The 72089-nt window shown below is 37.8% G+C and overlaps 2 protein-coding genes across 2 annotated transcripts; both read left to right on the top strand.

Annotated features, from left to right (window-relative positions):
• Positions 1-41495: 41495 nt before the first annotated feature.
• On the top strand, positions 41496-43277 carry LOC139124310 (uncharacterized). The gene is made up of 2 exons (XM_070690451.1): positions 41496-41541; positions 42385-43277. The coding sequence occupies exon 2, from the start codon at positions 42390-42392 to the stop codon at positions 43275-43277; it is 888 nt and encodes a 295-aa protein (XP_070546552.1). The 5' UTR covers positions 41496-41541; positions 42385-42389.
• A 1668-nt stretch (positions 43278-44945) lies between these two features.
• Positions 44946-66631, top strand: LOC139123442 (uncharacterized). The gene is made up of 7 exons (XM_070689572.1): positions 44946-45221; positions 47981-48448; positions 48976-49055; positions 49372-49450; positions 50184-50459; positions 51029-51294; positions 62756-66631. Exons 2-6 carry the CDS (start codon positions 48037-48039, stop codon positions 51064-51066), a joined length of 885 nt encoding a protein of 294 aa, XP_070545673.1. The 5' UTR covers positions 44946-45221; positions 47981-48036; the 3' UTR covers positions 51067-51294; positions 62756-66631.
• Positions 66632-72089: the final 5458 nt, after the last annotated feature.

The raw sequence follows: 72089 nt of genomic DNA, 5'->3' as shown, positions 1-72089 counted from the left end.
TATTCACTCTGAGTGCCTGAATTAATATTTTATCAATACATCCTGCTGTTTGGTATATGTTTGTCACTCTCTTTGGGACAGGGCACACTACGCAGCAAATGTCGTCACTGCCAGTCTGTGTGTGTCTCTCTGTCTGTCCATCCATCCACCAGTCTTTCTGTAGACCAAGTGTGTGGAGGTCATAACTGAATAATTTCAACATTAAATTGGCCAGCTTCGGAATGTTTAGATGGTTTATCTGCAGGTGTTGATAAATAGAATAAGAAAAAAAATGAATCGCAATAGTTTATTGATAAGAGTAGTTATTACTTTATTATTTGGTATATATGTTAGTAGGAACAATGTATGCAATATTTTGGTTGAAAAGCATAAAATTGGTATATATGTGTTATTTTCCCCCAATTTTTGGTCAAAAGTCTTGTTTTCAGGAATCATATGTCAGATACCAGGCATCAAGTTTTGATTTTAAGTTCTTAAGGATCATCTGATCACCATATATCAAAATATTGATGAGATTTGTATATAAGTAAATATGAGCAATTGGAAGACAGAAGTTTGCAGTGCAGATGACATCCTGTTTTGCGAAAAATTAGCATGAAGCTATGTACCGGTATATGTTGTGTGTAAAAGAAGTTTCTGGGTACCGATCTAGTAATGGGGACACGTTTTGCAGTTTTATTTTAAAATGCCAAATATGATATTCTTGAAGTCCTTGGTCCAATCGCAAAATATTTAGAATGGCTGCACATTTTACCTGTGTATTTGTGTAGATACATGTACATGCTCAACTGTAAGTTAGTATTTCTTCAAATGAAGTCAACGTTACTAAAATATTAATGAGCCACAAAAGTGAAAACTTGGTGAAATTCTCAATAAACATTGGTCAGATTGTCTTGGCACGGCAGCTTAGATACCATATGTACAAAAATATTGCATAGAAGTCTGTATGAGTGAATCTGAAGAAGTTGTGGTATACATAATTTGTAAACAACCAGTCTTTCATTTACAAGACTCGGGATAACATAAGTATATTCACAAAAGTGTCATCAGTATAGACAGTGCACTTTGCTTCCTAATCCAATAAGGTCAGGTTATAAGTTATTAATTACAAACCCTTACATCTGTAGATACAAATATTACAATTTTGTATAATAAAAAGGCTTGGAAATTTGGTTAAAAGGTTGTTGTTTCTTTCCATCGTCATGTTGTATATTTATGGAGTTGTTTGTCTGTGTAACGTCAAGTAATGGCTTCTATACTAACCCCCTGATTTGATGCTTTAAATTTGGTTTGAAGGGCTTCAAAACAGATGTACATATGTAATGGAACAGGCTCCTTGGTATATATAGATTTGTACTTCAGTTTCCTGTTTGTCTATGATACTGTTATACTTGTTTCACTTGGTGGCCGTTTGGTATACATCATTATCATGTTACATTACCTTTAATAGTGTCCTACTGTGCAATCATAGAGCTTAGACAGACCAAATATTTTTACATGAATTCTATGCAATGCAATATTATAAGATAACACCTTAACTTTGGCAGAGTTTATCACTAATTGTGATATTCTAGGTTACATGGTATTGCGAAAGTGTGTGTGATCAACGTTTGCAACAGATACTAACATTTCATATTTCAATGGACAGCGAATTAACTTTTTTTATCAAATGCACTTGACTATGAATGTCACAAGCTCAAGGTCTATAAAAGCTATTAAATATTCTGTATGCACTCACTTTGGCTTGCCATATGAAACCAAATGTGAGCACAGTGTCATTAACGCTATTTTTCCATACTATGACAATTATAGGCCACGGTTTTAAAAACACAAAATCTTCTTAACTTCTGAATGACAGAACCGATGTCAATCAGAGAAGTATTTTTCATCATTTTCAAAGCACTCTTGGAAATTTTATAAAAAATTTCACAGTGACTTAAAATGTTCACTTTGTATACAATTAATTTACAAAACAAGAGTGTGCACTTCACATGCACTTAGGTTAGCAGGAAGTGTATCATTACTATTTCCGGATTGATTTTGCTCATTCCTGCATTATTCCATACTGAACTATCTTTAGGCAGTTTGCTGTAGCTGAAATTTGTTCTGATTAATTATTCATATATTCAGTTATTCTTTGGGTTCTTTGGGTCCATATCCACCTCATGCAGGTTGCATCATCAAATTTTTGCCAAGAACTTAATGCACAACAGATTTCCTGACCTGGCCACACATTGGTGAAGCTACTATGTCATTGATGGTATTTTTCCAATATGAATGTCAAGGTCATGGCATGCGCAAGCCATTATTGGTTGCTTTTTGTCTAGCTCTCACAATTCTTTGAGGTACTGAAGAGTACTTTTCTTTCATTATTTACTAAAAGACATTCATTCAAGATATTTTTAGTAGTGGTGTCAAGCAAAGCCAGTAGTCCAAATCTCCAGGACCACCTATTGCTTTCTTAGTAAATTTATAATAGAAACTAGATAAAACACATTGCATACCATTTTACATGCACATGCTTTCTCTGACTACTGTAGGTTGATATTACAAATGTACCCTATAGCTATATAATAAACATTTGATAATTCTCGTAGGTGCCTCTATGATGGAAATAGTATTCACAACATTGCTCAGTCAAGATGTAGATCTCTGATTTTGAAATCAGTTGTCTCCAATACAACCTTGCTGTGGCTGTTGCTATCCAAAGGTGACTCCATGTGTTTTTACACCTTTATAATGTAATGCTTTTGACCTCTAAACATGTTATCTACATCAACAAGACACATTTATCATTTCTTTTTATGTTATTGCAAACAAACATTCAAATGTTTGGTTCTAGATACTCAAATATTATTGAGGCTGAAATTTTCGTGTTGTTTGGTGACTACTGGTAATAAACAATAAAAAGGTATCAGTCATGGCCATAAAGAAATGTAATAAACACAAATGGGTGAATGTTTTATGGCGTATATGATGGCCAGAAGTGACCTAAGGTTTTTTTTTAGTGAGACAGCTCATAAACGTTAAACCGAGTTTAGAACCACTGTTGAATTTTAGAATGCAGAAAGCCTATCTATTACTGGAACCATACCAGGTAATCAACTGATGTGTCTAATATGAGTATAAGAATATTTGATAATTGATTATATTTTCATGAGGTCAAGCTTAATTCCATTCAGGGAAATTTACTGTCTTCAAAATACAGTCACCTGAACTGTATAGATTGATAAGAGCTGCTCTCTCAGGATGTTGTAAATAGTAACAGGTGTGTACCATAAAATCATTCAACTACAAATCATGTGACTCAGTTACTCAGAATTCAAATTGCTGACACATAGACTGCTGACAAAGGTGTAAACTGAGCTACAAGCATATGTTCTTTTGAAGTTGAGGCAAAGTTCCTAGCAACTGGTATCATCATTGTTTTAGGTACATCACGTTACTGTGAATCCTTATCTACACGCCCAGAATATTCACTACAATCACACAACATATCCATTCAAGCCATATAGACAAGGTATGTTTTGTTGTCTGTGTTGATTGTAATTTTATATATTTCTGTTATCAAACACTTTTATGAAGCCATTCCAGGTATTTGACTCCCGTGTATGTATCTATATACGACAATGACAGATGTGTTTGTATAGACTGGCAAATGTCTGCCATCTGTCTACTATTTGTCTGTATGTATATGTGTGTATGTCTGCCAGCATCCAAAACCCCAAAAAACTGCACTTAATGTTGTTGTATTTACAGTGTGTACGTGTATCATAAGGTGGAGAGTGATTTTTTGTCAAAATGAACATGTTCTCGATGAAACTATGCAAGTTCAGTAAAAAAGGCAAACTTTGTCAAAATGCTGAGCTTTGAAAATCTGACTAAACCTTATAGGTAACTTGCAGAAAATGTCATTTTAGTCCCTCTTCAATGGACAATGTCAGGAACAGGGACTGTGATCGGGTTCTGTCCTTCCATGCTGGAGCTGTTTTTCTAACATGACTGGACCAATTTGTCTAGAACTTAGTGGACAATACACTATGGCATGCATACATATGTAGGCTAAATTTAATTTTTGTTTGATCCAACATGGCCACAAGATGGCCATTTTGTGGGATTTACAAGTCTGTCATAACTTAACAAGATGGAAACTGAAAGTGCTCCATATAATGTTTCGGTATATATTGCAGTTGTCTGTAAATTGACACTTTTTCCTCAAGTTTCCAACTTCACTGAAACTGCTATGATGAACATCATGTAAAATGTTCACCGCTGATTAATCCAACTGACATCATAAATATAAATATGTAATTAGCTGAAGTAAAAATACTTATTGCCTTCACTGCTGTCATTGTATAACACTTTATGTAGTATGTGTAGTATGTGTATTGCGCTCCTTCGAAAAACTTCAAGATAACTACATAATACTAGTGATCGATGTCAATATCGTACTTGACGCTGTAGATAATTTGAGGGTCGAACTGGGATCAATGTGTGAAGAATTTCAAAGGAAGTTAGCTGTAACTCAAAGTGCTGTAGAGTCTCAGTGTAAAGATCGCGTTGTCGCTGAAGTGAAGGATCTTAGGAGGCAGATTTCATCTATGAAAACCTCATTTGAGAAGAAGTTTACTTTCATGATAACAAGTTCGATTCATCGGAGTCTTCAATGAATGATATTGTGAGTACTATCTCTCGTATTGATGACAAACTTGAATTCGTTCACGGATCTTTAGAAAAAGTCTCTGGGACCGCTGTGACGTCATCAATTGAGACTGATGTAGCTGTAACTCGTGAGCGTGTTGTCTCCAGTGTCGCACCTCACTCCGCAGATCTTCATCGTCACAGTGTAGTTGGTAATATCACTCTCCAGCCGCAAACATCTCATTCAACAACACCAGAACCAATCCTGACGAATACTCCCCGGTCTGATCCTCTACCGTTGTCTTCCGCGGTAAACCAGAGCCCACCAAAATTCTTACAACCGACTGAACGTTCGCCCACCGTTCCAGCTCCCGGTACTCCGAACGCGTACGCTAACCGGTACCTGAGTCATTCAGATGAATCGAGAGAGAGTCCTTCGCGTCGTGGCAGTGTTGATGAAGCTGTTAATAGGACGAGTTCTACATATCGCCGGACACAGTCTCGCATATCGGGTCCACATCGTCCACGATTCATTAGAGATGACGGTCGTAACATGAACTGTAATGTCCTCGTATTAGGTGATTCGATTACTAAGTACATTAACACTAGATTGTTATATAAGAATAAGCGTTCTGTTAAGCTTAGAGCTTCAAATATTGATGAAGCTTTTTCATGTCTGAGAAATGTCAATAATATTGATGCAGAGATTGTAATCTTGCATATAGGGTCGAATGATGTTGGTTACTTACGTGATGATGTAATAATTGATGGAATAATTTCACTGTGTAATGAAGTTAAATATGTCTGTCCTAAAGCGTGATTATTGTGTCGGGTATCTTACCTTTCATGGTGAATACTCCATTCTAATAATCAAATCCAGTATATTAATGAGAGGGTTAGGAATGCATGTTCTGATATAAATCACTGCGTCTTTGTAGATCATAAAGATTAGGTAACAATAGTTACCTTTATCACAGTGATGGAATTCATATAAATTCACGTGGCACAAGTTTATTGGTGAGTGATATTAAATGGGGTGTCAGAGGATCAAAGAGGAGCAGTGTGATCACTCATTCTCATACATATAGATCCCCGTCAAATTTTAGACGGATGGATAGTAGTGATTCTTTCCAAGTAAATAGGCCCTACAATAGAAGGCCATACTATAATTATGGCAATGGTGTATACACTAGTAGATATGACCATGGTGATCGAAACCAGATTTAGATTGTGACCAGCATATGTTGATGTGCTTTGTTTCTTTTCATGTTGTTTGTTTGTTTTTAATGTCCTGGAACGTTCTGGATACAGCCACTATGGCTACAATGTTACACTGTGCTTCAATAGAGTTGAGTATCTATTAACATTTGTCAAGGTAGTGCGTAATTTAGCACACCTGTTGTTCTGGCTACTTTTTCTATTTCTATTTGTAGTCAGCTGTTCATCAAGTTTTCCTTTAATTTATCCAGTTCTGTTAGTCAGCTTTTACACTGCCATGTGTTTTACTTCGCGGAGACAGAGTACTGCTGCTTTAAGAAGAAATTTTAAGCGTTCTTTCTTACGTGTTGGAAGTTGGAACATCCAAGGTGGTTTATCAAAAAAATGTGATGATAAAGATTTTCTACCATTTTATGACAATGTTCTACCTCGACTATATTGGATTCCCAAATCCATAGAATCCATATAAGCAACGTTTTATAGCAGGTTGCAGCAGATGTACAACCAAACGCTTGTCACAACTCTTGACCACAATTTTGTCAACCATCAAATCTGGTCTGGTACGATATTGTGACAAGGTTTATGAAACGAGTGGGATTAATCAGATGTGGATATTGAAAAATTCTAAAGAATTATTACATACTCTAGATACCAACAAAAGCAAGTATGGTTCAATCCGCACATTTGATTTTTCTACACTTTACACCACCATCCCACACAACAAGCTTAAAACTAGGTTGTCATCATTGGTTAAGCAGGCCTTCTTTTACAAGAATGGCAGTCGTAGGTATGATTACATTGTCATCAAACACAATTCAGGCTATTTTAGTAACAACAGTGATGCCAAATGCAAATACACTGATACGGAAGTAATTAAGATGCTACACTTCCTAATTGACAACATATATGTCTCATTGCCGGTATGACATTCAGGCAAACTATAGCATTCCTATGGGTACAAACTGTGCACCACTTCTTGCTGATTTATTTTTGTATTCATATGAAGCTGAGTTCATGCAGACTCTTCATAGTTCAGGATCTAAAAGAGTTGCAAAGTCCTTTAATAATACCTATAGATATATTGATGATCTCATCAGTTTGAACAATCCTGGAATTTCTAATTACCTCCATCACATATATCCAGATGAATTAGAAATTAAAGAAACAACGGAGAGCATGAACTCAGCATCGTATCTTGATCTATTATTGAAATTAGACACAATGCAATACACACCAAGTTGTATGATAAAAGGGATGATTTTAATTTTGAAATCATTAACTTTCCCTACTTGACCAGTAATATTCCGTCGAGTCCAGCTTATGGTGTGTACATTTCACAACTACTGAGATACTGTAGAGCTTGTGATTCATATGGAGATTTTCAAGAGAGACACAGCTTATTAGTCTTAAAGCTGGTGAGACAAGGATTTTCACACAGTAGGTTGGTTAGATCTTTTAAGAAGTTCTATGGTAGATATGGAGATCTTATATCTAAATATGGCAAATCTGTCACTCAGATGATGAAAGACAGTATTCCCGACTTTGACTCAGAACAGTAATTTAGCAGATAGCTGAATAACCGTACAATAACTTTGTCACACTAGTTCAATCTTGACGGGTGTAGCATGCTAGCAGGGTACGCTTACCCATTCCGGACACCTGGTACCACCACTTATATAGTGGTTAAGATTGTACTACCGATTTTGTCAGTGATCTTATGTTTCTTTGTGTGTTTGTTTTACTGTTTATTGGACCTGGTAATTTATTTGCCTTGAATGATATGATTGCTGTAATCGATTTGATGTCATAATTGTTAAACCAATTTTGATTTATGTGTATCAATCAGAAACGTGGCTTTCATAGACAAACACTTTTGCATTAGATAGTTATAGTTATTTTCGATCTGATAGAAGTTTACAACATAAACGTAGTAAACGCGCTGCTGTGGATCTGTTGTTGTATTTAAGTCGTGCCTTAAGACAGGTATTCATAAGATAAATTCAAAAATTTCTGACTTGCTCTGGGTAAAACTTGATAAGGATTTTTTCTCATTGAGTAGTGATGTTTTTATGTGTTGTGTATATTTACCTCCACAAGGGTCTGTAATGCATGTAAATAATGATTATTTTGAAACTCTTCATTCTGAGATTCTTGAATTTTCTAGTTTGGGAGACATAATGTTAGTAGGAGACTTTAATGCCAGGACAGGTAATTTGCAAGATTATATTCAACATGATAACATAAATCACTGTCCTACACCTAATGATTATATTCCTGACTCTGTACACAATAGAATTTCAATGGATAATGGTAGTTGTAATATCAATTCCTTTGGGAGACAACTTATTGATCTTTGCATTCAAAACGGCTTACAGATTTTAAATGGTAGAACTGCAGGGGATCTTTATGGAAAACCAACTTGTTACAAGGGAAATGGATTTAGTACAGTAGATTATGGTATTGTTACAAAGAATTTGGTGAACCGTATAGATTATTTCAAAGTTTATGCTTTTACACATTTCTCTGATCATTGTCCAATAGGTTTTTCTATGAATATAAATAATATTGTGAAGCAGTCAGTTGATGTAGAATGTAAACCATGTTCAAGTAAATATTTGTGGAATGATAATGCTAAACAAGATTTCTTAAATACTCTGCAAAGTTCATCAATTCAAGAAGACTTTAGAAATTTTAATATTGCGTGTCATAGTTCCCATTCTTGTGATAATATTGTAAAAGTATTTGAAGGTATTATTCACAAAGTTTCAGATCGCTGTTTACGTAAGGTTACGCCGAAATTGAAAAAGAAGAAATCAAAACGTGTTTTTCAGCCTTGGTTTGATAAGTCTTGTTTTTCACTTCGTAAAGATCTTAAAGATTGCTGTAAATTGTTGAATCGCTACCCAAATGATCCACATATTAGAGGGAGATGTTTCACTCTAAAAAAAGAATACAAAAAATTGTTAAAATATAAACGGTCAACTTTCAGAGAGAGTCAATTAAGGAAATTAGAAAGGGTTTATTCCGAAGACCGTAATGATTACTGGAAATTGTGGAAGGATATTTCAGGGAGTCGTGTGTGTAAGAAAATTGACTCATCTATCTCTCCTGCTGAATGGTTTATCACTTTAAGCAGTTAGGTGATTTTTTCTGTGAAGAAACTGATAATGTTTCTAAACGTATCATATCTGAATTAACAAAAATGGAAGCTGCCAATGAATATGATGTGAATTTTATTCTTAATTCCACATTTAGAGAATCAGAAATATTTAAGGCTTTGCGTAAATTAAAATCAGGGAAATCCCCAGGTGTCGATGGTATTTTGAATGAAATGCTAAAATATGGTGGTTCTTCCATACTTACTCCATTGTGTTCATTATTCAATGTCATCCTCAGATCAGGAACATTCCAAATGTTTGGAAAAAAGCATATTTGGTCCCTGTGTTCAAATCAGGTGATACATGTGATCCGTCAAATTACAGAGGGATTTCTATAAATAGTTGCCTTGCAAAACTGTTTACCTCTGTGTTGAATAATAGGCTTATAAACTTTCTAATAGCAATGGTATTCTTTCACCATTTCAGTCTGGTTTCAGAGCAAAGAGGAGAACTGCAGATAATCTTCTTGTTTTGCGTTCTGCTATCGATCAACATGTCTATGCGAAATTTTCTCAGTCAAGCTGTAGTCCCAGTCGTAGGTACCTTTATTGTTGTTTTGTAGATTTTCAGAAAGCATTTGACAGGGTTGGCGTACAGGTTTACTTTGGAAATTACAGAAATATGGCATTAATGGTAATTTTTATAGCTTAATTAGTCCATGTACGACAACATTAAGTATTGTGTGAAAAGTAACAATTGCTTTACTGAAGAATTTGACTCCAATTTAGGAGTTAAGCAAGGGTGTAATTTAAGTCCAACTTTGTTTAATATTTTTATAAATGATCCTCCCAGTACATATGGTTCCAGTCAGGACTGTCCTATCAAACTTGGTAAACTCCTTGTCTAATGTATGCTGATGATCTTTTATTGATTTCAGAATCTGAAACAGGCTTACAAAGCTGCTTAGATAAACTTCATAGTTTTTGTCGTGAATGGAAATTGTCTATTAATATAAGAAGACGAAAGTTATTGTGTTTAACAAAAGTAATCATCTTGTAAAAGGAGTTACACTCACTTACAATGGAGTGACTCTTGACTTAGTGAAAGAGTACTGTTACCTTGGTTTTGTCATTACCCCAAATGGTAAATTCAAAGGTAATTTTCATAATCTTAAATTGAAGGCAATGAAAGCTCTTTTCAGCCTTCGTAAGGGCCTTCAAAATGGTTCACTTTCTGTAAAAGTTGCATTATCACTCTTTGATAGTTTAATTGTTCCTATTATGACATATGGCTGTGAAATATGGGGACATGAAATTAATGACAAATGTAACTTTCTCAATGATGTTAGTATATCTTTTTATAGATTTATCCTAGGAGTCTCTAAACATGCACCGTCTGATGGTGTTGTTGGAGAGCTGGGTAGATATCCAATTCACTTTATGGTGATAAAGCACATGCTCAAATACTGGCATAGATTAGTTTTATCAGATGACATCTTACTGAGATCTGCTAATACATCCAGGTTGAATCAGATGCAGATTGGTCTAATTATATACAAAGCATTTTGAACTCTTACAGTGAGAGTGGTATATGGTCTTCTATTTGCAATATCAATTTCACAGTTAATAATGTATGTGATAGTTTATGTGAAAGTTATGAACAAATATGGCTGAGAAATATTCATAATGATACAAGGAAGTGTGGAATGCAGAGGAATAAGCTCCGAACTTACAGACTATTTAAGACAAAATTTGAATTTGAAAATTACTTGTTAGATATAAGATCTTTTAGGAAGAGGCTGACAACACTAAGAATTTCGGATCACAACCTTCAAATAGATCTGGGTAGAAGGTCAATTTTAAAAGTTCCTGCAAATGAAAGATTCTGCAAGCATTGTAAGTCTTTAGTTGAGGATGAATTTCACTTTGTAATAGAATGTCCAAAATACAGAGCTTATCGAGATAGTCTATTTTCATCCACTAGTTTGTATAATCCTGGCTTTCTTAATTTGAATGATAGAGAAAAGTTCATGTATATCTTTACTCACGAAAACAAACTACCTCTTGCCAAATTTATTTCTTGTACGTTAGTTTCTCCCCCAGCAGCAGCTTCATCCAGTGTTTGCTGAGTTTTGTAATTTTTGCCTTACCGCACTCCTTGAGTGTGTTGTTTGAGCAATAAAAGTAAAGTAAAGTATTGTAATTGCCTTTGATATTCAAAGCAATTTTTTACTATTTTGACAACCACTTGTCACTGATAAAATGACAACTTTGATTTTTGTTATGCAGTTCATAAGTATAATTAAAATGTCTATATGGAAATTGTGATGAAATCTGCAATTTTGCATTTTTCAATCAACTTTTCCATTTTCGGTCAAAAAATATGTTTCTCTAAACTTTCTTGTCAGACAGCTTTGATATTTGGTAATCATCTTACCAGGGATTATTTTAATGTCACGTGTTAAAAGTAAAATAAGTGTTCAATTGTGTATTTTTGGGCAATTTTTGCCATTTTGTCATGCTGTCATGAAAAATATTTCACAGACAATATGTTGTGCTGTCTGCCTGATAAGCATTATGTTCCAGAATGTTGTTTTTGATACAGTGTAAGAGAGAATTTCTCATTTGCCTTTTTTTTCACATTTGCACTAATAACATGTATAGATTGAATGAATTAGCACGCACTTTTCATTATGTTTATGTACATATTGTTTGGAAAAAGCAATTGTATCCATGTCTATAAATCACTCACCAGTCAGAAGCAAGGCTATGTAGTCTAGTCCGCAAGAACATATAATCCATGTTACCATAAATTTAATGTCCAATGAGTTATTTGCAAATACTTCAGCCATGGCTGTAGTTTTGACCTGCAAAGGTTAATTATATAACCAGTTTACCTCAGAGTTTTCATCAAATGAAGTATGTACACTTTTGACAAATTATGCAGTAACAGAAAGTTATTATTAAGCAAATAGAAAGTCCTGCTCAACAAACTTTCGGTACTAGTGGACCTAGGCAATCAGTGCATTTATCATATTGGTTTAATTATTTAAGTTCATTACTACTGGTATACGACTGACATAACGGTCGTAAGTTCTAATCATCATATCTTCACTATACATACGCTAAAGTGAGAAGTAATTTGAATTGCAAGGGTCCAGTCAAAATTAGTACATTAAGCTTAATTTCGAAGATTATTACCGTATGCAAATGAGCTAATGATTAAAATGACATGTCCATCAAATTTACAACATGAAATGGGCAGACTAAAGGACGATAATTAAAAAGCTAGAGTTTAGTCAAAATCATTGCATTCAGTTTTAGAATATACTTTAATATCTGATTCCATAACAAGATTATCATTCCCGTCAAATTTACAGCATGGTACACCTAAGTATGATCAATGTATAGCTTATGATTGGTCAAAATGAATGCATTCAGTATTAGCAAATTACACCAATCGCTATTACAAAGGACAAACAACTTTTCTGGCGGTAAATTTGGAAGTTCTTTATTAAGAATCCACTACAGTAAAAAGGCACATAACAAAGAACAAGTAAAACGAATAATGGAGCTGTGTCACAATAGTCCTGTTTCAAAATGACCTACATTACACGTCCTACACACATGTACTGCATGCTCTGATTGGTTAATCCGCTTCTCTAAGGTCCACTTTCGGAGCAGTCATTGGAGGGACCTCATGTGTTAGGTCTCATTATTATGTATTATTCAATTTACAGCTTCCTGATTGGTTAATGTGTAGGTCCGGTCCTCCAGTGTTCACTGCCTCATTATGCAATGTCCCATGTACTTTTGGATGATGCCTGCACTTGGTCGCAGCTCGATCCCAGTATATGAAGAAAGGTACTCATGCCGAGTATTTGTCAAAATATCTAGTTAGATTTGACCTTGTTCGAGAGTTCCTTCACTATTCATGGCATTTTATGTGATACTGTGAATTATACATGAATTAAATATTGTCAGGAGAAATTTTGTCCTTTTCCCTGCACGAGTTGGTTGAAATGAGCTACTGACGCCTGAAACCGTTACGTAATTTTTGTTACGTAATGCCTTGAAGCTCTATTGTTTCCTCTTGTCATTCACAGGCCTCACTGTTGTCGATGCGGCCAATGCCCCGTCAAATCAAAATGAAAATGAAAAGCGTGAACTTTGTACGTAACCAACAATTGGAAAACAAAGAGCCAACATGCCTGTAATGCTAGACTTTGTTCAAGTCGGTGAATTTAAATAATAAAATCATTTATAATAGTTTCTCTTGTGTCGCTCCAATTTCGTACAAAACTATTCGGAATTTGGTAGCCCAGGCCATGTTTTTCCCAGCGATTGAATGCGCTACCTTTGAGTCTGCCCAGTGTAGTGAGTTAGTTTCTGCCGGATTCACCTCCGGGTGAAACTCCCCTGTATAGCATTCACCCGACTCATCGCGTCCACTCCACTCACGCGCGCGTTTCACATGAAAGCAAAATACATATCGTTGCGTTCACTCCACTCAAACATTAACAAATCACAGACTTGAACCGAGTCTACTGTAATGCATAAAGGGACAGGGATAAGTAAAAACATGGAAATTTAACGCATGAAGGTTTGTCGGGCATTTTTCGTTGTAACTTTCGGCCGATCCGTGAACATCACGAATAACGTATTACTTCAGCGGTAGCCAGGAAGCACGTGGGACATTGCATAATGAGGCAGTGAACACTGGAGGACCGGACCTACACATTAACCAATCAGGGAGCTGTAAAGTGAATAATACATAGTAATGAGACCTAACGCATGAGGTCCCACCAATCAGCGTAACGCAAATGGACCTTAAATTACCAGATGAACCAATCACTGATGTTGGTACATATGTCATGGACCTGACTTATGAAACAGGACTACTCAGACTTGAAAAAGGTAAGAAAAGTAAAACAAGACAAAACGATCAATGATCAAATAATTCCAAAAACTACAGAGTACAATAAGGCAGTTAAATGGAACAAAATACAAGTATTCAAGGAGCAGTGGGAGAGGAGGGGGGGAAAGAAAATTGAAATGGGAGCAGCTGGAAAAACATGTGACGAAGCAAGGATATAAACGATCTGAGTAACACTAGAGGGCTACGCTAGACATTTAAGGTTGCTTGAGGGCGCACTAGCTCCTGGGATGTAATTAAATCAAATGACACATTTATAACAAATTACACCCATCGCTCTCACAAAGGACAAAACAACTTTCTGGCGGTAAATTTGTAAGTTCCTTTTTAAGATCCACCAAGAAAGACAACCGCCAGAGAGTTTAAAAAAATCAATAAAGGTATGAAACTGCACTAACAGCAATCGGAAGCAAATAATAAAAAGAAGAGTAGTAAATACAATTAGTAAAAAAATCTAATCAAAGGTACAAAATGGAAAGTGTCCAACCATGAAGGTGTAACATCGCACAAACGACAAAAAATTGATGCAAAATGACAAAGCAGGTAAAGAAAACTGCTATTAAGAAATATGGGAGGCACAAATGTAAACAATTTAACGCAAGGAAGCCTGAAACTGCTTCAATATGAAACAATGAGAACATGCTTGAAGCAATACTTGTAGCCAGTATAATCTGATGCCACATAAAGTGGACTGGCAAAATTGTACAGAATAATACAACACTGCGAATCATCCAAATATTACTGGTGAGATATACTGACTGGCTTTTGTTGTGTCCAATTTACCATGCGCTGAGATACTGACAAACGCGTAGCCATAGTACCTTAACATACCGTTCATAGGCATCTGAACGCCAGTCTCCGTGCAATTTAATCAGATCTGTAGGAACCCCTGCAGCGTGAGCCAGGGTAGCTCCACCCCTACGCAAGCTATGTACTGAATAAAGCTTGTTATCTTTACCTATACCCCCAGTAACTTGCTAACGGCGGATGAAAATGAAGAATGTGTTAATGAGACCAGTTTCCCTTTTTTGGAAAAATGAATGCCGGCATATGTCCCTGCACCGGTACTTATGAAATCATCTGTTAAATGCCGACACAGGGCATAGTAAACTACCAGGAATGGCTGCTAAAGGAATGATCAAAGTACGCTCGTGACACTGTATGTCTTTGACCAGCGAATAGCAACTGTGACAAAGTTCTCTTTGACTACAAAATCTCTACGGCAAAGATGACGAGTGCGGTCAAATGCCTGTGTAGAAGGAGGTACTAAATCGGACTTCCTGAGAAATGAAAAGAAACCTGTCAATATGGCGCACCAAACGACGATCTGAAATGGGTCTGCAAAATTGATTAGTGCAGACATGTCTTCCAACATGTGAACGGTAATTGGTAACTTCTGCACAGGTGTGTGCCTGCTTGTCTTTTTAATGCCCGTCCTCGTTAGCTTGTAAGTCAGACACTCAAAAGCTTCCACATGTAGCCAGTGAGAATGTGAAGTGTTTTAACACCTGAGAGGTAGTTTGCAATGGATGCTGAGCTTCTGAATGATCTACTGAGGAATTGGGCATATAATGACAGAATGGTTGGAGTGGCTGGGAGTGCTTGTAAGCCATAGTATAGTGTAAAACTGAAATACGCACGAAACTGAGTATGCAGGTTCTTTCGTGTATCAGAAGTGAATGCTGCAATTCTAGAATGCTAACCTCCTGTCGCAGTAAATCTACATCATGCCTGATATCTGCGAAGAAAAACATTCAGAATGTGTTGTCCAACACAAACAATTTGTCAGCAACAAGGGTTTCAGTTAACTCGCTACCGCGAGTCAATCTGCGAAATGACTCACTGTATGAGCTGTGCAGATGCCATCGTGACAGACAGTCTGCTACTTGGTTCTTGACACCCGGTAAGTGTTCTGCCTTTAATTCAAATTCATGTGTAGCTGCAATCAACCAAAGCTCACGAGCAGCAGCCAAAAGAAAAGGGTTGCAGCCTCTACCAGAGTTCAAGACTTGGACAGTGCTAATGTTGTCACTGTAAACTAATATGCGTTGGCCTTGCCAGCTATGACCCCAAAGTCGCGCTGCAACAACAACAGACAGCATCTCTAGGCAATGTATGTGGTGTTGTTCCTGTAAAAAACAAAGTGTGGGAAACTGGCGTGAAAAAACTGTGTGCCTGAAATGCCGCCACAACCTGAAAGACAAGCATCTGTAGAGAAAACACTGTTAGGAGCAGACCAGTCTTTGTTGGGAATGATGGATACGCCATTGTACTTTCTAAGGAAGGTAATCCACCACTGTATGTCTTTGCGAAATTGTGAGTTAAGATAGATATGGTGATGCGCACTCTGGACTGAGCGAAGGGTGTCTAGCAAACGGCTAATGAATAAACGGCCTGAACGCACACAACTGGAAACAAAGGAGAGTTTGCCAATTAAAACCTGCAACTCGCGCCTGGTTGCTTTCTTTTTAGACAACCACTGTGGTAATAAGCCTGACAGTTCTGATAACCTATCTTCGGTAACTTCTAAAGTCATTGTCACTGTGTTCACTTGCACACCAATAAAGGAGAGAGACGTTGTGGGCAGGATAGCTTTGCGTACAGATCCTCAATACCTAAATCACAAAAAAGAGAGCGCAAAGCCAAAAATGCAGACTGAGAAAGGGTAGGCCTTTCTGCGCCGCAAAAGTCATCTAAGAAATTGACCGCGCGAAAGCCCAGTAGGTTATACATAGTTATGATTGCGTTTGTTGTTGCCTGACATGCGAGTGCTGCAGAGCGCAGGCCAAAAGGTAACCTTATGTCTATGAAAAGTGAACCCCTCCAAGTGTAACCAAGCAAATGGAAGTCATGTGGATCGACTGGGAGTTGTCTATATGCTCTACGCAAATCTAGTTTGAATAAATGACAGCCAGGGCCAAGTTCTCTGATTAAGGATGTGAGGGCATCTATATTAAGGTACTAAGGTGAAATGGCTGATCAGGTAATAGTCTGCTGGGATACCAGCATTGACGACGTGCCTGATGGGAACTTAGGTCCATAACTGTGCGACGTTCCAAAGAATCTTTCTTCAGAACCGAAGAAAGGGGGATGTTGCAATGGGAATACAAAGTGGGTTATTGGCAAAAGGCCCGGCAGTTGCGCCATAGCTTACTTTTGTGTACACAAATGTATAAACGTGATTTGCGAAATGAAGTGCTGAACTGTGGTTTCGTGCACTCGAAACTGGCAGATTCCTCGATGTAAAGTCAACTGGCCACCCAAATTCAAGGAAATACACAATTGGACTGTAGTCTAGTCCTTGAAGACGTGCACGCCATGCAGGAATGTTCAGAGATGAAGAACGGGAATGCGAAGCCCTGCAAAATTTGGTTTGCCCAAGTGAATCACTGCATGATGCGTACTTACTAACCAATCTAATCGACTGCCTCATCATGTTCCGTTTCGGACGCCTCGATATCTTGAGCATTTGCTCCGGCAGCCATACTTCTGAAGCTAGGGATACTTGTGCAGTGAGAATATAACTGTGCGTCAGTAGTGTAACGTTGTGCTGATCAAAGTGTCAAAATAGAGCTTTGTTGTTTTCACTGCAAACAAATTGATTAGTTTTCTCAAACTGTAGTTGCTGAGAAATGAAATGTCATGCACACTCTATTAGTTAAGGAACACTCATACTCGCTTTATAGAGGGTTACACCATGCAACTTTCCAGTGCATCAGATAAATGGTAAAATGCGTATAAATACAAAAAGAAATGTGTAGACAATCTAAATTTTACAGCTTATTCCAGTTTCAACTGAAATTTGTTTAGAACTTGTCCTTTACCATGCCTAGCAGAACAAAAACTTTGTCCTCCAGATAAATTGTGCAGTGAAAATCTGGGCTGTCTATCAATTTAGATCAAAGATTACTTGTCAAGGTTCCTGTATACAGCTAGCTCACAGCAAAGAGAATAGTAACTTGGTGATTCCTCATAACATTTTAGAAATTATCTTGGCAACATAGAAGATATTTAAATTTTGGGTAATCATTAGCACAGGAACGAAAAATACAAGTTCATTCACATCTTTACTCAGAAAGATAAACTGTCTCTTGTGAAATATATTTATCATACTTTACTACCTCCTAAAAACAGCAGCACAAACAAATAATCAATGTAACAGTAAAAATAGTGCACCTCTGTGTAAAGGGCTTCATTGATTCAATACATGTGAGACAGCACACATTAAGATGCCGAGTGAAATGTAAAGTTTGTAGTTCGATAACACAAGCCTCTTGCTTTAATAAAAGGGTCAGAGTGTATCTGCTGGTAAATGTCCAGGGATGGGTAGCCTTATAGCAATCATTTCTGGAGACAAGCTGAGATAAGGTTTGTTCATACTCAGTGTGCTTCTGTGGTATAACATGCAAGGATCAACTCCATACACTCTCTCATTTTAGGACACATTTGAACTGCCCCTAACTAAAATTAAGGACTGGATCAGTCGGATTGAACTCACTGCACAGATTTAACTTAAACACATGGCCGCCACTCAGGCTCAGCTCCTTTATTATGTCATGCATATATAATGAGATGACCTCGGGTCAACGCCCAATACACTACATCCCTCCTTTCCTTCAGATGTTGAGTTCTGTACAACAAATTTTCTCAAACTTTGAGTTCGATCAGACTCAGAGTCAATAGTATACTTATCAAAGTTCAGTCCAGTGTTCACACAAATCTTATGGCCAGTATTTTAACATTTTTTTGTTTTACAAATGAACATGGTAAATTCAAATTTTCAACACTACAACCAACATTATGCAAACAGATGGGTACAAACTATACTCAAATAACACAGTGAACAGAATCACATGAGACTGTTTAGTATCTCTCATAATCCTCCAAATACTTTGGTACGCGAACAGTACGATGTGGTCAACCTCAGTTGGTGTGACACAATGTTCCTTCTCAACACAGGAGCTTGGAGCATTTTCCTCATCTGTCGTTTCCAAGTACTTTTTCACATGAGACGTATTCCGTCTGTATTTGACACCAACGGGCGACTGTATAGTCACCTGACTACCACATTTTTCAACAACATCATAAGGAGTTTTCTCAAAGTGTGTAGATAATTTATTGTTTGGATTCTGCTGCAGAAGAACTTTAATTATCTCCTAACTGAATAGTGCTTCTTCCTGGCACCTCTGTACTCATCTGCGTAGTCTTTGGATTTCTGTTTCATCTCCAAGTCTCTATCATATACAGCTCTATACTCATCTCTGCTGCTTGTTTCAATGACATCCGGCAGCTTGGTTCTGACTTTTTTTTGAACATCAACTCGGCCGGTGCTACTGCGGTTGTTGAGTGTGGCATCGTTCTATATGCCAACAGGAACTTGTTCAACTCCCTCTGAAGCTCTTGCTTCTGAACTTGTGCAATCTTAAGTGTTTTCAGAAGAGTTTTGTTCTGTCTCTCTACCTCTCCATCAGCCTGAGGCCATAACGGACTTGTGTGTCTATGTTTTATGTTACAGTCTTTCACGTAACTCTCAAACTCTGACGACGTAAACTGTGGACCGTTGTCCGTCTTCATGGTAACAGGGTAACCATGTGTTGTAAACCTGTTATCCAAACGAGCTATGACTTTGTCTGACGTTACAGACCTCATGATATCCACTTCAAAATATCTACTGAAGTAGTCCACTGTTACTAAGATATATTCTCCTGAGGGCAGTGGTCCCAACAAATCAACTGCAATGTCCTGCCATGGACCGGTAGGCAGTTTGGTTGGTTCGACCGGTTCTTTAAATGATGGCTGACCAACAAGCTGGCACTCATGGCACCTTCTACACTTGTTTTCTGCTTCCCGATCAATTCCAGGCCACCACACTTTTGTACGTAAGCGCTGCTTAGTCTTTACTATTCCCTGGTGTCCCTCATGTGCCAAACTGACCACATGTTTTCTCAGACTTCTTGGAATAATCAGACGAACGTCTCTCAACACAAGTTGACCTAATACAGTCAACTCATTCCTCACTGCTTTGTATTTCGAGGGAGAATGACTCCAGTCTCCAAGGATAATACATTTTGTGAGTATCTTCATTTCCTCATCCTGGGCGGCTTCGCGCTGAATCTCTTGGATGGGCAGTGCGTGAGGAGCTGCATTACTGCCACAAATCTAATGTATTCTTCTGCTTCGTTTCTCAGAGGTCTTAATGTTTTCTGGGTTGTATTATTAATGAGACGTGACAATGCATCAGCAATGTTCTGCCGACCGGTATATACACACTGTAAAATCATACGGCTGTAGACGAAGTACCCAGCGCTCGATCCTCGCTGACGGTTTTGACTTCTCTGAGTATATCACTTGTAGTGGCTTGTGGTCTGTTAACAGTTAAACTTCACTCCATATACGTACACGTGAAATCTCTCACAGGCCCACACCAAGGCCAACGCCTCCTTCTCTGTCTGCGAATATCTTCTTTCAACATCTGTCAAACTACGGCTCGCATAACATATTACTCTGTTTTCGCCTTGTTGCTCTTGTATCAATACAGCACCCAATCCAACTGGGCTCGCATCCGCTATCACTTTGGTTTCAGCATTTCTGTCATAATAGGCAAGCGTCTCTGCATTTGCCAATACATCTTTAAGACGATTGAAAGCTGCTTCCTGTTCAGGTCCCCATTCGAACTTCGTCCCTTGTCGAGTCAGTCTCCTAAGAGGCTCTGCGGTCGTTGCAAAGTCCGGTATGTACCTGGAAGAAAAGTTCACTAGACCAAGGAAGCTTCTGACTTCTGTCGCATTTTCTGGTTTCATCGCATCCATCAATGCTTGTATGTTTGCTGTTGTCGGACCGATACCTGTTTCGACAACAAGTGTCCCATGAACTCAAGCTGAGACATCCGGAGTACACATTTTTCCTTGTTTAATGTGAGACCATTCCGCTCAAAGCACTCGACAACCTTGATCAGTCTGTCGTCATGGTTATCATCATCCCAAGTATGATGACATCATCGGATATATTGTAAGCACCTTCACATTCGGCCAACACCTGCTGTACAGTTCTGGCGCTGAAGTAATACCAAACATCAAACGCTTGTATCGGAAAAGTCCCTTGTGTGTCACAAAAGTAGTGATGGTCTGGATTCTTCATCCAACTCAATCTGGTGAAATCCCCACTTGAGATCTAGTTTTGTGAATACTGTACTTTTGTTCACATTTTCCAGAACTTCGTCAATCGTAGGTATGGGGTGTCTCTCTCTAATCACCGCTTTATTAGCACAGCGCATGTCCACACATAGACGTATGTCTCCAACGGCTTTGGAATGATCCGACCGGGCTGACCCTTGGGTAGGTCCATCGACCCTCTCTATGATGTCGAGCTTTAATAGTTCATCTAATTTCGACTCCAACTTCTCTCTCAAACTAAAAGGTACTCGCCTTGGTTTCTTGGCTATTGGAGGAACAGTTGGGTCAATATGGAGCTTCGCTTGGTAGACTTTCAGTTTTCCTAGTCCTTGAAAACAGCCAGGAAATCTACTGTAAATTTCCTCTGTGTCTATTGCATTTGCGTGCAGACCAAGCTTCAAAACTCCCAGCTTCTCAGCAGTGAATCGCCCTAAAAGGGGTTTTCCATCGCCTTTCACAACAACAAATTTGGCTGTTGTTGCCTTCCCAGCAATTTCAACATCTGCCAGAAATTTACCCAAAATTTCCAGCGGCACTGATGATCCATATGCATAGAGTTTCTGTCCGGTTTTCTCAGACTTGCATCGAATGTGTTTACGTTTCAAATCAGACCATGTGACTTCACTCAACACGTTGCAAGTTGCCCCAGAGTCAATCAACATGTCATGGATAACAATTCCACCAACGCAGACATTTACCATACCACTATTACTCGAGTTGTTCCCTGGCCAAACTGTAAAAACGTATTCACCGAGTTCTTCTACATAGTGTAACCTGTCTTTGATAGTCTTACCCTAAAACCATCTTTGTTTGCTTTGGTACCAAGGTCTTGCTTTGTCTTGCAGACGGCCGCAAAATGTCCCACTAACTGACATTTATTACACGTAGCTGTTCTAGCAGGGCACTCTTTGTCTTTCTGGAAATGTCCCTGACGTCCACAGCGAAAACATCTTTTACTAGTCTTTTTACTCTGTTTACCAGGCACAGGTTTTCCCTTTGGTTTAGCCTGCCGAACTTGGTTGACTTCTTGTTTCATGTCGCCCTCCATTTTCTTCACTTGCAAATTGACAGCTTCCATCGCTCTCGCAATTCTTGCACTCTTTTCAATGTGAGAGCGCCGCCTTCTTCCAACAGCTTTCGACGCAGGGCTGACAATTTACATTTATCTATGATTTGATCACGCATTTGTTCATCAGTATCTCTAAACTCACAGTTCTTAGCCTGACCTCTTAGTCTCGCAATAAACTGATCGATACTTTCAGATTCCTCTTGTTTCAACTGACGGAAAAGGTGTCGCTCATACGGAATGTTAACTTGAGGGCTAAAATTAGCCTCCAATGTGCGCATGGCTTTTGATATTCACCTGCTGTGTCCTTGGCACCCTCCGCCAAAATATAGGTCCAGGATCTTCCATATCGTCGAAAAGGTCCTGAACGTCCGACCCAGCAGAGTGTAACAGGAGTGATTTCTTCTGATGATCATCTTTACTCCCTTCCATCGACGTAGAAACTCGAACGCTCTCCACCATTTTTTCCAACGTATAGCCACAGTAGCAGGGTCGCTCTGACTGTCAAACGGTTGTATACTACCGATTTCAATAATTGCTGCCATTGTACGTTTTCGGCCAACTCAAACTAGCTACCTGCTATCTGAAGTTTCTTGAGTTTATCCTCGTCGCCAATCGAACTGTCCCTAACTAAAATTAAGGACTAGATAGGTCGGATTGAACACACTGCACAGATTTAACTTAAAGGCGGAGCCTCCCTTTAAAAGGACGCCAAGGTATGACAGCGTTCATTGTGTAAGTGGACACCAAACAGGCAACAAACGGGCACACGCTCCAGAAAATGCCACTTTTTAGTTTTCCCGGCCGCAAAAACACTGACAGACTGCCTAGCGGTCAGAGTGAAGTTGCTGCCGATTGAACTTTGCGGTTACATTCAAAGTCTAACGCGACTGGAAGACAATTTTTTTGGAAATTCAAGCGTTTGTGGTGGGGAATCAATGACTGTTGGCGATTTGAACCGACTGTCAATCAAAAGCTTGCATAAACTCTGTTTGCAGGATTAGCAAAATGTGACAAAAGGTTGAGATCAGTTTGTGTAATTAATGTTTTAGAAATCAAACACCATACTGGCCATGTGTTTGACTGGGAGGAGAACTCCACTAATGCGAGAACCTGGGATTGAAAAGTGCGGCTTTAAACACATGGCCGCCATTCAGGCTCAGCTCCTTTATTACATCATACATATATAATGAGATGACCTCGGGTCAAACGCCCAATACACTACAACATTGTCAAACAGAATAAACTCTAGACAGTCTTTGCGGAAATGGAATGTAAAGATGTAGTTGTCATATTTTGCAAAGAGTGCTGCAGTTCAATGTACATTGCAGCAAAATTGCCTTAGAAATATAAATATAAGCTTATTATCGGGTCTCCTAAAATGATTTGTTACAGAGCAATAAAGGTGAATTTACGTATTAGCTGGTTTGCAATTTCAAATTGCTTGACATTATTGACCAGATTGAAATATACTACACAATTTTAAATTAATTTTGTTGATTGAGGAAAATGATATGCAAAACAGCATAACTTTAGAATTGGAGTAAATAATGATAAATAAAAAACTGTATATATTTTTGGATATTTACACATGTGTCTACTGTCAACTGCCCCCGGCAAAAGGCAGATCTGACATTTAACCAGTATATTTGATGCATGAAATGGTTAAGGGTTTAGATTTCAGCGCATCTTGAGCCGTTTCGTCCACCCACATGATGATTTTACCATAAAACGTATTTCTGTAACGCTTTATTTAAATGTGTATGTTAAAAAAGCATACCTTTCCAAACTGGTAAAGACATTCAAAAAGGATATTGTTAAAAAGGTCATGATGAATGTGTTATGTAGGATGTTAGAATTTTCCCTGTTTGTTTAATACTTCTTATTTCATATACAGGGATAAAGCCTTTACATCAGCATTGGATAGGCACTTCACCACAACTGATTGACCGGTACCACATTGCATGCAATTTGGTAGAATCCCATTAAGGGGTGCCTGACATGTAATCCTGCAAGGGTTAGTTGGCCACTCTGATACTCTGCTGTGGCACAAGGCACATCATGGGTAACACTCTACCCTAGCTCCCATCCCTGAGGCAATGCACTGACAGTGACTTGCTTCATGGGAAAGGCCACTACCTGTATGACATCGTGATTAGTGTACCCTTGCCCTTAATTTTGCCAAACCTCTGATTCCGTGTTATTTCTTTGAATTAAGCGTAAATACCGGCACCATATTGCAATACCACAAACACAGCAAACTGAAAAAAGAGTTTGGAAATATAATTGTCATGATTATTAAGCTTATTATTTCGTTTCTCTTGTTTCCAAGAAAATATTATGAATATTACAATTTCATCACACTTCACAATATGCTTATGCATGTAGATCTAGTAGCACATAATCCCACATTTGGAATATTTTTAATCTGATGCCTTGAAACTCTGGCAACCAGGCATAGACGTCAGGAAAAAATTGAGGATGAACTAGAACTGGGAAATTTTTAATAAAACACTTTAACAATTACAAATAAGAGGATATAGCTTGAAATTAAACTTGTTTAGTACATCTATGAATTTAGATTGCAATCTGTATGTTTTATGTGTACCTGCATAGATGGCATGCTCTTCTACAACTGTGCACTTTGTCACGGTTGAAGAGTATACTATCATGTTCAAAGGGGATGATTTATTTTTGGCTCCAATATTTTAACTCTTTTAAATCAATAATTATGCACCTGAACATGATAAAAGTTACAAAAAAGCAAGAATTAACTGTTTCCCTTTGAAAATGTCAAGTTGTCGCTATGTTACAGCCCTAGCCAAAATTTGGAATGTGCTACTGGAGATTGCCATGTGCTAGAATCATGTGAGATGATTGTTGTATACAGTCTATCGTGGTATTTATTATTGATTTGCTGTATAAATTTCATGATACTAATCTAATTGTACCATTTAACACAAACAATCGTGTATCAGAAATTTTAAAAGCTTTGCGTAAATTAAAATCGGGGAAATCCCAGGTGTCGATGGTATTTGAACGAAATGCTAAAATATGGTGGTTCTTCCATACTTACTCCATTGTGTTCATTATTCAATGTCATCCTCAGATCAGGAACGTTTCCAAATGCTTGGAAAAAAGCATATTTGGTCCCTGTGTTCAAATCAGGTGATACATGTGATCCGTCAAATTACAGAGGGATTTCTATAAATAGTTGCCTTGCAAAACTGTTTACCTCTGTGTTGAATAATAGGCTTATAAACTTTCTTAATAGCAATGGTATTCTTTCGCCATTTCAGTCTGGTTTCAGAGCAAAGAGGAGAACTGCAGATAATCTTTTAGTTTTGCGTTCAGCTATTGATCAGCATGTCTATGCGAAATTTTCTCAGTCAAGCTATAGTCCCAGTCGTAGGTACCTATATTGTTGTTTTGTAGATTTTCAGAAAGCATTTGACAGGGTTTGGCGTACAGGTTTACTTTGGAAATTACAGAAATATGGCATTAATGGTAATTTTTATAGCTTAATTAAGTCCATGTACAACAACATTAAGTATTGTGTGAAAAGTAACAATTGCTTTACTGAAGAATTTGACTCCAATTTAGGAGTTAAGCAAGGGTGTAATTTAAGTCCAACTTTGTTCAATATTTTTATAAATGATCTTCCCAGTACATTTGGTTCCAGTGAGGACTGTCCTATCAAACTTGGAAAACTACTTTTCAATTGTCTAATGTATGCTGATGATCTTTTATTGATTTCAGGATCTGAAACAGGCTTACAAAGCTGCTTAGATAAACTTCATAGTTTTTGTCGTGAATGGAAATTAACTATTAACATAAAGAAAACGAAAGTTATTGTGTTCAACAAAAGTAATCATCTTGTAAAAGGAGTTACACTCACTTACAATGGAGTGACTCTTGACTTAGTGAAAGAGTACTGTTACCTTGGTTTTGTCATTACCCCAAATGGTAAATTCAAAGGTAATTTTCACAATCTTAAATTGAAGGCAATGAAAGCTCTTTTCAGCCTTCGTAAGGGCCTTCAAAATGGTTCACTTTCTGTAAAAGTTGCATTATCACTCTTTGGTAGTTTAATTGTTCCTATTATGACATATGGCTGTGAAATATGGGGACATGAAATTAATGACAAGTGTAACTTTCTCAATGATGTTAGTATTTCTTATTATAGATTTATCCAAGGAGTCTCTAAATATGCACCGTCTGATGGTGTTGTTGGAGAGCTGGGTAGATATCCAATACACTTTATGGTGATAAAACACATGCTCAAATACTGGCATCGTTGGTTTTATCAGATGACATCTTATTGAGATCTGCTTATACATCCAGGTTGAATTCAGATTGGTATAATTATATACAAAGCATATTGAACTCTCACAGTGGGAGCGATATATGGTCTTGTGTTTGCAATATTAATTCCACAGTTAATAATGTATATGATAGTTTATGTGAAACTTATGAACAAACATGGCTGAAAAACATTCATAATGATAAAAGGAAGTGTGGAATGCAGAGGAATAAGCTCCGAACTTACAGACTTTTTAAGACAAAATTTGAATTTGAAAGTTACTTGCTAGATATAAGATCTTTTACCTATAGGAGGTGGCTGACAAAACTAAGAATTTCGGATCACAACCTACAAATAGAACTGGGTAGAAGGTCAACTCCTAAAGTTCCTGCAAATGAAAGATTCTGCAAGTTTTGTAAGTCTTTAGTTGAGGATGAATTTCACTTTGTTATAGAATGTCCAAAATACAGAACGTATCGAGATGGTCTATTTTCATCCACAAGTTTGTATAATCCAGGCTTTCTTGATTTGAATGACACAGAAAAGTTCATGTATATCTTTACTCACAAAGATAAACTACCTCTTGCCAAATTTATTTCTTGTACTTTAGTTCCTCCCCCAGCAGCAGCTTCATCCAGTGTTTGCTGAGTTTTGTAATTTTTGCCTTACCGCACTCCTTGAGTGTGTTGTTGAGCAATAAAGTATTGTATTGTATTGTATTGTATTGTATATTGTTATTATCACAAGAGGACCACCAAGTATGCATTCAGAATATATATGCCTACTTTGAGGCATTTTTTGCAATATCTACCAATTATAGATCAACAAAAATAATGTCAGATTGAACTGTTACACTGCAGTGCCGGTTGACATATACCATCAAATGTTAAATTTATATATTGTAATTTATGGATTGTAATCAGAACTCTGTAGATAATCACAAATAATTTACCAATGTTTGTCCATTAACAATCTATGTCATACACAGGTTGATAAGAAGTGAACTATTCAGCTATTTCATTACTGTTTAAACAAAGTAGCCCAGTGAGTTTGTTATAATCACATGACAGGGAATTACAACATAGTTATGTGTGCTGACAATACACAGAAACTTTCCTGAGTCTTTTAGAGTATGATACCAAATTCAAAACTTTGTGTTCATATTCTGGTGCCGCAGTTGCTTAAATATCACCATCTGCATCCATCTTAAACCCAACCCTTCAGTTGACAGAATCCACCATCAACCAAGGTATGTTATTCTCTCTTTCAAGTGTTACATGTTTTATTATATGTTGGTTTTTTTATCCGAAGGTAGCCTGCTTTAAGTGGTTACAGATCTCTCAAGGCTAGCTAGCTGGCTTGATTGCTGTGAACATTAAGTATCAAATACCAACATACATTCAAAATGTTAACTGTGTTATGCCAAGAAAGAATTTATCATATATACAAGTTTTTAAATTCTCTCTTAAGAAATTATGCTTGTTACTGAAGACATAGATTAAATATACCTGTATTATCTATAGCAAAATCAGCTCAATACGATTTTTCTATTTACTACATTAAGTCAACCAAAATCTCATGCATTTAATGATGATTGCAGATACTTTTACAGGAATTGGAGTAAACAGGTTAACAAGGCACTGCAAGACAACACACGCCTGCACGCCTTAAAAACAAGAAAGTTCCAATGCTTAAAACAAAATGTGCCATGTGTCCAAAGATGAATACAAACGTAATATTTGACAGATAGTTGATACTTTAACTGCACTCAGAGTTCATTCCTGACATTTACTCCAAGCCAGCAATAAATCAATGAACTAGAAAACGCTAGAGTGTCGACCTCCCACAAGTACAGTACTGTAGATTTACCGATATTTGCTAGATTTCTACCGTTAAGGTTCCCCGAGAAGTTTACAGATCTCACATTTGTAGACATTGTTACATGAGAAAAGAAAAAAAACCCAAAAGTGGTGACTCAGCAATTTCCTTTAAAACGAAATTTATTACAAAAAATAAAAATTAATCACTGAGTCAAGGGATAAAGTACAAACTGCAGAGTTTACAGGCTACTTATCTCAACAGGGAGGGTACAAGATTCCAGAGTCAGACGGTGAGACAGACCAATGCAGACCTTGGCTTGCAGACTTGAGGTTGTGCAAAATCCATACAATAAATCCAATGTGACAGTAAAGGTCTTGAAAAGTCTTGAAATTAATACTGCAGGAGTTTCCAAAGTTTTGAAGTAAGTGACATGATCCAAATGTCTGACTGAAAACTGTACGGTCCCTATTTATACTCAAATGGTTACATAAGACAATATAAGAACAATCTAGATCTTCTATTAATATGCTATTTACTGCCCTGAAAATATCTCTACTGATGATTAATTAAATTTCCAGAAAGTTGTGAACATGACTAATTTGTTTCAAGGTCATGAAGAACAGTGGCCTTAAGAATGTTCTAGATTAATTGAAGTCAGGTCATGAGTGTTGGAAAAATGACCTACATAACAACATTTTCCTAGACCAGTCATAAAAAATCTGAAAGCGTACTTTTAAGCACATCATTCTTCTAAATTCTCTTTTTAAATGATTTGGAAAATTAAGCATGGTTGAGAGAGGAGAAACATTTTTGTAAAATTTTCCACTGATTGTCTCTTCAGCCATGCAGAATAATATGATGGAAATAGGGTGACTAGTTCCACATTTTTTGTTTGAAACCTAATAATATTCATTTTTTCCAATGGAAATTTCAAAAGGAATTTGCATGCTAAGTTTTCTCAGAGAATGACCCCTTCAGTTCGTCATAACTTGCTGCCTGAAGATTATGGCATTTGTAATACCTACAGAATGTGACATTAATGGTTGTTAAGGGGTTATTTTAAAACTTTCACTGAAATATTTAAATGTATTTTTTAGGGGCCAAAGGCAATAAGGGCTTGGGCCCCTATTGTTTTTACAGGAGTTCAGTTTTCTTCTTTTTGTTCTTCTTGTACTTCCACCGCAATTCTTTGCTCACCTAGATCTCAAAAACCATAGTGCGCAGCCACTTAAAACTTGCAGAGCTAATAGAGTTCTATGAGAACTCGTGCACTTGGGTCAACAAATTTTGATTGGTCACATGACATGGAGTGGATCCATATAGGATTTTTCTAAAACCTAAAAATGGCTTCTTCTGATGACCTTATGGTTAATAAATTATTTTTTTTTGAACCGCAACAATTACCTAAGGTCTTTTAAATTTGCAAATAAAATTTCGTGCGGTCAAGTGACTTTGTCCATCATATTGATTTTTGAAAATACTAATTTATCTTTAAAAAATCTTTTCTCCAGAACCAACACACCGATTGAACTTCAATTTTACTCATATGATCCTTAGTGTTAGTAGTTTCAAGTTTGCTAAAATCATTTTAATTGGTCACGTGATTCGGTGGCCATATAGTATTTCCAAAAATACCAATTTAATCTTTAAAAATCTTCTAGTCCAGAACCAACGCACAAGTTGAACTAAATTTACCGTGTCATCCTTAAGTGTGAGTCTTTTAAGTTTGCTGAAATCATTTGGATTGTCACGTGGTTGGCCGCCATATTGGATTTTCGAAAAATACAATGTAATCTTTAAAAATCTCCCTCTCCAGAACCAACGCAGAATTGAACTGAAACTTTATTCCTATTATCCTTAGTGTACGCAATTTAAAATTGCTAAAAATCATTTGGATCGGTCATGTGGGTAAGCAGCCATATTGGATATTCGGAAAATACCAATTTAATCTTTAAAAATGTTTTCTCCAGAAACGAAACATCGATTAAACTGAAAATTTTAACTCATATCATCCTCAGTGTAGGTAGTTTCAAGTTTGCTAAAATCATTTGGATCGGTCACATGGTTTGGCGACCATATCGGACTTTCAAAATAAATAAAAAAATAAAAGTTTAAAAATATTTTCCTCCAGAATAAATTCACCGATAGAAATGAAAATTTACTCGTATCATCCTTTGTGTAGCTAGTTTCAAGTTTGCAAAAATCATTTGGATTAGTCATGCGGTTTGACAGCCACATCGGCTTTTGCGAAAAAGTCAATTTTAATCTTTAAAATTTGAAACGTTTAAATCCATTTTATTTGCATAAAAATTCATCAATCAATGTTTTGTTTACAACATCTGTACACTATATGGCAAGGCTCTTTCATGCCAAATTTCAAGGCCAGAGGCACATTAATATTTAGAAGATTTTTTAAAGCATTATTTTTTACATTTTTCAATAACCTTTGACTTGCCCTATACCTCTGAAGCAAACTAAGGCCATATGAATCTGGCGTATACAACAGTCCGAGAGGGGTGGTGTCAAATGAACAATGTCAGATATGCGACAAACGGATAATTATGGTTGGAAATTTTTTTGACAAAATGTCATGTGACCTCGGTGACTCTGACCTCATATATGTATATATGCCTATAAATAAGTAACGACAAGTTCTACATCCTTCATAGTCAGTAGTGAGGGACCTTATTATTTATGTACATTTTCTCATTTTACGCTAGCCAATTAAGCTACATGTCTTATTTTTGGTACACATGGATAAAATATGAAACAATTTTTTTGCCAAAGTCCTTTAGAGACCCATATGACCTTTTACCTTGATTTATAAAAGTTTCTATAAATCATTAACAAAAAGTGCGACACCCTTTTAAATTAATTGTTTGTAGTACCCATCAGCATTGGAGTGTTATCATTGCGTGTTATCATTCGAGTGTTATCATTATCATTTTGGTATCTTTTGCCAGTGTTTGCAAGTGCTTTGGCCCCGCCAACGCTGCTTGCAGCTTTAATCTATAATGGTATGTCTCGGGGGAGGGAGGTCCCACAAGTATTGTGTCAAAGGCGCGATCTTGGAATGCGGAAGGCACATGGGACTGTTCTGAGTTGCATGCTTTGACTAAGTATTCATGAATTATGATGTCGAGAACAGGGTGGAGGAAAGAATTGCATAAATTTCTTAAGTGCAAGTGATACAGTATGTCAACCTGTCTTGAGTTTGAGAACAGCGGCTGTAGACACACTAACAATGGCAATTAATCTGTTCCACTCCTTATTCTTTTCGTTGGCTCTCTTTGTTGCTTGAATTGTCTGGGTTAGATTCATCTATTGATTGGCTCGTTTAGAGTCTTTGATATTGCATAAAATACTGAACGTGTAACTAAAACTCACCATTGAGAAATTTCTGACTTTCAAAATTAAGCCGATTGTATTGTCAACAATACATGAGACAGAGCAATACTGCCGATCTCAAAGACTCCGCGTATTTTTTCAACCTTACCAATGCAGCAATGGCGAGAGTATGAGTCTAATACATGTAATATTACATCATGGAATTGCTTGAATATGCCATCGACCCGATGAACACGTTAAATTCGGACACCCAAACCCTAACGCTACTAGCTATGCAGCTAGACAGTATATTATCGGTCTGGACCGGACATTGTATGGTAACCATGGACATCAGCAACATTCTTTCCCAGAAGAGCATGCGATGTGCTGCACGCTGATCATCGCCCGCTTGCACGGGTCGTCTCGCATTTCGGGGAGCATCGGGCTGGCCGGACAGGAGACATAGGTCAGCGTAAATGCACATTGTAAAATAGAATGATTTGAATTGTGTTTACATCTATACCATAAAGCACAGTCGTTTGGAGAGCTATTCAGCGCTGGGACTATTCGCCCCATAGACGAGTGTACAGAAGCGAGAAATACCCCAAGTCTGGAAACAGAATGGCTATAAAAACCACGCCATGTCACATTCCGTGTCCGATTTCACTCTGAAAATTAGCAAGTTCATCTATCATGCAACCGTCGATCGTTCCCTATCATTCTAAAATTTCATACCTGATACTTTATCTGATTCAAAAACGCTCGTTTCGTGTGATTTTCGGCCGAATTCGACGGACACCTCGCCAAAACCTGGGGGTGAGCAACATTCCGGTCACCTCTTGGGTACCTCCACTTTACTGACGTTGGCGCCGCGTACCCATGAGGGATGACTGGAATGTTGCTCACGCTTATGTTTTGGCCAGGTGTCTCTCGAACTCGGCCGAAAATCACAGGAAATTAGCATTTTGTAAGCAGATGAAGTATTAGGTATAAATTTTCGTGCGATTTTCGGCCGAGTTCAGAAGACACGTCGCCAAAACATAAGGCATGAACAACCTTCCAGTCACCCCTCAAGGGTACGCGGCGCTGACGTCAGTAAAGTGGAGGTGCCCAACGTCCACTGTGAGGTGACCGGAATGTTGCTCACCCCCAGGTTTTGGCGAGGTGTCCGTCGAATTCGGCCGAAAATCACACGAAACGAGCGTTTTTGAATCAGATAAAGTATCAGGTATGAAATTTTAGAATGATAGGGAACGATCGACGGTTGCATGATAGATGAACTTGCTAATTTTCAGAGTGAAATCGGACACGGAATGTGACATGGCGTGGTTTTTATAGCCATTCTGTTTCAGACTTGGGGTATTTCTCGCTTCTGTACACTCGTCTATGGGCGAATAATCCCAGCGCTGAATAGCTCTCCAACGACTGTGCAAAAAGTCAAATTATTTACCAATCACAAGATTGTAAATTTTGTAAATGATGATACATTCGCCGATATCTCTTTATACTATATGTAAACAAAAACGAGGGTCGTGGTTATTGGTTCAAAAACTTACATGAGGAGACACTCGGTCGTCAAGGAATTTTCTTAAAAATTTTGCAACTTAATATAAAGATAGTTACTTTGCATACCAGCAGACCGGAATAAGGCAGAATACTTATATTCAGTTCTTTTGTCTTGTTCTGAGAAAACATAGACTAATTTTCTAGGGTCTTAGCTTACGGTTAAAACAAGTTTAACCAGTGTGATGTCGAACGAATGGAGAAGTATTATACCATCAACTTCAAAGTTTACTGCAATTGTTTCTCAAAAATACGGTTTTGAAGAAAGTAGATACGCGGGAGAAAGGCAACGTAACAGATCGATGTCTTCTAATGATTTTCATGAAATTCTTTTCACGAACTCTATAGACTGAGTATCCTATCTCTTTGTTATTTTCAAGCGGACGCAGTTATTATGCCACTGTACGGCAGCACTTTCATATCCCGGCACCATACCGCGCAGTAGCAAAAGAAATTCTATTCCGAATGTACGGCCAATGCACACACATCTCTGAGGAAGATTCTACTTCTCATGCTCAATCAAATAACTTGTCAAATCGATGTGAAACTCTCAGTTCCGTGTCACTGGCAACGGCGAAGCTGAGTCCCGATACTGATGGATGCGTACTTCATTTACACGTAGGGAAACTTTAGAACACAGTCTATAGAAGGAAGGACTGTGTTCAGATAGAGTTCAAAGTAATTACAGTCATTCGGTGACCCCGTGATGAAGAGACTGCTTTCCCTTGCCAATGTAAACTTGGCTCGGAACAACCATTATTTATTCAAATTCCCTAAATAATGCTCTCTGGTTTAGGTATTTTAATTGTTGCTTTCTTGAACATGCAACCAACAAGAAAAACTGTACAGATGAACGATCCACGCTGCATTAGCCTACTTCTACGTTACGGGAGTTCGCTTCTCAGGTGCGAAATTCCCGCGCGCGACTAATTTCAATATAAGCTATCTGCTATATTTGGGTATAATGAATATTTACGAGGTTACTTTTACGGCATTTGAAGCCAAATGATAAATGCCAGCCAAGGATGAACGCCAGCCAATAACTCAGCTGCCGAGAAAAGCGGCCAGTCTACTCTGGGCCGTGCATTAATGTATTATTATACTTGCAAGGCGGACAGATTTTGTATTTGCATATTTGTGAAAGAAAAATTTCGTCATTTACGCTCATCGTCGAGTCAGGCGTAGCTGTATTTACAGTGTTACTATAGCTATTGTTGCGCACACTATGACTTGTCTTTCTTCCCTTTGGTTAAATACTGGTCTGTTTCATTACCGGATCAGATCCTGATTTGATCTTACACCTACTATATCAATTCTACCAATTCTTGACTGCGGAGTGAAGTCACTTTCACCTCACGCACGCGAGTGAAGTGAATGGGATTTGACTATACAGGACAGTGAACAATGCAGAAATTATGTGACAAAGGACAGAACTTAGTGTTTATCATTGACATAATGTTGAAACTTGAATACCAGGTGTGAAGTTTGAAAAATCCACGCTTCAATATTTTGTTCTCACGGCAAAGTGACGCAAAAAATGACGTGAAAAACTGCAAGCTCCTGGATGTCCGCGGTCAAGAATAAGCTTTTTGGATTTGTTGACGTTTATACCGGATGAATTGAGCACAACATTCATCGTCGCCTCTCGCCATTTTTGTGACGTCATGCCTTTCATTTCAGATCCCAATATTCTAATGTGGCTTAGCTTGACCGACTTTATCAGTCCTGTGTCACAGTGTCATGGCATTGATTTCGATAATGCAATTAATTTTAATGGAACGATAATCGCCCGGTGGGCTTGTCTCAAGTTTAAAAGCTTTACATGAAAGTGTTTTCAGTCCGTTTCTAAGTCAATCGACTGTGAATAACCTAAACATGGTGATGACTCCTGTTTTATCCATTCTGCCTGTCGCACATAGCGCACAATGTGCGATCCCAGGCTGATCAGTCAGTCACGATTTTTAAAATCAGCCAGACATTATATTCTTAAAGAAACTCAAGGATGTAAAGATTACAAAATGCCTCATTCATATTTTTACGGTGTTTGACAATTTTTTTTCCGTCAGGGACGTCATGTACTTTAATAGCCATTCGCTCATATCGTGAAGCTTCGATCGATGCTGTAGCTCAATGCATGGTCATACACAGGGCAGCGCCGTTGACACTTCAGTGGAGATCGTATCGCGCTTTTAGAAGTGACTTTGATCACAAGTCTTCATTCGATCAAGGTGAATTAGTACTGACTTTCTCAAGTCTCAACCCTCAAATACACTCGCATTTGCTCGCACTTCGATTGTGAGAGCCCTCACTTCAGCCCTCACATTCGCTCGCACTTTGATTGTGCTGGCCCTCACTTTGGCCCCGCACTTGTCAATTTCCGGTACCCTTGCATACCTGACAATGTCCTCTGTGGTAGACTAGTATTAGAAAATAATTAAATGACTATTTGTAAAAAAGTGATATTTGAGCAAAATACACTACGCTAGGTGCAGTGCCCTCTTAATATTAAATTAAATCACACAGTCACAGACATATCCAATTTTGTTGCAAGGAGGCTTTATTAACTTTAATCTACTATTACTACTACTACTACTACTACTACTACTACTACTACTACTACTACTACTACTACTAAACTAACAATCTACTGCCCCCTGTTAAAAGTAATACAGGAATAGCAGGTAAAGGAGAGAACAAGTACAACAAGTACAAAAGAGAGCTGAAAGTAGCTCAAAACGTCATTATTACAGAGGGTGGGTGGGAGGGCAAAAAACACCCGCAGCCTCAGCTATGACAAAACAGAGTGAATGAAAAGGCGGCAAGCCATGTGGTGATGCTGAGAACACAGCTGATTGGTTGCAAGTGGTCATGTGACCATCTGAGATAGCGCGATTTAAACACCGCTCAAAGAGCTAGTACTTAAATCACACAGTCACAGACATATCCAAGTTTGGTGCAAAGGAGGCTTTATTAACAATCTACTACTACTAAACTAACAATCTACTGCCCCAAACTCCAAACAGTAGGAGAGTAGGTCTAAACGGTAAAAATTTGGCAAATAAAAAGTACAGAGTTAACCTTGAACTCAATGGCAAAGTCAAGTACTGTAAATAAGCATCACTTTTCCAATCACCCATGATTTTAATGACATCACTGGGAATACCACACTGCAAAGCCCAGGAAGCTCCCCCTCTACGTAGACTGTGAGCAGAAAAAAGCTTGGGTGAAACCCCTGAAATTTGCAAGTGCAGACGAAGTTTTGCATAAACTTGGCCGTTAACAAGGGAGCAAATGTGCCGTCACGGTGGGCACATCACAAAGGCAGGCCAATCACTTGGAGCATTTGGAGAAATTCTAAATGCACGTAATACAGTAGAAACAGGGCAAGGTGGTGCTTAGGAATGGTAGGTAAGGGAATTACCAACACTCGGTCACGAGTCTGAATTGTCTTTGTCCAATGCAAGGTAACAGACAATCCCCAGTGGTGGACCTGAAAAGCTGCACGTGTGAGGTGCTTTTTGCTATCAAAGCCTTCAAGGAAGGGGCTAAGAAATTTGAATGCCTGAGGAGGCCAAAAACCCTACCAAACATGCTGCCCAAAACACTGCTTCACATGCATTGCCAAGATGTAACTGATGGTAAATTGCAAGCAACAAACTCGAGCTAATGGGTAGCTCCTGGAAACTGCAGTGCCTTTCTCTCTAGCAATACCCTTTAAAAGCAGAGTCAAAACCCAATTGTCTTGCAAAGGTTTGGCAAACCAATACTCTAAATGCAGAATGCGAACAATATTTAAATACTGTTTAACAGAAGAAAACTTAAGGCGGCGAGCAAGGTAAGCCGCATATCTACACACCATTACAGAGTTTGCTGGGACAGGAGGATAACCCATCAATATACAAAACTCTAAATATGATTTCCAATGAGTGCAGTAAGTACGTTTCATATTCACTGCAAAGGCACTGGATCGGTACCTGGCAACTTCCAAGTCAAGCTGCGTTTCCAACTGTTCGATCTCTGGATCTGTGGAATAAGGGTCAGCAAAGCAAATTTAGACATATGAGCTGACAAACAGTTGTACATACAAATGGGATGGTAAAGCCCTCCTGGTCAAGAAGGGAATGCAGGCGAAGTAGATGGCCAGGTTCATGTAACCTAGAAATGGCATCAGCGATATTGTTCAATTTACCTGGCAGGTAGACAGCTTGCACTGAGAAATTGAAAATAGCAGACATCCAAAATAGTGAGCGCAGTGCGCTAATCATGACATGATTCTTTGATGTGCCTCTATTAATTATATGCATTGCTGTCAAATTGTCTGTGTGAAGAACAACCTTATGATTGGCCCAGTATGGGGCCCATCTGTGAGCTGCTAAAATGAGGACCAGTGCTTCTTTGTGGTTAATATGCAAATTTGAGCACCCCGGCCACTCTGACCAAGGGAAATAGAACAAGTCATTATTAAAGAAGGCACCAGTAGCTTTATTTGATTATCAGTATGGACATCAGTGATAGGCACAGAATCTAAAAACTTCACTGTACCATTAAACAGTGGAAGGAATTTAATCCACCACTTTACATCGGCAAAAAATTCACTGGATAATAGAATCTTGTGCGTTGGCTTGTTTAACTTGCCTATACTGTCTATTATTCTCCGGAGGAAAGTTCTACCCCCGTAAATAACTTGGCAGGCCCAGTTGAGTTTCCCAGCTAGGGATTGCAATTGGCAGTGAGAAGCACGTTTCTTATGCTGAAACTTCAAGAGCAGGTGAAATAATTCATGCAATTTGGCTTGCGGCAGAGACAGTGTAAGATTAGTGGTGTCAATTAATACTCCAAGAAAGACTAAACGCTGAGTTGGGCCCTCCACTTTTTGCCATGCAATGGCAAACCCAAGCTTACGTAGGAGGTTTATAAGAATGTTTAAAGCCTGCTGAAACTCCTGATATGAATCTGCAACAATTAAAAAGCCATCTAAGTAAACAGCCACACTTCAAATGCCCTTCTTTGCAAGCATCCGCCTAACTGCTTGCGTGATACGGTGAAAAATCATGGGCGCTCTTTTGGCTCCAAAGGTAACCTGGTATCATACATGTATGTTCGCTCCTTAGAATTGCTAAAGGTCCATTTTAGACCAATAACATGAAATTAGAACTAACCTATACGCAGACTTCAAGTCAACCTTGGCCATAAAAGAACCAGGTTTTATTAATTTGATGGCGTCCTGCAGAGTCTGGTATGTAAAAGAAGGGGCTTCAGCAAAATCATTAACGGCTGAGCCAGGTGGCCTACTACAATCATGTATTAAACGGACCTCAGGAGAGTTGGGTTTTGGGACCGCCCCTAAAGCACTAATAATGTGAGGTTTATCAGCCGTTACAATATAGCGTCCTTCACGAATTTCAGTCAAAATTTGTTTCTCAACTGTTTTATTATTAACATGGTTAGTGGCGGAACGATAGTTCCCTACCTCTACATGGGCAACCTCCCTATCACAATCAGTTATATGAAAGCCATTCTTGATACCATCAAGAACAAAATCCCTGTCAGGGTCAGTAGGCGAAATCTCGGAGAGCCATGCAGCATAATTTAAAGAGTGGGGGAAGAGTGGCGGGTCAGGCAGCGAACCAGGCTTCCTTACTTTTTGTCTCATTTGTTTCATTCAGAGAACCAGGTTTCTCAGATAGATGAGATAGCTTTGGGTGCGGCTTACGGCATTGCAAACATACATGAGCATATGTGCACTTACTACCAAATGTACAATTACCCTTGTTGTACCCTATGCATATTGGCCTCCCCGAACTCTCGTCAACTGGTGCAGGCACATTTGGTTTACCCTTACCACTTGTATTTGTATTAGAGCCCCATTTATTGGCAATTTTATGGATTTTTTCTCTCAAATACACTGTGGATAAATGCTGGGACTCAGTCCCCCAAGGGAAATTATACGCAGCCTGCAACATACGATATTCCCTGTCATACACCAAAATAGAAGACCATTCATATCGATCAGCCATTTGAGCAACTTTGACTGTATAGGCAAGGTACTGCTTGATTTGACTAAAACTATAAGACTGAGTAAGAATAAGTTCATATAGAATGCGGGCATTAGCAGCTGTCCATTGCTGTGGTGTGATGGAGTTCAGTTTCGGTTTAGCAGGGCCGGACTCAAGTACTAGTTTGCTGCCATGATCGCCGACAGACAGCACTTGCTCCTCCACTCTCGTCGTGAATGATCCAGGGACGAAGTCGACTATGTCTAAGTATTTCTGACCTTTTGTCTTCGGTTTGAGGTAGATCAAGGGGTCTAGATCCATGCGATCGGGTGTAGAACATTGTGTTGAACCGCCGCTTGTGTCACTGCTGGTCGTACCATTGCTTGATGGCTTGATGTCATCCGGTGAGAGAGCTTTCAAGAGAGAATCCAAGTTAAAGCTTGTTCGAGACATCACGTCCTTTTTATCAGAAGATACGGTAGAAGCAGAACCCAAAGAATTGCCAACTTTCTGACCTGGGTCGTCAGTAGTGCCAGTTGTATGAGCAGACTCCTGCGGTGAGATTGCGTTATCTGCAGTAGTGGAGGCCGCCATCTTTGAGCCATTTTTGGCGGGAACGTTATTAGTTTGGGCAGACTTGAGTGCAAGCGCACTTAAGGCAGTTTCCAATAGTCTAAATTGGCCTAAAGGACCGATTCCCATGCTTACCAAGTCTTCCAATTTCATACTTTTGACAGCAGCCATGGTGACAAACCCGTTCAAGCCAAGGACGGACAATGTATCCAAAGATAAGCCGCTCCTCTCGCCCCAGAGTTGGACTTCCATATTAGGTGTGAGTCCTTCAATAGCGCTCATCTTATCAGGTAAAATTTGCGGTGTAGCCGTGTTGTTATCGCCAGGCTTATCCATGTTTGCCACAACTGTGATATGTGGAGGTGGCTCAAGGGTTCGCGTTGAATCTGGCGATCTGTGGCGAGGGGAAAACGGCAAAAAACACCCGCAGCCTCAGCAATGACAAAACAGAGTGAATGAAAAGGCGGCAAGCCATGTGGTGATACTGAGAACACAGCTGATTGGTTGCAAGTGGTCATGTGACCATCTGAGATAGCGCGATTTGAACACCGCTCAAAGAGCTAGTACCTTTAAGATACCTGCTCCTAAAAATTCAAATGCCTTCAAAACAATAACTTCTGGAAACATATTGCCTAGTCCTGATTATTAAGCATATATAACTATTATTAATTTTATTTCTAACACTTTTTATGACACTCAGTGAAACCCTGATACCCAACATGACAATAGCGAACGTGGCACTTTGTTTTAAAGAGATGCCTGTATTAAAACTCTCGTACCCAAAGGCACAGTGGCTTGAAAGATTTTTATGGATAAATCCCTAAATCTGGTATCTAGATATGATATCAATTTGATATACAATACTTCAATGAATATAATAAAATGATATTGTCTGTTAAAGTTGTTATGGAACAGCCATGAATTTATTGCTTCAATGACAATCGATGAAGTTTATGTGATCTTCTAGAACTCTGGCCAGTTTGGCACAGTTTCAGACTATCCTATTATTTTAAAAAGGGATGATTTATACTTAAAGATTTTAATTCCTTAAATCGATAGCCACAAACTTAGCTTCTCTTCTGTCTAGTGCTTAAATTTAACACATTCATGGACGAATCTGCACCAGCTAAAAGTCCAACAAGCCAGAATAATCTGATCAATATTGAAAATTATAGTAAACTTGTTAAGTTTATGTAATGTTACACCCCTAGCCAAAAATTTGGAATGATCCATTGGAAGAGTGCCAGGCATTGTCTTGCTTGGAGGTAGAATCAATTGAGTTAACCATTATATACAGTCTGCTGTGGTCAAACTTCAGGATATAAAACTTGTGGTATGTGTACACAGATAAGCATTTTTATTTTCAGAATGGGACCATAAAGTATGCATCATAATGTAGTTCATAGCTTACATTGTGAGTTGAATGATATGCCATTGTGCTTGTGCCTACCTACCTAGTGTGAAATTTATCATTCATCAGGACACTGAATATGTCTTTATCAGCAATGATTTACAAGATGACATGACTGCAAACAAACACCATGTCATACACTGGTTGACAAAACTGAACTTTAACCCATTACTCTTACAAATTAACACAGTCAGTTTGTTATCAATCATGTGACAGAGTGTTTATGACATAGCTTCTTGGCTGTGCAAATACAGAAATATTAAATTCTGGACAATTTTTCAGTCGAACTCTACCAAATTCAGGAATATTTAAAAAGTTCCTCGCTGTATTCTGGTACTCCAAGCTTCAATAGAGCGATTGATCTACATCCGAGTAATTTCTTGTGTTGATAGAATCCATCAAGCCATATCAACCAAGGTATGTTATGTACTAACAAATGTCACTCATTAATTATATGTTGGTGTTTTCATCAAAAGACAACCTAGTCACAGATCTCTCAAGGTTTCTTGTTGAATTTTACTGAACATAAATTATTGAATATTTACACACATTCAAAATGTAGACATGACTTATAAGAGTATTGTTCTATCATCTCTACATGAAATTGTCTGAATAAATTATAACCAAAGTCATACATTATAAATATATTATTTATAAGAAACTATACAGTTTGACAAAAAACCTGTTTACCATAGAATACTCAAAACCTATTGCAGTCGGAGATTGAGGATGTTGTTACAGAAATGGGGGTGGATAGATTAAATTTTTGATTAAGCTGCTCTTGATACCTTTTACATAATACCAGTATCTTGGCACATCTTTCATTGAAAAATTACCATAGTCCTAAAATTGAACTGTCCAGTCAATACTCTTTGACTCAAAAGAAAGTTTCAAGCCAAGTGACCTTGTGGACTTCACAAAAACTGTACTAGTCTTGTGTTTACTTAATTAGGCGATATCATAAGGATTAGTGCATATCCATGTAAAAGTTGCCAAACTTTTATAGCAGGATGAAATTTCCTTTGTTTCTTTTCTCTTCTAGTGACAAGTAGTGAAAATAAGGATACATCAATGACTGTAGATATTGGATGACAAATATTTTTAAGCGTATTGTTACTATACTATTAAACAATTAGAGATTTCAAAACAAATTTGTGAAACATGTGTGACATTCATAGCTAATTTCACATAAAATCATAATGCAAAACAAGTTTACATATTTCCTATGTTTAATATCTGATTACATGTTCATTCCTCCAGAGACAATGGCAAACACACTGTCTGAAGCACTGCTTGTATTGACATCATGGAATACAGCATCAGATGACCTGACATCACGACCAACAAGAACACTGGTCAAAGATTTCTGTGAAAACACACTGAAGTCTGATGAAGTTTCTAAACTTTACTGTACTGTCCTTGATGTTGAAGTCAGTGAAGACCAGAAGAAAGATGCAGAGAGTGTTGGAGTTACTTTGATTCCAGCTACAAGAGACAAATGGTCAGATCCTGAAGGAGATCAACCCACGCCAACCTGGTTAGTCAACCATGACAGATACTACCCAGGGCTGAAGAAGTTGCAGCATGTAAAACATGTTGTCAGCTTTTCCCCCAAGACAAAGAATGCAGCAGCTGCAATCCATGAAAGTCTTTTCCTTTCAGCTCAGCTCCACCAACTGTCTGTACCAACTCCTCCTGGTGTAGTATTTGCATTTGATGCCTGGAGCAGAGATGCCTGTGGTCTGACTGGATATCACAGAGCTATAATCCAGGATTTCTTGGTAAGGAAGGTAGAATCAGGAGAATACCTAAAAGCATATTCCACTGTTATTGATGTCGAACTCAGTGCAGACCAGATAAAGGATGCTAAGAATTGTGGTGTTACCTTGATAAAAGCACAAAGACAGAAAGGAGTTTATGAGATGCCAAACATAAATTGGTTGATGTACCATTACAGCCACTTTCCTGATCTACAAAAGTTACAGAATATCAAGTATGTGGTTGGTTATGCTCCAAAGACTGGATGGGCTGCTATAGACATACGGAAGAAACTATTCCCTGGTGCAAAGCTTGTTTTGATCAACCACACCTGTCAGGAAAAAATCTCTCTCTTGATGGATGATGAATTTTCAGAGTCAGAACAGGAATGTTGAAGATGGCAAGTCAGGCTGATCTACTGTTTTCCATTGGCCCTCATTTATATGACCACTTCAAGAGTGCATACAGAGCTGTGATTGATGGAGGAAGTTGCATAATATCCTCACAAAGAAATTCTTCCAAAACCTAGACAGCAATATTTTGACAATGAAAGACAAGAAACTGATATAGAAGAAGTTGATGCCCTAAAATGGTAACATATGGTCAGCTGAACACAGAGAAAGCCTTGAAAAGATGTGACTCAATAGCAGCTTCCATTGGATCTGCAGCAAACAAGCGTAAAGACGTTTATCAAGGGTCACTTGAATGGAAGATACAAGGTGTTTCTGAACAGGCATACAAATCAACAAAGGACTTCATAGCTGGAAAACTTCACAGTAGCCATGTCATGCTAAAGCCCTGTAAACAATATTCAGCAGGAACATTGTTACAATCTCTCCAACAGTCTGACCTTTGCCTTCCTCCATCATGCTACACTGACTACAGTTTTGAAGGCTTGGAAGCAATGGCAGCTGGTCTACCAACAACAGTCCAGGATGATTCACACATTGCTGCTATGATTGAAAGACACTTTGAACAACACAAGGATTACTGTGTTGTCAGTAATGACACCGAAAAGCTGACTTCAAAGATAATGGAAAACCTGACAAAAAACAATGTAGCTTTCCGGAATGCAAACTGCTGAAAGGAGCCTTAGCTGAGAGTGTAGCTGTGACAGAAAGCTTAGCTAGGTTTGCTTCATCATTGACTGATGAAGATGCAGAAACACAAAACTGCTATAAAAAAGGTAGGGGTGTACAGTTGTACTGATAACAGCACAATGTGACCATAAATCAAAATGAATGTTGTTGCATTATGAATGAAGACTTTAACACACAAATTCAACAGAGTCAAACAGTTTCGGCCACAATTATGGATTTACCATCTGTAGCATCTCAGTTAGATGACTAGAAACTTAAAATGACAATTTTTTTATGTGCAGGTGAAACTGAAATAAAGGAGAAAAGACAAGAAAAGGGGTTGGGTCAGATGTCAGAATCTACAATGTCATTTACAAAAGATTTCAACACTACTTTGCCTTCTTCCATCATACAACACTGACTACAGTTACTGTATTAAATGAAATAATAATTATTATAAAATGTTTTCTGTATTGTGATCTTATCATTACTATTTATTTTTACCGTACTGTATCCATAGAAGACATAGTAGTGTAATAAAGTTATTTTATTTAGTTATTTATTTATTTACTACAGAAACTAAAGAATTGCTATCTCATACATCAGCCAAAAATGACGAAGACATGCAAGAGACCACAGCAGTACAGCCTAGGATGTCAGTCACAGAAGATGTGGGGAATATGCAAACCACAGCAGAAGATGTGGAGACTTTAGACACCAAAGCAGTGCCACCTGGAATGTCGACAGTGACAGAAGTTATAGATGCAGCAGAGACTAAAGACTTTAAAGAAATTACAGCTCAAATGTACCCTGGGATGTCATGCATAGTAGATATGACTACTACTGGTACAGAAAGTACAGCAATGCAATCTGGGTATCATCCATAGAAGATGTAGATAGGACAAAACCCATAAGGAATTCCACATAAAAATATGGAAACATCAGAGGAAACTGAGAAATCTGATGATATCGTGGAAGTTCAGATTACTCAAGATGAAGAAAATGGCAGAACTTCTCAAAGATCAGCAATACCTGAGTATAAAGACCATAGAAAAACAAAGGACACAAACAGTGATACACAGCCTGAGATATCGAAGGAAAGAGATGGGATGAGTAGGAAAGAAAATCATCAGGATCCAAAGAGTCTGGAGAAAAGGAGAGTGAAGCCGTGAAACCCAACTACAGAGAATAGAAAAAGTCTGTAGAAATCCTGGAACACCACCACCATCACCACGGTCATAGCAACAGGAAGTGACAATGGTATGCAATATTTTACATTTCATCCTTTGTAAACAACAATATCAAAACCCTGTATCAATATTGTTTTCATGTCCAACACTGTAAAGTTTATGGAATACAAAATGTATTGTAAACAAACTTTCATGATTGTTGGCTTTACTTTTTCATTATTGAGAATTTGTATCTTGAGATATTTAAAAACAAGTCATCGTTGATGACACAGTCCCCGCTTGTCCATTTTGATATAATCTTTGATGTCTAGGTAGATGTGGTCTAGGTAGCTGTGGAATGACATTGATGCAATGGGTGCATCAGGCCTGTGACTTGCATAATAAAGTAATCTGAGGAACGTTCAATAAAATTGACCCATCTCTGCCGGTAATGACCATTGAAGGAACTTTTGATTACATCACACATAACGATGCCCTCACTGCTTCTAGTGTCATGATGGCACATACTATACACATGGTTTGGTGGAATTTTAGAAATGGTATGGGATCGGGTATGTTGTTGTAATCAGCCATTTCGGATCATATAATGAAACAAATTAATGTGCACAAGAATGCAGCCATATCACGTTTAAACAAAATCAGTCCATCGAAGGACAGTGACCTATGTTTATGTTTCAAAGACATAAAAAAATCACACCAAAATTGAAATTAAATGGCTGTCTATTGACCATATGGATCATAGCACAAAATTAGTAGACATGCATATGTATGCCATAGTACTTTATCTTTGTACCAAGTCTCAACAACATTTGATAAGGAATATTTGCATATGATTAAGCCTCAAAGACATGAAGAAATCCAAAAATGACCATCTGGCAGCGATATTGGGGAAAATGACAATCTGGCAACCATATTGGAACATGTCACGAAGTACATTGACATGTATATGTATGCCATAGTGCATGATCTTTGTGCCAAGTTTGGACAAAATCGGTGTAATGACCTTTGAATTAAGCTTCAAAGACATGCAAAATTCCAACAAAATGGCAGTTCTGCAGCCATATTGGCTCCTATCGCAAGGTTAATTGATACATGCATATGTATGCCATAGTGATTTGCCTTTGTGCCATATGTTTGAACTAAATCGGTTCAAGGATGTTTGAGTCATGGTTCAAAGACATTAAAAAATCGCAACAAAATGGCTGCCTGTCGGCCATATTGGATCATGTCACAAAATAAATTGGTGTTCATATGAAGGCATAATGTTTTGCTTTTGTGCCAAATTTGAACAGAATCGGTTCAAGGATGTCTGAGTTATGGTCAAAAGACATGAACAATCGCAACCAAATGGCCGCCTCACGCCCATATTGGATCGTATCGCATAATAATTTAACAGGCATTTGTAGGCCATAGTGTTATGCCTTTGTGCCAAGTTTGAACAGAATCTGTTCAAGGATGTCTGAGTTATGGTTCAAAGACATGAAAATCGCAAACAAAATGGCCGTCTCACGCCCATTTTGGATCGTATCACAATATAATTTGACATGCATATGTAGGCCATAGTGCTTTGCCTTTGTGCCAAGTTTGAACAAATATGTACAAGGATGTCTGAGTTATGGTTCAAAGACATGAAAAATTCCAAACAAAATGACAGCCTCACACCCATATTGGATCGTATCGCAATATAATTCGACATGCACATGTAGGCCATAGTTTATGCCTTTGTGCCAAGTTTGAACAGAATCTGTTGAAGGATGTCTGAGTTATGGTTCAAAGACATGAAAATCGCAAACAAAATGGCCGTCTCACGCCCATTTTGGATCGTATCACAATATAATTTGACATGCATATGTAGGCCATAGTGCTTTGCCTTTGTGCCAGGTTTGAACAGAATCGGTTCAAGGATGTTTGAGCTGTGGTTCAAAGACACGAAAAATCGCAAACAAAATGGCCACCTTGCGGCCATATTGGATCGTATCACAATATAATTTAAGATTCATATGTAGGCTAAAGTGTTATGCCTTTGTGCCAAGTTTGAACAGAATCTGTACAAGGATGTCTGAGTTATGGTTCAAAGACATGAAAAATCGCAAACAAAATGGCCGTCTCACGCCCATTTTGGATCGTATCACAATATAATTTGACATGCATATGTAGGCCATAGTGCTTTGCCTTTGTGCCAGGTTTGAACAGATCGGTTCAAGGATGTTTGAGTTATGGTTCAAAGACATGAAAAATTCCAAACAAAATGACAGCCTCACGCCCATATTGGATTGTATCGCAATATAATTCGACATGCACATGTAGGCCATAGTTTATGCCTTTGTGCCAAGTTTGAACAGAATCGGTTCAAGGATGTTTGAGTTATGGTTCAAGACACTAAAAATCGCAAACAAAATGGCCGCCTCACGCCCATATTGGATTGTATCGCAATATAGTTCTACATGAATATGTAGGTCATAGTGTTATGCCTTTATGCCAAGTTTGAACAGAATCGGTTCAAGGACGTTTGAGTTATGGGTCAAAGAAATGAAAAATCGCAAAAATATGGCCACCTTGCGGCCATATTGAATCGTATCGCAAATAAATCAATGTGCATCTGTAGGTCATAGTGCTATGTATTTGTGCCTTTTTGCCAAGTTTGAACAAAATGGTTTAGCAGTGTCTGAGAAACGGCTCCGGACGGACGGACGCATGGACGGACGGACAGACGGGACCCAATCTATAAGTCCCAGCCGGACTTCGTCCGTGGGGACTAAAAAAATATCAACATTTGTATTCATCCATGACACTTGATCATAATCATACATTACTCCTAATTATGTTTAGATTCTACTGATTTTGTGGTGCGTATTGGACTTAATGGGGAATCTTATGAACAGCGGATGAAAACTCTTGATAAACAGGAGTCAACAAGTAGTGTCAGGGAGGAAAAAGAGAAACTCAATGCTACATGGAAGGAGTGCAATGGAGACTTTGAGACAAATGCAAATGAGGTGACCATTAATGAAGAAAGCCAACAGACAGTACACTACAATTGTGAGGAGCATTTTGGAAAAGTCAAAGTAAAAGGTACCGAACAAAGTTCATTAGCAATCCACCTGGACCTACCCACTGTGTATAACCTGTACAGATTAGAACACACATGTCTATCTGGTAGTTTTCCTGACTCATTTGAACCACTATTGATAACTGATAAGATGAGAGAGGAGGCTGACAAAGTTGGATTACAACTCAAGTTGAAAGCAACATATGACCAAGCCAGATTTGATGAACTGGAACTGTTCTTCATAAATAGTAAGTGTAAAGTGTCCAGTGATGTTCCTAATATGAATAGCGTAACTACTGGACTTTATCATGTTGAATGTTACATCAATTCTCTGATGTTTACTTCAGGTTGTCAGGTAGCTCTGATCTACTATATTTTGAATGCAGGCAAAGGGTCTGATTTGTCTTATATGTGTCAGTTTATAGTGCTACTTGACTTGATCATGTAGCTGATGTCTCTGAATGATTTATCAATTCTCTAAGGATGTTTATACTTATAATATCAGGTGACTCTTAGCTAGTATATTTTGAATGCAGGCAAAGGGCCTATGTCATGATTTGTCTTATCTAGACATAAATGCATGTCAGACATACTATTTTAGGCTTTGGAAAAACTCATCATGCAAAAGTTACTGCAATGTCATTCCTACATTCACTTCAAATTCAAATTTGTGATTTAAATTGATTAAAGTGAAGCAATTACCCACCTTGGATATTTACCTTGTGGAACTCTGAACAGCAGTTTGTCTGAACAGCTTGTAAATTTTGTCATTCAGGAGATGGTGGTGGACTTAAACCAGTCAAAGTCTATGATGATGTCATTGAAGGAAAGGATGCTGAAGAGATACACATCGATGTAAGTTTCTTAGCATTCAATATGGCCTTGTCTTCTACATGAAAAGTGAAGACAAAATTGAAAAAATGTACCATCACTGCAGCTGCAGAAAGAACTTGCAATACATCAACATATAATTGTCACAGACTGGCAAAATAATAAAACCATTCAACTAATATTAGACCCTAGAGAAAACCAAGGACACAACAAATGCATAAACCTTGTTGTACCGGTACTTTGACATTAACATATCAGGGTCTGCAAAATAATGATACCATTAAAGAAATGAAACAGCAAATGCATTAACCTTGTTGTATTTTGACATAAACAATTTCAGGATGAAGACACTGATCAGAAATCTGACACAATGGTCACAGAAAGAGTTGATAGTAGTTCTCAGACTGAACTAGGACAATGTAAGTAACTGAAAATTAAGTTGTTTGTTTCTAATGGCAAACACCACCTGATGTTCAGATGCAAATTACATAAAATTTACATCCTGATGAGTGTTAATAATTGTCTGAGGAGTGTATCATTAATGGTATATAAATGCTCATATATATCCCACAATGCAATTGTGATCTTTTGCAACACTGCCCCTCATCGTAGACATCCACAGTACTGTTTCAGGTAGAGTGGGCCTCAGAGACAGATATTCAGACTCCAAACTTTTAAAATTATTTTCTGATCTACCACTTGTGGAGAAGTCATTCTACAACTCTCTAAAGAAAGAAAAATTTCCACTATCTTATTTTTTTCAAAATCAAAGATTACAGTTTTCCCCATTAAGTTAACACAGAGCTTGGCTATTTTGAATTTTAAACATAGGTATATGTTAGGTAATTTGTTTCGCTAGTTCCAAACTTTGCAAGCTGATTCCTGATTTTTATGGTTGATTTGGTAAGAGAATGGTTTGAAGTTTCATTGCAAAAAGTTAGAGCAAAAGTTTAAGTCTGTCACTATTGAGGCACAAGCAATGAATGCATCCAATGTCATTGATCACAGAAAACACTAATGTAGTAAATATATCAGGCATTTAATTACACAATTACACATAAATTACACATATTTACCATGAATCAATGATACATAGAGTAAGATATTTAACATTTCATGATTTGTATAAATTCCTATTTTTGTTGCTGTTAGCCCTGGAAGATATCGAATCTAAATTTGAGATGGAAAGGGCAACTCTAGAATCTCAACTGAAGGAGGAAAAGGAAGAGAAGGGTACGTTTGGAGAGAGATGTAAGGAATTAACCGAGAAGTTAGAGAGCACTGAGCAGTCATTGGTCAGTCAACTCACAGGGTACAGTGTTGAGAGAGAGAAATTACAGTCTGAACTTGAAGAGAAGAAGAAGTTGATCAAGGAACTGGAAAATACAGTAGCACAATTAGAACATAATGTGCAACAAGTGGAGAAAGGTAAAATTTCTTTACATGTAAGATTATCACATATCTTTGAATTCTAATATGGTATGGGCATGTTCAGAAAATATTACTATTAATTACTGGGCTATATCTTTGAAGTTGTCATGAAGAACAAATGCATTACATAAAATTACATTTGATCAGTGCAAATAATTGGCTGCTGACCAGTGTATCGTTAATGACACATGAATCCTCACATATCCCATAATACCATTGTATTAGTATAGTATCTACTGTATAGTGTTTTCTGTATTCGATGTTATTGGACGCATCATTGTTATCTAAAACAGTAGTGTGGATATCCAGGGTGATTTGCAAGAGATAAATATGATGTATTAATCCTAAATATCCAACAATGGCATCATGATCTTTTGCCATGCTCCCCGGACATCCACAATATTGTTTTGGATAACAATGTATTCATCCAATGATTCTACTAATCACAGAAACAACAGTAATAAAGAAAATATTAGTCTCTCAGTTACCTATATGTATACAATAAATTAATGCTGTAAAATGTTTAACACTTTTCTTACTATAAATCTGTGCCCTTTGTTGCTTAGTTCTGGTGATAAATTTGCGATGGAAAGGGCAACTCTAGAATCTCAACTGAAGAAGGCAAAGGAAGAGAAGGCTACTTTGGAGGAGAGATGTAAGGAACTGACACAGAAGTTAGAGAGTACTGAGCAGTCAATGGTCAGTCAGCGTATTGGGAACAGTGTGGAGAGAGAGAAATTACAGTCTGAACTTGAACAGAGGGAGAAGTTGATCAAGGAACTGGAAGAAACAGTAGCTCAATTGAAACATAATTTGAAACAAGAAGTGAAAGGTAAAATTTATTAACTAATGTGTTAGATTTCTCTGCGTATCATTGAATGCTGATATGTTATGGGCATGTGTCACAAAGTATCAACAGTGTGTGGTTTTGTCTGTGTTATATACGTGTCTTGTTTCTTGTCATTCTGATCGGTGGTTTGGCAGTCAGGTATGTGTACGTGTATATAGAGGTGGGGAGATAGTCAACGCTGAGGGACTGGACACAAATTACAGGGGGGGCGGTGTTTTTCGAAAAACCCCTACATCAAATATAGTGACCCTTCCAAAGTTCATGCACAAAAATTAGTGACCCTCCCCTTATCCGTGCATGAAAATAAATGACCCTCCCTGTTACTCAATACCCCCCAACAAACCAGCAATGTGTTCAAACCCCCCCCTCTGACTTGGAAAGGAAGGCAAAATGTGGCTGATATAACGCTTTGTCCAAAAATATTCAAATCTATGTATGTGATAATTCATGTAAATGTACTTTGCTTGAAGTGGCAGGTAAAAAGTGCATGCGTGTACAAACAATGTCATTTGTATATTTCATCGATAATGTTGATTCACTATGAACGTGTATTTTCCAATATGAAACTAGCAATATCTGTTCATCTATAGATGTTTAATAACTGATATAAATATACTTGATTAGCATGGGTTACAAGTGTACATGTGAACAAGATATTTGATTTTTGAATTTCACTCAAAATGTTGATCCACTATACATGGGAGTCTATGACGAACTGTAAAAAAATATTTTCACAATTAATAATATGCACTTTTTGTGCATATATGGACCCTGAATAATTGACATAATTGTACTTGATTAGGAGTGGGTGGTAACACGTGCATCTGTGTACAAGAATTTTGTTTTTGGAATTTTGCATAAAATTTCATCCATTATACATTGTAGTCCATGACAAAACTAAGAGTAATTGTTTTAAAATACAAAACTTGGCAAATCTGTCTATTTATGTACACTTTGTCATTGGTATAAATGTTCATGATTAGACCAGAGTGGTTTCAAGTCCATGGTTGTGCAAGAAATTTGATTTTGGAATTTCACTGAAATGTCGATTCACTATGCATAGCAGTCTATGATGACACTATGGATATTTTTTTCCAATACAAAACTAAGTAAATCTGTGCATTTATGTACACTTAATTATTAGTATTAATGTTCATGATTAGACCAGAGTGGTTTCAAGTCCATGATTGTGCAATAAATTTGATTTTGGAATTTCACTGAAATGTCAATTCACTATGCATAGCAATCTATGATGACACTATGGGTATTTTTTTTCCAATACAAAACTAAGTAAATCTGTGCATTTATGTACACCTAATTATTAGTATTAATGTTCATGATTAGACCAGAGTGGTTTCAAGTCCATGGTTGTGCAAGAAATTTGATTTTGGAATTTCACTGAAATGTTGATTCACTATGCATGGCAGTCTATGATGACACTATGAATATTTTTCCAATACAAAACTAGGTAAATTTGTGGATTTATGTACACCTAATTATTAGTATTAATGTTAATGATTAGACCAGAGTGGTTTCAAGTCTATGGTTGTGCAAGAAATTTGATTTTGGAATTTCACTGAAATGTCGATTCACTATGCATAGCAGTCTATGATGACACTATGAATATTTTTTTCCAATACAAAACTAAGTAAATCTGTCTATTTATGTACACTTTATTATTGGTATAAATGTTCATGATTAGACTAGAGTGGTTTCAAGTCCATGGTTGTGCAAGAAATTTGATTTTTGAATTTCACTGAAATGTTGATTCACTATACATAGCAGTCTATGATGACACTATGTATATGTTTTCCAATACAAAATTAGGTAAATTTGTGCATATATGTACACCTAATTATTAGTATAAATGTTAATGATTAGACTAGAGTGGTTTCAAGTCCATGGTTGTGCAAGAAATTAGATTTTTGAATTTCACCGAAATGTTGATTCACTATACATTGTACGCAATGAGTAAACTACAAATAACTCCTCTAAATTGTTATTCAAAAAGTTGTTAGACCTGAAGCTTCCAGTTGTTATTGATGGCATTTTGCACTATTCTGAATGGTTTGTATTCTGTCAATGTCCTAAAAAATGTACATACAGTGACATGAACATTTGACACTTATACCCAATGTATTGTCAATGGGAGAGTGGTATCAAATAAATGATCTCCCAAATTGTTATTGATAGAGTCATAATGGGAGACAGTTATGCACTATAGAGGAGTTGGATAAGTAGAAATCAATGTGGCTGTTTGGATCATCAATACATTGTTTATTATACCCTTAAACTTGCGCCCGAAGGGCACGCCGGAAATGGAAATGGCAGAAAATGAAAGTGCCAGGAGGTATTTTTTCTTTTTTCAGTATTCCATATTCTTCAATACGTGCACATCCAATTTCAGCTCTGATGCATAAAAAGGTGACCCTCCCCATAGGCATACACAAAATTTTATGACCCTCAAAAATGCTTGCGCGAAAAATGGCGACACACCCCTAAAAAACACCGCCCACCCCATCCCCCCCTGTAATTTGTGTCCAGTCCCTGAGTGCATAAGTTTCTGATGAGAACTCTGAGACAATTTATGAAAATTGGGGCACCGGCAAGATCAATACACAGTGGAACAGTGAGAACTGACTATGATTTAACTATTGACGAAGAAAGTCTGGCAAACTTCCAAAATATAGCGTCAAAGAATCGTAGTGTCTTACACAGTCTCTCCACTCTGGAGTACAGTAGCACTGACACGCAGATTACAGCCGCTGTGTCTCTCCGTGCCTAATCGGCTCTATACACAAGACAGTGAAACAGAAAATACACACTACTACACATTAAACGCAAATCACCAATATATGAACGATGTGTGGAGTTGCTTTCCCTTTACTAACTATGACTCTTACTTATTCCTGCTCTGCAGGTTTAAGTCGAAAGCTTACATACACGAGAATACCTTTTTAGGTATCCATCGTCATATACATACAAGCGTAACACTAACTGTCCCAACAATCATGTACGGATTAGGCAATACACAGCTCGATCCACATAAAATAATAACATCAATTTCTGCAGATCAAAACCCAATAACGCTAATCTAAAACACTAGATTCTGAAATCACAAAAAAATACACTGATCAGAATACACAAATAACAGCCAATTACAGTGCTCATTTAACAGCCAATAAAATGCGACTCGAAAGAAAACTAACCAATCAACATGAAGGCGGAAACAAGAGCAAACAACACCCTCCATACAAACAAGATAACAAAAACGTAACGGTTAGTATTTCATGTTAAGATACACCAACGGTAACCCAATCTCCCTCCCACAACGAATAGAACATATGACTACACAAAGACGAACAGCAAAAGACCTGCACTGGAGATGGAAGACATCCTGAACATAGGTGAGTGCACGGTCACCGGTGGTCTGTTCCGCTCTGCCATGGACGTGTGTACATATGCCTGAGAAGAATACAGACATATGTGCACACATCTATGAGGCGCATAGACGCGGAGCGGAGTAGACCTCATGTGACTGTAGTGAGCAGAAATCAGCAAGACAAGATCCTAGGCCGTACAATGAATCGACAAGAAACGACACAACATTCCAGCAACAGTAAACGTTGTGTTCAACGTACATAACTGGATACAGCATTGGCCAAACAAGGATCGCAATAACAAACGACCTTTTTAAAGGCCAACACAAACTCAACAGGGAGAGTTACCGTATCAACACTGTGCCATGCCTCAACACCAAAAATGTACATTAAAATTACACATAAAATTACAAAATAAAGACAGGCGGTAACAGTATAAGCTGGCACAGAAACAGAGAACAAAATAGTGCACATAACATCAACAAATATGTCGCATTACATGGGCACAAACCAAAATGAACATCGATACACATAGCAGCCTCGAATTCATCTCAATATTCCCTTCCGAAACACAGAATAGAACACATCTCATGTCGAAGGCATGTCATGAAGAACACTATCAGAAAACGGTGAGATACCAATCAAACCGTTAGATAGAGGAAGCGGAATGGCATTGTATACACTAATGATTACATAATAAGGAAGCGTCAAAAATAACTCGTCAACCAATGATTTCAAACAAAGTTTACAACTGACAACTTATAACACAGAAAAAATACAACATTTTGACAGCACAACATTAAAAATGTTGACGACCACATCTATCTATCTATTTCTCAATCTGGTAAACACGATACGAACACGATCTTGAACACAACTGAACAATATGAGATATCCTAGCTTCCAGAATAAAAAGAACATACTTCCAGTGGGACAATATAGGAATACATACAATCTTCCAATATACCACACATTTTATCCACTGAAGATGAACTTGAGGCGACTGATGAAGAAAGTCTGGCAAACTTTCGAAACATAGCGTTAAAGGATCGCAGTGTCGTACGCAGTCTCTCCACTCTGGAGTACAGTCTGCACTGACACGCAGATTACAGCTGTGTCTCGCCGTGCCTAATCGGTTCTATACACAACAAGACAGTGAAACAAAAAAATACACACTACTATACATTAAACGCAAATCACCAATATATGAACGATGTGTGGAGTTGCTTTCCCTTTACTAACTATGACTCTTACTTATTCCTGCTCTGCAGGTTTAAGGACGGACCATTAGATCTTGGGAGGGGGGGGGTGGTCAAAAACAGAAAAAAAAAATTTTCAGAGCAGAAAGTTAGGAAAAAAAAAATTTCAAACTAGTTTGCAAAATAAAAAAAAAATAAATAAGAAGACAAAGGCATAAAAAAAAAATCTGCAAAGTCTTTAAAATTTTGATTTTTTTTTAGATTTTACCAACAGAAAGCAACTTTCTGTATTTTTTAGTACATCCTCCTGGCACATTTTTAATTTTAATTTATACATTTAGAGTGACTGTATCCCTTATACTGGAAGTTGTACTTATCTTATCTTTTCAGGACTTTTGTATTCTGATCACTTGAAAATTATGAAATTATAGAGCCTGTTTTCTACTTGTTTCCTGCGTTCAAACCAAGCAGGTACACTAGGTAAAACATTGAAACTATGGTATGGTTGTCAAGACAGAAAGTTGTATTTGCCTTTTAAGATCAAGGTAAACAGATGCAGGCCACATCAGTTTCATTTTTTTCACAGCATTTTATTGCAATGATTAATGCAAGAATGGGTGAACAAGTAGAAACACGTCAATAATGATAAAACAACATATCAAGTCATTATGTATTATTTTGCTTTTAAAAAGGCATTTTCAATTCTTTTTTCTCAAAAAACAGCCTCAAAAAACAACAGCAACACATGTTTTAACATTCAACAATACACTACGTAGAATGCCATCTATCCAACAAATCCCAACACAAAAACACACAAAAGGGTTGAACTTTGAAAGTTTCTCGATAGCAAATACTGAATAAATCTGCATGAATAATCGTTTTTGTGTAGCAAATTTCAAAGAAATTTGACAACCCCTTTCAGAGAATACAGATTTTTTGACCATGAATGGCATAAATTGCCCTAAAAAGACAAATATCGAAATTTCAACACATCTATACACATCCAATCAATTTGGACATGCTGCTACAGAGAAATAGATGTTTTGATCAAAAAAGGGCAACAATTGCTCTAAAAACACAAATATGCAAATTTAACTATATTATTTAGCTTATTTTAGCTTCTCAGCTTGTCAAAATCAATTGTAAATCATGAGATATGCATGTTTGGTGGGGTGAATGTAGGCATTTCACCACGCAGTAGAAAGGGAAGCCAGGAAACCAAAATAGTCAATTTTCAAAACTATAGGAAGCTACTGAGGAGCAAGAAGACCATGTTTCAGAGGAAGATGTGTAATCCAAAAAAATGCTCCCCAAGTGCCACCAAATAACACCATTTTTATCTCTATTTTTCAAAAGCTCCAACGGCAGGAGGGGGACACCCCCTCCTGACCATCCCCCCCCCCCCCCCCGCAAAAATACTCCCCAGGTGCCACCAAATAACACCATTTTAATCTCTATTTTTCAAAAGCTCCAACGGCAGGAGGGGACACCCCCTCCTGACCATCCCTCCCCCCCCGCAAAAATACTCCCCAAGTGCCACCAAATAACACCATTTTAATATCTTTTTTTCAAAAGCTCTAACGGCAGGAGGGGGACACCCACTCCTTACCTCCCCCCGCAAAAATACTCCCCAAGTGCCACCAAATAACACCATTTCAATCTCTATTTTCAAAAGCTCCAACGGCAGGAGGGGACACCCCCTCCTGACCTCCCCGCAAAAATACTCCCCAGGTGCCACCAAATAACACCATTTTAATCTCTATTTTTCAAAAGCTCCAACAGCAGCAGGGGGACACCCCTCTCCTGACTCCCCCCCCCCCCCGTGACGGCTTGCGTGGCCGCTTGTGGTGCTTGGCACCACATCTTTGCCCTCTTTATCTTCAGACAGCGACGAACTAAAAAAAAATTATAAATCTGAAAATTTACCCTGAAAAAAAAAATTTGCACAGCTAATCTCAATTGGAAAAAAAAAATTTCAGAAATTTACAATAGTAAAAAAAAATTTTCACAATTTCATTGTGACCACCCCCCCTCCCAAGGTCTAATGGTCCATCCCTAAGTCGAAAGCTTACATACACGAGAATACCTTTTTAGGTATCCATCGTCATATACATAAGCGTAACACTAGCTGTCCCAACAATCATGTACGGATTAGGCAATACACAGCTCAATCCACAGAAAATACAAACATCAATTTCTGCAGAACAAAACTCAATAACGCTATTCTAAAACACAAGATTCTGAAATCACAAAAATTGCACTTATCAGAATACACAAAACAGCCAATTACAGTGCTCAGTTAACAGCCATTCAAATGCGACTTGAAAGAAAACTAACCAATCAACATTAAGGCGGGAACAAGAGCCAACACCACCATCCATACAAACAAGATAACAAAAACGTAACGGTTAGTATTTCGTGTTAAGAGACAACAATGGTAACCCAACTCTCTCCGACAACGAATAGAACATAAGCTTACACGAAGACGAACAGAAAAAGACCTGCACTATAGATGGAAGACGTCCCTGAACATAGGTGAGTGAAAAACAGCAAGACAAGATCCTAGGCCGTACAATGAATCGACAAGAAACCACACAACATTCCAGCAACAGTAAACGTTGTGAACAACGTACATAACTGGATACAGCACGGGCCAAAATAAGGATCACAATACTAAACGGCCTTTTTGAAGGCCAACACATGTTCAAAAGGGAGAGTTACCATATCAATACTGTGCCATGCCTCGACACTAAAAATGTACACTAAAATTACACATAAAATTACAAAATAAATAGAAGGGGTCAACATCATAAGAGGGCACAGAAATAGAGAACAAAATAAACATATTACGCCAACAAAAATGTCGCATTACAAGAGCACAAACCAAAATGAAAATCAATACACATAGCAGCCTCAAATTCATCTGAATTTCACCTTCCAAAACACAGGATAAAATACATTCTATGTCTAAGGCATGTGATCAAGAACACTATCAGAAAACGGTGAGATACCAATCAAACCGTTAGATAAAGGAAGATGAATGAAATTCTACACACTAATAAGGAAGCGTCAAAAATAACTCGTCAACCACCGACTTCATACAAAGATTACAACAGACAACATATAAACACAGAAACAATTCCTGCATTTTGACAGAAACGCATAACATTAAACAGGTTGACGATCACATATATCTTTCTCTCAATCTAGTAAACACAATACGAACACGACCTTGAACACAGTAGAACAAAATGAGATATCCTAGCTTCCAGAATGAAAGAACAAACTTCCAGTGGGACAACATAGGAAAACATACAATCTGCAAATATACCACACAAGTTATCCACTGAAGTTGAACTTGAGGCAATTGACGAAGAAAGTCTGGCAAACTTCCAAAATATAGCGTCAAAGAATCGTAGTGTCTTACACAGTCTCTCCACTCTGGAGTACAGTAGCACTGACACGCAGATTACAGCCGCTGTGTCTCTCCGTGCCTAATCGGCTCTATACACAAGACAGTGAAACAGAAAATACACACTACTACACATTAAACGCAAATCACCAATATATGAACGATGTGTGGAGTTGCTTTCCCTTTACTAACTATGACTCTTACTTATTCCTGCTCTGCAGGTTTAAGTCGAAAGCTTACATACACGAGAATAGCTTTTTAGGTATCCATCGTCATATACATACAAGCGTAACACTAGCTGTCCCAACAATATGTACGGATTAGGCAATACACAGCTCGAGCCACATAAAATAATAACATCAATTTCTGCAGATCAAAACCCAATAACGCTAATCTAAAACACTAGATTCTGAAATCACAAAAAATACACTGATCAGAATACACAAATAACAGCCATTTACAGTGCTCAGTTAACAGCCAATAAAATGCGACTCGAAAGAAAACTAACCAATCAACATGAAGGCGGAAACAAGAGCAAACAACACCCTCCATACAAACAAGATAACAAAAACATAACGGTAAGTATTTCATGTTAAGATACACCAACGGTAATCCCAGTCTCCCTCCCACAACGAATAGAACATGTGACTACACAAAGACGAACAGCAAAAGACCTGCACTGGAGATGGAAGACATCCTGAACATAGGTGAGTGCACGGTCACCGGTGGTCTGTTCCGCTCTGCCATGGACGTGTGTACATGTGCCTGAGAAGAAGACAGACATATGTGCACACATCTATGAGGCGCATAGACGCGGAGCGGAGTAGACCTCATGTGACTGTAGTGAGCAGAAATCAGCAAGACAAGATCCTAGGCCGTACAATGAATCGACAAGAAACGACACAACATTCCAGCAACAGTAAACGTTGTGTTCAACGTACATAACTGGATACAGCATTGGCCAAACAAGGATCGCAATAACAAACGACCTTTTTAAAGGCCAACACAAACTCAACAGGGAGAGTTACCGTATCAACACTGTGCCATGCCTCAACACCAAAAATGTACACTAAAATTACACATAAAATTACAAAATAAAGACAGGCGGTAACAGTATAAGCTGGCACAGGAACAGAGAACAAAATAGTGCACATAACATCAACAAATATGTCGCATTACATGGGCACAAACCAAAATGAACATCGATACACATAGCAGCCTCGAATTCATCTCAATATTCCCTTCCGAAACACAGAATAGAACACATCTCATGTCGAAGGCATGTCATGAAGAACACTATCAGAAAACGGTGAGATACCAATCAAACCGTTAGATAGAGGAAGCGGAATGGCATTGTATACACTAATGATTACATAATAAGGAAGCGTCAAAATAACTCGTCAACCAATGATTTCAAACAAAGTTTACAACTGACAACTTATAACACAGAAAAAATACAACATTTTGACAGCACAACATTAAAAATGTTGACGACCACATCTATCTATCTATTTCTCAATCTGGTAAACACGATACGAACACGACCTTGAACACAACTGAACAAAATGAGATATCCTAGCTTCCAGAATAAAAAGAACATACTTCCAGTGGGACAATATAGGAATACATACAATCTTCCAATATACCACACATTTTATCCACTGAAGATGAACTTGAGGCGACTGATGAAGAAAGTCTGGCAAACTTTCGAAACATAGCGTTAAAGGATCGCAGTGTCGTACGCAGTCTCTCCACTCTGGAGTACAGTCTGCACTGACACGCAGATTACAGCTGTGTCTCGCCGTGCCTAATCGGTTCTATACACAACAAGACAGTGAAACAAAAAAATACACACTACTATACATTAAACGCAAATCACCAATATATGAACGATGTGTGGAGTTGCTTTCCCTTTACTAACTCTGAGACAATTTATGAAAATTTGGGCACCAGCAAGATCAATACACAGTTGAACAGTGAGAACTGACTATGATTTAACTATCGCAGCGGACGAATAGTACAGAAGATGGAACTGTGCACCTGGGTTGGTATATATAAAGGATCCAGTGAGTAGCAGCGAGGAGAACGAATTACACTGAGGAACTGATAATACCAGGATGAAATATACCTGACTGGAGGCCTCTGCGACCATTGTGCCTAAAAATTAGCCTACAAGACGAATGAAGCCACACTACCGACCACACTAAATTCCGCTGGACGTGAACACTGAGACACTGAGACACTGAACATTTAGACACTGTGTGCAACCTTGTGATACAGAACTGCTGAGGACTCGACAGCCTGCAATCAAGCCATTATCAAGAGTAGGGCAACGCCACTATGTGTTGTTGCATTGTTATGTCGCCCTCTCGCGTTTGGCACGTTACTCTTTACTTAATTCTTATGCGCATGCGTCTCTCTCTCCGCATCGCCATGTTGTTGTGTAAGTCTTACACCAGTCGTAATAAAGTTCGACGTTTATCTCCGACATCCTGTGTCTGGTTGTGGTCTTGACCTGATGGTTAAACAGGGATTGTCTCCCCACTGGTGTAAGTTGTATGAAACCACCGCCCATTTGTAACTCGTACATGTTCTATGTCCTTGTGTTGTCTTTATGGTTTCACGGTGTGTTGAGTTGCTCTGTTGTCGAAGTATTCATATATACAGTCGTCCTTGTTGTCTCTTTAACAGTCACGATACTGGCGACTGTCACTGTATGATATTCGGTGTGTTATGGGTACCATATTCGTATGATTTGAGCTTGAGAAATAAATACGCTCATTAACTCAGAACCTGGTTTTTTTTTTTTTATAATTTTACTGTGGGTCCCAAAAGAGAAATGAACCCAGTCACAAAGGTTTGAGTAGGCGGGCTTCTGCACGATCTGGAAAACAAACAGGCCTTGTGGCAGCATGTTCAGAAAATATTATTTTGTTACGTTTGTGTTCTTGTGTGTATATTATCTCAGTGTAAATTTACATTATCTAGCATTACAAGACACGATTTAGAATGTTGCAATATATTTTTTCCATGCCTTAGAAGAAGTGCTTTTGTCAAAAAAGGATTGCAGAATGACATTGTAATTAATAACGTTTTTTGTTCTGAGAACATACACTCAAAGTTTTGAAATGTGAGTGGTTCAAAAGGAAAACAAAGACCACCCCGAAATTTACACCCACAAACTGTATACATGCTTAATTTTTGCAACTCATGTGTGCCGTCCATGAACATGTTTTTTTTTTCATGTAACATTTACAATACCATGTGATATTCCCCGAGCGTGCAGGTGTTTTCGGTGTGTTTACAAAACTTGCAAAGAATGATTTGCACCCTGTAGAAAAGCCATAGTGTAAAAGCGTGTTTAAGGGAACTGAATAAAATGCTTGTGTAGGGATACAATTCAATTCTTGTAATTATTTTATTTCATTTTCAAATCAATTTTTACTTTTCAGATAGGGAAAGGCCTGTCGGTTGGAAAGTGGACACAATTGGTAATGGTGAAGATCAACTCACCCTTAAATACCCCTGTGGAGTGACTATCGTTGACATTAATCATCTTGCAGTTTGTGACCGTGATAATCGTAGAGTTGTTTTAGTAAATATAGTCAAAAAGCATGCATCACACCTTTGCTTTAAGGATCAATTTAATAAACGTTTCAAGCCCCAGGATGTAGCCATGTTATTTCCAGACGGTCTACTCTTCATAACTGACAGAGGCAACGGACAGATTGTTGTTAGTGATGAAAAGAGTAACATAATTAGAACATTTGGTGACGAGCAAAAACCACTTATACCCTTTGGCATTGCTTTGATAAGCAGCTTTGTAGTTGTGAGCGATACTGCTAAACACAGAATTATAAAATACACAACTGATGGTAATTACATAGCCGAAGTTGGAGGTAATGGCAAAGAGTATGGCCAATTCGATGATCCATATTCTGTGGCTGTCAATAGCATTAAACAGGTCATAGCTTCAGACTTCAACAACCATAGGATCCAAGTGTTCAACGAAGACCTAAAATTTCTGTATGCAGTTGATTCAGGCCAGTCTTCACTTGGTCAGTTGCGAAATCCGTATGGCATCGATGTCGATGGCGATGACAATATCTATGTATGCGATTTTGACAACCACAGAATAGTGAAATTCACAAGTGAAGGGAAATGTGTCGGTACTTTGTTTGAGTCTCAAATCAAGTACCCAATGTATATTGCTGTCACTAAAGCTAAAGGTGAACACTATAGCATTGTAATCTCACAATGGCAAGAGGATTACTTATTCGTCCAACATAGCCAGCAAATAATCGAACTGTAGATATATACACTGTGTTTGCAACATCCGGCAAAAGACAATGTTGAAATGAAATAAAAATTGACTCTTTTGGACATCCTCTACTTAAGAAACTGAGGAACATGTCAATTTACAGAAATTAAAATCCTTTACGGACTTTTTCATTTTTATTAACTACATGTACAAAATGTACATTATGTTGTTCGGTGATGAACTATGTCAAGGGACTTTTGTAAAAGTCTGCGGCAATTAAAAACACTGTGACTTTGTAAACGAAACATACATTAAGCATTAAGATTGCCTCCAGTTAAACGTTTTGATGTGAGTCAGCCCTGTACGAAATATGACATTGAACTGGTCCAATAATCACTTTAATTCAAGGTAATACATTACCAGGTCCATGGGACATTTGTTAAACAATCTGGCCATTACCACTGCTTTCAGTGATGTAATATTCTGATGCATTTTTTTCATTTATATTGACTTTTTAGCTTCACTGTTAGCGATGCAGAGCTTATCAAATAGGCCGATTTTCCACCGTTGTGCATTGACCATCAACAATTTCCTTCTCGTCTTAAACCTCATGCTTTGAAATGTTATATTTTATATGCAGTTCACTTTGATTGACCTCACTTATATATGTTCAAATCGGGGCGAATTTGCATGTTTTAATTTTTTAGACATTTTTGCTGCTGTTGGTCAAAACATCTTTCTCTGAAGTTGCATGTCTGATTGCTTATAAAGTTTGGTTTGTTCAAATAGCGGTGAAATTTGCATATTTTCATTTTAAGGCAGCATGTCATCTTTGGTCAAAACATCCAAAAATCCTTCTTCAAAACGTCAGGTCAGATAGTTTTGATTTTGGAATAAAGGTCCCTAAGGATGACCTATTTGAGATTCGTTCAGATTGTGCAGAAATTTTTAAGACAATGTTTGTCAGTTTGGTTTTAAAAATGTTTCATCGAGACCTCTTGTCTTACGGCTTTGATATTTGGTATACTGATTCATGGGGATTATTAGGATGTGATATATTAAAATTATGATGACAACTGTAATTTGTATTTTGGGGCCAATATTTGCAATTTTTGTCAAAAAGCTTGCTGCTCAAAAACTACTCGTCTTATACCTTTGATCTTTGGTATAAAGGTTCATAGGGATGATCAAAATGTGATAATTCAAATTATAATGAAATCTACAATTTAGAATATTGGGACAATTTTCCATTTTTATAAAAACATGTTTCTGTCAAACTGTTTGTCTGATAGCTTTGATATTTGTCATTCATGTTCCTGGGGCTTATGTTATTTGTGATGCATAGAAATAATGATGAAATCTGCAATTTGGCCTTTTGGACAGTTTTGCAATTTTTGCAATAATGTGTTTCCCAAAAAACTACTAACCTGATAGACTTATGTTGGCATGTTCCATAAAGCAGCCTTCAGTAATTACAGGGGGTTATCAGGAGGAATTCTGAGCAAACCTGTGATGAAATATGTGACCCTCCCCTATCCTCGTGTCTAAAATGTGACCCCCCCTGTCTGGCGTTCTTAGACTCGACCCTCCCCAATCACTGCAGTATTCTCCCCAGGAATAACTAAGAACCGTATTAGCTAATTTACATAACAATTAGTTTAATTGGTATGTAAGTTACAGACAAAAATACAGGGAGGTGGGATGGTGTTTTGGGAGGGGGTTGCGGTTTATGTCACAGGCAAATTTGAACGGTCATGCATTTGTTAGAGAGTCGCTATATTTGGTGCAACTCCAAGGCGGCAAGATGTGGCTGATATCGTGCTTCACCCAAAAATATCAAATCATAATACATGGGACTCTATAAGGCAAACTATTGACAATTTTCCCACACAACAAGCCATATCTATACATGTATATATGTTTGATAATACGTGTATATGTACTTTGCTTGAAGTGGAAAGTAAAACGTGCATGTGTGTACAAGAAATTAGATTTTTAGATTTCTTTGAAATGTTGATTAGCTGTACATGGTAGTCTATAACAAAACTATGACTAATATTTTACACTATTTTACACTGTGTATTCCTGTATGCTTGATTATTGGTATTAATGTACTTGATTAGACTAGATGGTAACAATTGGATGTGCGTGCAAGAAATTGGATTTTAGAATTTCACTGAAATGTTGATTCACTATACATGGTAGTCTATAACGAAACTATGAATATTTTTTACAATACTAGAATAGTTAAATCTGCTTGATTATTCATATTTATGTACTTCATTAGACTAGGGTTGTTACAAATGGATGTCGAAATTTCACTGAAATGTTGATTCACTATACATGGTAGTTTATGATGAAACTATGAATCTTTTTTTTTCTAATACAAATATAGGCAAATCATGTGTATTTATGTACTCTTGATTACTCAATATAAATGTACTTGATTAGACTAGGTGGTTACAAATGGATGTGTGTGCAAGAAATTAGAAATTTGATTTTTGAATTTCACTGAAATGTTGATTCACTATACATGGTAGTCTAAGGTGAAACTATAATATTTTTTTCTAATACAAAAGCGGGCAAATCTGTGCATCTGTGTACTTATTTATTCTTGATTATTCATATCAATGTACTTGATTAGACTAGGGTGAAAACAAATGGCTGTGTATGCAAGAAATGGGATTTTGGAATTTCAACGAAATGTTGATTCACTACACACGGTATTCTATCAAAGAACTATGATCCATTTTTGCCAATATAAAACCTTTCACTAACAATCTGTGCATTTATAGACATTTGATAATTGATATACACTTCAGCATCTTTCCCATATGTTTTTGTCTCCTGTCTTTCATCAGTGATAACTGTTCAAGGTGTTTAATGTATGATACCACTGCATCTTATTTGCCTGTGCTAATGTGTATGTATTTTAAAGATCGATATATTTTGTCAGGAACTCTTGGATAATATCAAATCAAGATATATATCATGAAGGCTATTATAATTGACGAAGTCGCGAAACTGAAAAAAATAAAGAAATAAAGAAACTGAATATTGAATTTATACAATAAAGAAATAAAAAAATTAAAATATATAGAATGAAATCCATTATTCAATTATTACAGCACCCGCACGTGAGTAAGGGAAGGGGGAGAAATTAACACTGTGTGTAAAATAGTGACTCTTCAAAAGTGTTGGCAACCTCCCCTATTTTCCTGCGAAATAATCAGTAACCATCCCCTCTATGTATTACAGTCCACATAAATGATATTTAACACTTTCTCTTGTGGCCATCTCGGATTCTAACCTTAAAATTGAGCAATTTGTATAAACATTGATCAATGAAAATTCTGTACATTTACTTTGTAGACCATAAGGCCAGGCTGCTACATTGCTAATATTGATGAGGTCTTTTGCAATATCCATATCAATTTTGAGATTTTTTAATTAAAAGTATAATTTTTCAGAATGTTATGACCTTTGACCTGCCCTATACTTTGGCTAGTGTTTGTTGAGCAATTGCCAGTATTGGATGAAAATGCACAACTAAATTTTGGATTTACTTGTAACCTTTGAGGTGTTTATCGTATCGTAATGTAGCGTAGTTGTGATACGAGCAGATATTGTCGGCTTTTGGTATGCATTCTCTGTGGCGAGGAACACAGTACTAGAGACGGCAACATGTACACAAATATACTCTAAGTCGTAGTACTTTATTCAGCTGAGTAACACAAGTTACATGGTAAACTTCTCTGACTTATAGTCACTAGTCTAATAATATGCGTCGGTCTCGGACAATGTCGTCTCAGGCGTCTCAACAAGTTCTGCCTCTAGCACATTAAAATGCTCAGTTTATATTGAGTGAAGATTTTACTTTGTCATAACTTGGTATGCGCCTATAATTAACTAAAAGAATGAACTAAAGACAGTCGGCAGAAGTGAAAGACAGGAAGATCGCTCCCATCAGTACATCTGTCAACATAGCGTTCGGCCAATGCTAATGACTTAAGCAGTTGTCAAAACATTCACTAAAAGCAGATGAACGCTTACATCAAAAGAGTCTTGAAGATAAACAAGGGAATCATTCTCTCGATGCTGCACGTGTACAAGGGGTTACTATAGGTCATAGTCATTGTCAGCGGTAAAAGCTAAATTGAAATGATAAAATACTAAACAATCGAAGGGCGATGTCACACCTCCTAACCAAGATCGAAAGGCGTCCTCGCTCGATCTACAAATAAAAAATCAAGAAACACCAATCAATCAAATCAAATGTCATATTAAAAAGGCTTAGGAACAAATCAAGCAAAAAAGAAAGCTCTAAGTTCTCTAGTCTAGAGTTCATTCATGTCCGAGATTCATAATCACTAATCAGTCCTTTGTCCAGTATATTATCAGGCGGTTCTCACGTGTCATCTTTAGGGCCGTAACCTTTCCATCGGACACAATAGCGGGTTTCATGACGACTGTCCGAATTACTTACAGTTCGGTGGTCGACTGGAGAGTCCATCTGCATTTCCACGTTTTGTCCCTGGGCGGTGTTGAATTTCAAAGTTATATTCTTTGCAAGCTCAATGACCAGCGGGCGAGTCGTCGTAAGACTCCTCTATCATTAATCATTTCAGCGGATTATGGTCAGTAATAACAGTGAAGCGCCTACCATATAGGTATGGTCAGAAATGCTTAATCGACCAAATTATGGCTAGAGCTTCTTTCTCACTCGTCGAATAGTGTTTCTCATCTTTTGTCAAAGTTCGGCTAGCATAAGAAATAACAACTTCTTTCTTATCACATACCTGTCGCTGCATTTGCTGAGACATTTGCAGCTGTTGTCGCTGATGTTGGCGTTCAGGACAATGATGCTGCACATGCCCAACACGGTGACAAATATTACAGATCGGCAACCCATCGGTCGTTCGCTGGTTTCTGCTAGGGCACCTCTATTTTTGAAGGGCGTCTATCTCGGTTGGTCTAGTGGCTAACTGGGGCAGCTTTATCAGCAGAGTCAGAAATCTTTTCTTAGGGGCATTCAATTTCTCCATCTTTTCATCTATCATCGTTTACAATTTCTTCATCAAATTCTCTAATCACTCTGGTTACGTCATGAATTTTTCCATAACAGCCCATTTATATTGACTGATGTACCATAAAATCCCAGCGTCGCCACCAATTATGTCACGTAGCGTGGTTGTGATGCGAGCAGATATTGTCGGCTTTTTGTACGCACTCTCTGTGGCAAAGAACGTCAAGTACTAAAGACGGCAACAGGTACACAAATAAACTCTTAGTGGCAGTACTTTATTCAGCTAGTAACACAAGTTACACAATTTACTTCTACGACTTATAGTCACAGGTCTAATAATAGGTGTCGGTCACGGTCAATGTCGTCTCAGGCGTCTCAACAGGTTCTACCTGTAGCACATTAAAATGCACAGTTTATATTGAGTGAAGATCGGACTTTGTCGTGACTTTAATATGCATCTACAATTAACTAAAATAATTAACTAAAGACAGTCGGCAGAAGTGAAAGACAGGAAGGTCACTCCCATCAGTACATCTGTCAACATAGTGTTCGGCCAATGCTAATAACTTAAGCAGTTGTCAAAACATTCACTTAAAGCGATGAACGCTCACATCAAAAGAGTCTTGAAGATAAACAAGGAATCATTCTCACGATGTTCCACGTGTACAAGGGGTTACAATGGGTCAGAGCATTGTCAGTGGTAAAAGCTGAATTAAAATGATAAAATACCAAACAGTCTGTATCTAGCTTTTAACTGTAGACCGCGAGACGTGCAATGTGGTGCGTAGCAGATGGCACACGACCCGAGGCACTTGGCCCAAACTTGAATAAGGCCTACCCAACCTTGTATTTCATGTATGTAAAATGGAAAATGGTGGTATCTACTTCGTTTCCATGGTTCCATCTGGATACAGAATATAAATTCACCTTAAAAATTTCTGAGTCATATCTAAATCACCTTGGATAAAGGACCGGAAAATATATTGTGCAAATACCTTGATCAATTTGTAAAAGGCTTGGCACGAATTGTAACGGTTGGATTCCTAGGGTTCGGCAACATTGCAAAGTGAGAAACCATTATTTGCCGAATCACTACTTTCCTGGTGAGGTGAGTCGGTACTTTTGAACTAGGTAAAACGTCAACCAACAGTAAGTGATGTGAGAATCTATGAGGACTTTACTTGAACCTTACGCATCTCTAGTAGACAAGCTAGTTCCCCAGCGTTCTTAGTGGTACTAGCGATGAGATCTACACTTTGTTTGTAATGGCAGTAGCCGCTAAACTTTGCCTTTTAGAAGGTTTAATGTTCTCACATCGAAGATGGGGTTTTTGGTACAGCTGAGGACTGGGTACAACATGACAATGACAAGGTGTTGACATCATTTGTGCATAGGTCAATGACTTTTCAAATATTAGTTTCCACTGAGGAAAAACCGGGAGGGGGAGATATATTCAACAAAACGACGATAGAGGCATTGAAATACAAAAGAGAATCTTACATGAATGAACGAAAACCTAAAGAAACTGAAAGTGCTAGTAAGAAATCAGAAAATAAAAGTAAAGAAGAGGAAACATCGGCCTCGGGCAACATTAAATGATGAAATGATTGTATTTTTTCATAACATTCACAAAGATTTCGGGACAATCTTCAAATATCTGCGAATGGCAGAACAACATGCGGGACAACCATGATTTGTTGTTGCTATTGGATGAGCAGAGAAAGGCACCTACAAGCAAAGGGCCAAAATGAAGGCGGTGGCATCCATAGTAAGTCCTCAACGGCTTATTTCAAAATTATGTGTTTTATCAATCGTACAATATTCATATTAGGTTTTATCTAAGGAGCGTTTGATAACTGATGCTTCTCCCCTGTCACATATAATATTGTTATTTGTGTTATCCTACTGGATTTCAATATTTTTTCCCAGCATTACATACTAATGATTTGAAACCTTAATGTGTCTATCTGTGTTGATTAGGAGTCTGAAAGCATATGAGGAACTGAGGAAGAGTGAGTTGATGGTCTTATTATCAGCAAAACTATTGGGTACATATGCCAATTGTGTTGATCATCTCCCAGGGCTAAATGACCACTTTCTGTCTTGGATGTAGAAGAAGCTGAAGCTGAAGCGTTCGCTAGAAGGCAGAATTGGCGGACTTATACATGACGGAGTGGCAATTCAGGTTTGTATATAAAGTTCTCTTCCCTCCCTTTCCTAATTCAGGTGGATGTCAAACATAACACTGACAATAACTAATGTGTCTTATCATAAATTATTGCAGCTTTACATCCCCTGTCAAAACTCTAATATGTATTTTTGAAGCCTGTGACAAAATACACTGCTTCAAATACATTTTCTTCAATTGGTGTTTACGTTTTTATTTATGCTGACACAGGAAAATTTACAACTTAGATATATTGATGGAGAATGGCAAATAGTTGGATTAGTTTCACACGGAGATGAGAGCGTTATTGTACAAACTCTGAATAAATTACTGGTAAGTGAACTCATAACAAATTCCAAAATTCTGAAGATTATTAAAAAACCCGGTCGTATTTCAGTCATGTGGACCCGTTCTGACAACTGGGGAAAAAATTTGGATAGATGCAAATTGAGTTTTTTGTTTTGATAACCAGATATTCCTGCTACGACATCAAAATTCAGTTTGATTTGCACTCATTTTGTTTAAAGTGACAGCATCTGTCACTTTTAATGATTCTTCCTATTGATTGTTGTCCCTTGTACAAACTATGGTTTACTTACTGCTACCATGGGCATGCTGAAATACCCACTCTTTAGCTTTTCAAGAGTGCGTTGATGTCCTAAAGTTCATTATCATATCGACAAGTTAAGACCAGAGTGGGAACCACCAGATCTTGAAGAGGGAACAACTAGACACATGCTTACTTAAAAAACATGGTTTGTGGCTGAAAGGGAATCCAACCCTGATTGCACTTTTTATCAGTAGTTTGTTTTAACCTGAAAGAGTACCTTACTTCACAACACACACTTTTGGTAGGATATACTAGTAAGAAACAAATGTGCTACAGAATGAATCACCTTTCTTGATATTTGTCACATATTCTTTCAGGTAAAGACTCTGCCACTACTGCAACACTTTGGAATACATGCTTACGTTTCAAATTTGCCCATTTTTCGACCAAGGAAATTTATCCATGGCCCTTATATGTGCACATTCTTGATGCTGTGAAATGGCTGCAGAAAGGTGGTTTTATGTGTCCTATAGCTGTACAGATGGAGGACAAGCCACTCGCTCATTTTTATGATGCATTTATACGGGTGTATCCAGCAATAAAAGAAAATGCTCAATGATGAGCATCATCATGCATAAACATAAAGGTGGTCTACATGGATCATTGGGTAAGTTACATTACCTTGCCAGTTAGTAATAACTAACTTCAAGGAAGTCTTTAATGTTTAGGACAATGTAGGTAGAGGATCGTGCACTCACTTATGAGTAGCAATGTGTAAGGAT

Source organism: Ptychodera flava, assembly GCF_041260155.1.
Source record: "Ptychodera flava strain L36383 chromosome 23 unlocalized genomic scaffold, AS_Pfla_20210202 Scaffold_23__1_contigs__length_28996876_pilon, whole genome shotgun sequence".
In the NCBI taxonomy this organism is placed as follows: domain Eukaryota; kingdom Metazoa; phylum Hemichordata; class Enteropneusta; family Ptychoderidae; genus Ptychodera; species Ptychodera flava.
This window is presented reverse-complemented; position numbering and strand designations above follow the sequence as displayed.

Bases quoted from the DNA above. Each gene is read 5' to 3' on its own strand.
- LOC139124310 (XM_070690451.1), top strand. From the start codon at position 42,390: ATGGCAAACACACTGTCTGAAGCACTGCTTGTATTGACATCATGGAAT.
- LOC139123442 (XM_070689572.1), top strand. From the start codon at position 48,037: ATGAAAACTCTTGATAAACAGGAGTCAACAAGTAGTGTCAGGGAGGAA. The intron at 49,451-50,183 runs GTAAGTAACTGA...TGTTGCTGTTAG, and splicing joins TCAGACTGAACTAGGACAAT to CCCTGGAAGATATCGAATCT. The intron at 50,460-51,028 runs GTAAAATTTCTT...TTTGTTGCTTAG, and splicing joins TGTGCAACAAGTGGAGAAAG to TTCTGGTGATAAATTTGCGA.